Raw genomic sequence first — 72,089 nt, 5'->3', positions numbered from 1 at the left:
CCAACCTCATATTTTTGGTAGGAAAATCCTCCAAAGTTCTGTTCCATTTACTTTTTTAAAGTGTTCTCTGTCCAGCCTCGTTAAGTCCTAATTTTGTGCACATGGCAATGACAGGTCACTAAAAAATTATCCTACGTGGTAATATTTTACAAAATTAAAATAAAAAATTTGAGTAATTTGTGACAAAACTCTCCCAACTATCAGTTTACTTGCAAAAAACCATCCAACCTTAAAGTTTTTTTGATGGTTTTTTGCAAGTAAAGTGATAGTTTGGGGGGGAGTTTGCCGCAAATTACTCTTAAAGTTTTTATTTTATTTTGTAAAATATGGCCACATAGGATAATTTTTTAGTGGCCTGTCATTGCCATGTGGGTAAAATTAGGACTTAACGAGGCTGGACAGACGGCACCTTAAAAATATAAACAAAACAGTACTTTGGAGGGTTTTCCTACCAAAATATGAGGTTGGATGGTTTTTTGTAAGTAAATTGATAGTTGATGGGTTTTGCCGCAAATTACTCAAATATTTTACATAGGGAGTTTAATATTACAAACTAAACTACTTATTCGCAGGGCAAGCAAAATGGACAATAAGAGAAGCTTCTAGACTTCTCAAACGTAAAATGTCTTTGTCGACTATTTCCCACTTCTTCACTGAAAGTTGAAAGAAAGTGGTACTCTTATTTAGAATGAATACAACATGGAAACATAACTCTAATTTACCTCTAATTTTATATTTATTTGAAACATACCTCTTTTTATATGTATTGTACCCAAAATACCTTGACATAAGATAGTCACATGGAAAGTATCTTGAAGTGACATGGGCAAAATTAATACCATGTTTAAAAAAAGAGGTAAAATGATAGACTTTGATAAAGAAGATAAAATAAAAGAGGACAATATAAAAAGGATATAGAGTGTAATTTCCTCTATAAAAAGTTAGTTCAAGTCGCCCGAAAAGAAAAAAACAATCTTGAGCTTAACATTAAGGCCCATTACTGTAAAAGCCCATAAGAAGGTCCAACTCATATAAGCCACAAGATATTTTAGACGTTATGCACCGGTAGGACAAAGCCCAAACTACCAGCCCATCAAGTCCACCAACTTAACATTCATCCATGTCAAGTATTAGCTCACATTAAACTGCTACGGTGGTGACATCACATCCATATATAAATATGTTTGACAAATACCTTAAAACAATAAACTAACCAAGTGATATTTGTTTTTAAATTCTTTAATCATAAAAATAAAAATAATTTTTTTTATATTTTTAGTTTTGAAAAACAAATTGTATTCTACAATTATTTTTATTTTTGTAATTTTAAAAATAAAAAACAAAAGTGTATTCTGTAAATTTTATTTCTATTTTTATTTATTGATTATATTTGAGTCGGATCCGAGACTAGAGTCCGGGTCTAGGTCCAGCATTGGGGCGGGTGTCCAGATATGGTTCACGGTTTGATTCCGAGGTAGGATTCGAGTCTGGGATCTGGATTTCAAGGTTTAGGTTGGGGTCAGAGTTTAAAATATTAATTAAGAAAAAAAATTGTTTAAAAAAATTTTGAAAGTGATTTTTTTAAAAAAAAAATTTGCTTCTTAATTAAAAAATTGAGAATTTAAAACAATTTTATAAAACATGATTTTAGAAAATATTTTCACTTTTCTAATTTTAAAAATAAAAATTTGATTAAAAATTATTACCAAACACACAAACTATTAGGGTTGTTCATCAAACTGCTCAAATCGCCTGCATCGCACCGCACTGCAAAAAAAATACAGTTTGAAATTTTTTACGGTGCGGTCGCGGTTTAAATTTTACCTAAACCGTGCAGTGCGGTGTAATTTCCGGTTTTGAATTGTTAATATACAGTTCAAATCGCACTGCACCGCATAATATAAAAATACCATTTTTTATATTTATTTAGGTCCATTATGTGAAGGCTCAGCCCAAAGCCCACTAATTATTGTATTGTTAAAACTTGAAACTTTTTTTCATATTTATTTTCAAGCCTTATGGTATTTTTGACAAGTGTTGCTCAAGATTTATTGTATTTGTGATAGTTTAATTATTTTGTGATAGTCTAAACCACAAAAATCGTACCGTACTACACCATTTTTTACAGTGCGATTTGTTACAGTTTTTTAGTTTCGCGGTGCAGATGCGATTTGGGAAATTAGAAAAACCGCATGTGCGGGTTGATTTAAAAAAAATAGTCAAAAACTCTACCACCAGCATCGCGAACATCCCTACCAACTAATAAATTTAAAAATTCAAGATTAAAAGAAAAGGAAAACCTATATTGACATATAGTTATCTAAATTTTCATTAAATTTCTACTTAGTAGTTCTTCAAAAAAAATTTGGATTTTTTAATTTTTACTGACTCACAAAAATAGAAATTAACAAAATACCAACAAACAAAACCAAACAATAACATAGCAATAATTAAAATTATGTTTTATAAAAGTGTCTTCACTTTTTGATTTTTTAATTGATAATTAAAATTTGAACAATTTTGAATAAAAAAAAGGTCATTTTCAAAAAATTTTAAACAATTTTTTTCTTTCTTAATCTATATTTTGGGCTTCGACCTCAATCTAGACCTTGGAACTCAGACTCAAACCTGGATCCCAAACCATGACCTTGGACCCAAACCAAGACCTAGACCTAGACCCCGACCCAGATCTCGACTTCGGACCCGACTTAAATAAAATCAACTAATGAAAATAAAAATGAAATTTATAGAATACACTTTTGTTTATTATTTTTAAAATTAAAAAACAAGTGGTTATAAAACACATTTTTTATTTTAAAAAAAAAAATACTTTTATTTTTGTGATAAAAAGATTTAAAAATAAAAGTATTACCAAACGCCACATATATAAACTAATAAATTTAAAAATTTAAGATTAGAAGAAAAAGAAAACCTATATTCACGAATTGCACTCTAAATTTTTATCAAATTTTTAGGGACTTAGTAGTCCAATAAGTTTTCGAATTTTTCAAATTTTTATTGACCCACAAAAATAGAACTTAACAAAATACAAACGAATGAACAAAATTGAACAATAACATAAAAATATTAACATATATATGTTTGAACTATAATTTTAATATATATATATATATATAACACTTTTCAATGGGTATTACTCATTGATACTAAACAAATTTAACTATAAATATTAATTTTAAAAATATTAAATCATTAAATTTGATTCGATGATGAATAATAAAAGAAAATTTTAAATTTATATGTTTAATTAAGCTACTTAATTAAAGAAAATATCAGAAAATATATCTTTTTGTACTATATTAAAAATGTGTTTATACGAAAAATATTTAAGTCTAACATAACATTTTTTTATCATTTTTTTGCTGAAATTATTTTTTGTATCATTATTTGTCAGCAGATGGAACACTCTCAATCCATATAATGTAAAAATAAGAGATTTTTCTAATAAAATAGAAAAATTAAGTATAAAAACTCAATTTTTTCTACTATTACCCATTCATGAGTACTACCTGTTCAAAGTGCACCAAAATATATAAATATTTATTACATTTTATCTTTAATTAAAAAATACATTTGTTAAAAATTTAATTCTATTTATAAATTATATATGTACACTCAAAAATGTGAGTATGCTTTATTTAATTTTATTAAAGTTTCTTATTTGTAAGAGGAAAAAAAAAAGGATGTGCCATAGGCACGTCTAAGTAACCAAATATATATATATATATATATATACACTAGCAAAAACTACGTGCGAGACACGTATACTAAATTTTATGCTAATTTTTTTCTATGTTATTTGAAAGTGATACAATAAAATATTAAAGAAAAAACATTATTAGTTATTAGGTGAGATTATTTGAATAAAGAACAATAAATAATTACGTAAAAATCAAAAATAATTATTTGAATAAAGAATTCAATATACACAGTTATATATATGAATCTCATTAATCAAAAAGAATTATTAAATATATGAACAATAATTTGTCACGCTATATGTTTCCCAATAAAGAAATCCACCTCCTCATAGTCAAAAATAAACAATACATGTAATACAGATCTTTGTAATGAAGTACCTACAAGAAACAAAACTTCAGTTAGCATAATCGGAAAAGGTTTAAGTGAACTAAATAATGACTAAGAAGATCTAAATTACAAAATAAAAATAACATGTCTATATGAGTATGATTCTATTGCTATATGAGCATAATTGATCTAAGAGAAAATAGATAAACCTATAAACATATAAATATACCTAATATTAATTTTGACAAAGAAACAATTCAATTATAAACAATTCTAAATATCAGCTTGACAATTTCAACACACTAATTACTCATTAAATAACCATAATGTATACATAATGATAATTTTATTTTGTTTTATATCAAATGATAGAGATTATTGAGGTTTTCAGCCATGGAAAACGCACTATGATCAAAAAGTAATGCTCATTAATTATATATTTCAAAGAAACCCTAATTTCGATGAATGTCCCTAATAATATATAAACAATAAAGTTGTAAATTAAAAAAAAAAAGTAGCAAAATTTCATTGAATATAAGAAATAGAACAAATTGAAGATTTATACAATACTGGAATTTGAACTCTTAGAGGCCATTAGCGAAAGGCCGAAACTCGTTAGAACTCCTAGTTGAACACTACCTTAAAAAAATTTAATGATGTGGAGGTTTTTTTATGTGTTTCTATTTCGATATGTTCTTTTAAAATACCATAAATTGTAAAACAAGCCTAACAGTTGCTTAATGTTTCCTTAGCTTTAACGTGGCACCCACTTCTTAGATTGGCTTTTTTATCTTGTATATTTATGTATCTTTGAGATTTAACGAAAAATGCTCTATTGCCTTGAGATTTAAACCATGTTTGATTTTCTTATTACTTACAGGGCCGGCATGCTTTGGTCTATGATATAAATACAGCAAATGAGACTTGGGGGTGGGTTGACCTTAAGGAGGTAACAATTGTGTTTTAAAATCTTGGTTCCCGAACAATGTTTCAAGATACAAGTATGATGATTTGGCTTCAAACTTGGGTTTTTTATATTATAGACGATTTGTTCCAAAACATAATAGAACTAACCAATTTAGGTTAATGATCTGGCTTCTGATACGTTCATATTAAAGATGATTGGGGGTGTGCGGTTCTGTAAATGCTATGAAATAATTTTGTAGTTAGTCTGTGAATATTGCAATGAAAGTGTTGGTTTGACTTGGCAATTTTGTGGTTACAACTTACAAGAATTATTGACAAGGTTGTTGAATAGTAAACCAATATAAAACTTGTTTTACTCTGTTGAATAATATGAAAGACAATTCATTTTTTCACCATGTTTAAAAATAAATACAAATTTGATGAGCATATTACTTTTTTTTTTAATTGAAAGTCTCAGAGTATCAAATCTCGGGTTGTTTTCTTTTTAAATAGGTTGTGATTCTCGAATATTTAGTATCAAATATCAGTTCAAATATTAATGGGATTTGTTTTATTATTATTTTATTATATATAAATAATATTTTATTATTTTATTAAATAAAAATAAAAAGTCACCCATGAATTTCCCATAAACTAAGAATTTCAGTTATATAGGCACACTTTATATAGAATAGATATATATATATATATATAGGGCAAGACTATAGTAGGACTTAGCACAAGTTCCCTACCGGTAGGGAAGTTTTTTTTTACCATTAATTTTTGATCATGTGGTTATTAAGATGTAAGACTTATATTTTTATGATAGAATTGTACGTATACAATTAAAACTTTATATATATATATTATAATAATATTTAATTATATATTTATTTAAAAAATAAAATAATATTATTAATTAAAAATTTTATTAATTTTTAATTTGAATTATTATTATTTTTTAGAAGAGTTAATTTAAATTATTTTTATATAGGTACCTTCTATGATTTTTTTTTAGCTATGTAAAGATCTCAATTTTTTTTATCTCCTACATAAATAGTTATTATTTTTGCTGTCTCCAAAATTTTTTTGATGCTAGTTAAAATATGACAATATATATAAAAAGAAATTAATTGTCTAAATTTTTATACATCTCTAACCCATATGAATAAGTTTTGAAATTTTATTTTTAACAAAAATATTGTGTAAATGAAGCATAAATTTCACAACTCTATCCCGTTAATAATTTTTCTATTTGCCTTGTGGTATATTTCGCCATGGCAGCCATTTTCCAAGAGAGTGGGTGTAAAACTAAATTGTGAGTGGTTTCAAAAAAAAAAAAAAAACAACAAAAAAAAACTTCGATTATGGTGTAGGTTTCCATATGATACATACTCATTTGCTTATTTTTTAATATACAAAGCTTAACTAATAAGAGGATAATGTTGTGAAACTTTTGCTTCATTTAACACAATGTTTTTGTTAAAATGAAACTTTAGAAATTATAACACTTCACAGTGCTCATCAAATTTAATTAGAAATAACTTTGGTAGAAAAAAAATAAATAATAATAATAAAAAAACTTTAACATACTCTGTATATTTGCATATACTCAATAATAAAAAATACTCAACAAATTTTCAAAAAAAAAAAAATTCAACAGTAACATATTATTTTAAAAATAAAAAATAAAAGGAGTAGAGTATTAATTAAATTGATAAAGTAATAAATCTCATACAACCTAGCTCTAACATAACATCAATGCAACCTATTTTTTTAAATTTTTATTGGTTCAATTTACTTCCCTATAGCATAAGGTAAAAACACTTGAGCCTACCATAGATTTACCCTCTATATATAATATATATAAAAAAATTGACAATTAAAATTAAACAAACTTAAGCCGAGAAACTGATTATAAAGTATTATTCTTTCACAAGTACATAGGAGGAATACAATATTACCTTTCTATCCGTTAGAGTATTTTATCCTTACTACACTTAGTTCTTTATAAATGAAACTTTTGTTCTCCATTGCAACTAAAGTGAGATCTCATTCATTTAAAATCCTTGAACTAAGCTAAAAGAAAATCACCATTTTATTTCCATTTAAGGAGACCATAAATTTTTATATTTATGATAAACACGTCCACTCAATTAAACTATCAGTAGGGTAAGCTAGTAACGAATAGACCAAAGAACTTAATAATCTAATTATTTATAATACTTATCACTCATAATTAAGGTTGAATTGATCTACGGTCAAGGTAAGTGATCTGACTAAATTAGCTAGCTAACGGTACATCTTGCTATCTAACTTTAGCTCATAATCGGTCTAGTTTGATATAATCAATACACCTAATCTTATCTACTTTATCAAAGTCCTAGAAAGAACTTAACACTTAACATAGAACTTATCATAGATTAACTTAGTCAGCATAAATCTAGTACATTGATAAATCTTAGGACACTAATAGATTTGATCATGTAATCATAATTATTTTTTACTGTGATTTAAGTCACAATAATTATGATTAGCTACATGTCCGAGATTTATTAGAATTTATCATTAAAGAAATAATCATGAATACGACACATGGGCAATGTGATTTTACCATGTCAGAATAATTTTTATTTTTTATTGATAATAATAAAGGTTTACAAATTTAATTAGGACATAAAATCTTAACAAACTCCCATTTGCACTAATTAAAACATAATGCTTATAGTTCTCATAAACTCATAATTTAATATGTTTTTCAAACAACAGTCTTGTTCAAAGTCTTTGATTGCTACCTTCTCGACCTTCACGTCTCCCCTTGATTAAAAAATCGTGTGGAACTTCCTTTTTATATATTTTCTTCTCTTGTGGCTTCTTGGTTCTTTAGAATTAGCCTAGTGTTGTCGCAAAACAATACTAGAGGTTTGTCCATGTTGGGTATGACTCTAAGATCGGTGTAAAACTTCTTGAGCCAGACTAATTCTTTTGAAGCTGCGATGTATTCAGCTTTCATAGTGGAGTCTGATATTGAAAACTTATTTACGCTTCTCCAAGTTACTTCTCCATCTCTAAGAGTACATATCATTCTAGAAGCTGACAATCTGTCATCGATATCAGCCTAAAAATTTGAATTGGTGTAGCCTAAAGGATTGAGTTCTCCACCCTTATAGATTAGCATATAGTCTCTCATTTGTCTAAGATATTTCAGAATATGTTTGACAGCTATCCAATGTTCCTTGCCTTGGTTTAACTGAAATCTTCTCACTATTCCAACAATATGATATATGGATGGCCCTATACACAACGTAGTATACATATGACTATCAATTGTTGATGCATAATGGGCTTTTCTCGTTTATTCTATCTCTTCTGGAGCCTTTAGACATTGACTCTTGCATAGATTTATTCCATGTCGGGAGGGTAATTATATTCTCTTGGAATTTTCCATTGAGAATCTCTCAAGTACTTTATCGATGTAATTAGCTTGAGATAGGGCTATTGGTTTGTTCTTTTGATCCTTTATAATTTTGATACCTAGAACATAACTTGCTTCGCCCAAATCCTTCATCTGAAATTGTTTGCTTAGCCATTCTTTTATGTCTGATAATTTCTTAACATTATTTCTAATGAGTAAGATATCATCTACATATAAGACTAGGAACACTACCACCTGATTTTCCTTTAACTGATAAACGCATGGTTCATCCTCATTTTTCTTGAGTCCATAGGTTTTAATCATTTCATTATACCTTAGATTCCAAAATGGGAAGCTTACTTGAGACCATAGATAGATCTATTTAGAGCATGTTTGGTATTGTTTTCTGCTTTTGTTTTCAAAAAATTGTTTTTAGAAATGAGAATAAAAAATAATTTTTGAAGTTTTTAAAACACAAGTCATGTTTGGTTAGTGTTTTTTAAAAATAATATTGACCAAAAGTGAATTGGTTTTTAAAACAGAAAATAACATTTTGATGTTTTCAAAATTCTTGTTTTTTGTAACTTTATTTTCTGAAAACTGTTTTCAAAAAATAAGGCCAAACAAGCCAAATTATTTTTAAAAAACAATTTTCTGTTTTTAAAAACAAACAGTTTTTTAGTTATGATGCCGAACATGCACTTCGTTTTCAAACTTTCTTTTCTTGTCCCTAAACAATATATCCTTATGGTTTCTCCATATAAATGACCTCGTCAAGTTCCCCATTAAGGAAATCAATCTTGACATCCATTTGCCATATCTCATAATTGAGAGAAGCTCCTATGGAGAGGAGTATGTGAATGGATTTAAGCATGTCAATTAGACTAAAGGTATCCTCGTAATCCACACTTTCTCTTTGGGTGTAACCCTTAGCAACTACTCGAGCTTTATAAGTCTCAACCTTTCCATCAGCTCCTCGTTTCATCTTGTATATCCACTTGCATTCGATGACCCTAAAGTCTTCAGGTGCAAGTACAAGATCCCAGACAGAATTAGTGTGCATGGAAACCATTTCTTAATCCATGGCAATGTTCCACAAACGTTTGTCAAAACTAGCCATTGCTTGCTTATAAGTCAATGGACCGTCATCACTTTCATTTACAACCACCAAGTTGGATTCACTATCAAGTCCGTAATGAGATGGATTCCTAGAAACCCTCCCATTACAATAAGGTTGTTTAAGTGACTGACTTGGAAAATCAATGATAAGTTCTTCTTCATTATCGACATGAGTAGGTTCACAAGAAAAAGTGAGAATATCGTTTCAACCTGAGTTGATGACGATGGAATATTGGAAATCAAACTATGCTCTAATTCTTCTAATATCACTTTGCTTCATGGTCTATGGTCAAGAATATAGTCTTTTTTTAAGAAAGTAGCATCGGTCAACCCTTTCTCTTCGGAGGTCAAGATTCACCCCGGTTCTGGATGCTCGTGATGCTGCACGTGTGGGCCTCAACAAATTGATCTTCTTTTGGGGATCATTGGTCATGACTTTCCCTTTGTCATTTGGTGGTCGTGATGGTTCGGCTCTAGGGTGGCCGAACTTTCCCATAGCCGGTTTCAGATTGGTATTGATTTGAACTCCAACAGCTTGGGTATGATTTGTAGGAGGAACTTACAGATTAATACCCCTTATTGCAGTTAGTATTTGCAACTGGAACAATGTTTCTTATACTTTTCGGGTAGCTTCTTCTTGCTTCTCCATTTTTACTTCTTGGTCTAGGACCAATTGTCTTATTCGCACCGCTTTTAGATCTTCCAGGGGTCCTCCTCCATGTTTTCTTGATTCTGCTCTTCTTCCTCTTCTTCTTTGTTGTAGTCACCTTGTTCTTCATTTTCATAGTATCTATTTGGATCATCTTATTCATTAGCATCTCCTTCATGGATTTTTTTTTTGTGTTGGTAGAAATTTTCGTAGTGTTTGCCACCTACGACGGATGCCTCCTATCTCCCACCAACTGTTGCCTCAACATTGGTCGGAGGGAGAGAATTCAAGGTGTCGTCAATAGGGTCTTTAGTGGTATTACGAACTCCTTAGCTAGGTGATTGTGTAGTTGTATGCCTCGTAGCTACCATTGTTGTAGATGACAAAAATGGTAGAAAATTCCTTTAGTTCTTAATCAAAGAACCAAAATATTTACTGAGATTTTTGGAACTAAATATTTTAAGAGATTGAGCTGAACAAAATAGATTAGAAAATAAAATAACACACGATCTTTACGTGATTTAGGTATTAAAGAGTTTTAGTCCACAAGGCGGAGCATAATGGACCTACATGTCCAATAAGAGATAATTAGTTGTCTTGAGTCAATGGGCTATTCAAAGACATTTTAGAGTGAGTCCATAGACCCCAATTATTTTAGTACGTTATGTCCATCTTATATGACCTAATAGTAATACAGGCAATACCAATTATATATACCATTATCTTTATATGTTAATAATGACACTGCATGAGCAACATTTAATTATTTTAGTCAATATCAAATAGACGAAATTGCACAAAATATGATTTTTTTTTTTTGTGGCTTACAAAATATAACAATTTTTTATTTATTAAATTTTGTATATTATTTTTTTTAATTTTACATTTTTATGAGATTTTTTCCCAATATATTTAGTTTTTATAGCATATGTAATATTTTTATTCTTCTAGCAATCAATTTCTCAATATTCATAAGTGCATGATAGTTACCATTTTTTTTAATACAAGTATATTTTATTTGTGTTGTTTATCAACTGAGTTTTTATTTAGTTATTTCAAGTAATTAGTTTTGATTAAGTTATTTTATTTAACTTGTTTTTTTTCTTAGTTTTTAATTGATTATTTTACATAATGTGTTAAATTTTTAATTAGCTAACAAGCATAATTAGCTTTTATGATTTAATTTTAATTTGATTGATTTACATAACTGGTTTTTCTATGTCACATTTTCTTAGCTAGCTAATACACATAGTTAGTTTCTCAGTGTCAGATTATAATGTCCAACACTGCTGACGACTCCAATGTCTAACTCTTGTGATGACAACCACTCCAATGACCTGTTTGAAAACTTTTACGCTGACGATAACAACTATGATCACTTTTTCAGTAACGATGAAAACACTTGTCAGTTTTCCAACTACGATGACAAATATGATGACTTTTCCAGTAATTTTTCAGTAACTTTTCCGACGACGATGTCAACTCCAGTGAATTTTTTCAGGGATAATTTCTCTTGTAAATCTTTTTAAGTTTTTTTATGGTATTTTGTTGGGATTCTCATTTTTCTAGTCATTTTCTGTCTAATATTACCATATTTTGTAACATAAATTTTATCCCCATAAATATGTAAACTAATATTTTTTTCATACTTTTGTAAATAATCCTATTAAGTATTCTAACAAATTTTTTATTAAAGATATTACAATATTTTGAAAATCACACTAAACAATAACCAAACCATAGAATAGTAACATTCATTCCATTACAATTACACTAACAACAGAAATTATCTTTTGGCCAGTTAGGATTTTTACCTTATGAACTTTAACATGTATCAAATCATATCCTTAAATTTTTTACACTGTTAAAAATTCCCTTCGAACTATTGAGGTTGTTAGATTCATGGACTTCTAATTCTATTTAAATTTACTAACAAGGCTACTAAATTGTACATCCGAACTTTGACATGTACTAAATTGTACCCCTAAATTTTTATCCACGTCAAACTGTTGTTAGTAAAATTGGAAAAAAAAAATCGTTAAATCTATCAATTTCAATAACTCGAAAGAATTTTTAACGATTTAAAAACTCTTAAAAATATAATATAATACATGTTGAAATTTGAAGACAAAAATTTTAATTAGTCCTTATCTTTTTTATTTGAATGAACCAGGAGATGTTATCTTAATTAATTTTACCCTCTCGAGCATATTAATTAATTTTACCCTCTCGAGTTAAATAACAGCTGTATCTGCCTTTTGTGATTGAAAATTTAATGAATATTATCTTCCAATTATCGTGGAAATATTATAAATATAATATATATTTCCTCGTAATATGTTAAACAGTTATGCATATTGTCTTCTTGTATGACTTATCAAGCATCAAATTAAAATTTGTCTGTTCCAACAGACATCAATAACACAAGATTTCATTTTATAGAGAAACTAGTAAACGTGTTGCTCTTTTGTACTTGATATTTGGGTCATTAGTATTATCTAGTAAACTATTAAAAGGCATTAGTATTATCTAGTACTATTTAAAGTTTCATATCCCTATTAATGTTTGATTTTTATATAATTTAATATAATAATTTTTGTAAAATATTGCTAATCATTCAATTAAGATTTCATGTTAAAAGGTAGTGTTATATGCTGTGTTAAACTAATTTAAATTTGACAAGTCGACTAATTTAATTTATATTAAATATGTTAATATTTTTGTTGACTCAATTAAAAGTTTAATATTTTTTCAATAAATAAAAATTTAATTTACTTATCAAATTTAGATTGATTTAATATAGTATGTGACACTTTTTAACAAAGAACTTTAATTCATCACCTAAGTACTGATTCGTGATCTTGAACTTTATAATAATACTCCATTGTATTATATTTGCTCAAACTTTAAGGGTTGATTACGGCAAAATCTCTAATAGTTTCACTTTATTTGCACTTAACCCTCAAAACTTAAATTTAGGCGGCAAAATCCCAAATACTCGTGTTCTGTTAGCAATTTAATATTTCTGTCCATTTTAGGTGTTAAGTGTCATATTGTAGTGTACACGTGTGTATCTACGTGAAGACAATGTACACATGACACAATTTTATTAGTCCACGTAAAAAATTAAAAAAATTGTGAATAAATAAAAAATATTTTTTTTCTTGCCTTTTTTCTTTTCATTTACAGCTCTCTCTCTCTCTCTCTCCCTGAAATCTCTCACTCTCCCCAAGAAACTACCATCATGTAACCAAAACAACCAGTACCTCACCAAAACCACCACCACAGAAATCCAATCAAAGCTCACCTGAAACAGTTGAAAAAAATACAAATCACTAAACACCAAAATGTAGTTTCTTAAACCAAAATAGGATGGTGAAAATTTGTAAATCGCCTCTCTCTCCACCTAGATCTATAAAAATGAAATAACATTTTACTGCAATATATATGATAAGAGAAATGAGGAGAGGACTTACGAGAGCACCGAGAGGGAGAGACCGTCGAGGTGGCCTGAGGGTTGTCGAAGAACCGTTGAGGTGGCCTATGGTGGTTGCCCAATGTTTTTGAAAACTCTAGATCGGGACTGAAAGAGATAGAGGAGGTCACGAGAGCTTGGGATGGTTGGAGAACCACTGAGGTGGCCTGTGGTGGCTGCCCAAGGGCTTTGAAAAACCTAAATCGGGACTAAGAGGGAGATAGAGAGAGAGAGAGAGAGAGAGAGAGAGAGAGAGAGAGAGAGAGAGAGAGAGAGAGAGAGGAGATCACGAGAGCCTTGGGGTGGTCGGAGAACTACTGGGGTGGCCTATGGTGGCTATCCAAGGGTTTTGAAAACCCTAGATCGGGACTAAGAGAGACAGAGAGAGGAGATCAAGAGAGAGAGAGAGAGAGAGAGAGAGAGAGAGAGAGGGAGAGAGAGAGAGAGGAGATGAACAAACGAGAAAGAAAAAAGAAAAGAAAGAAAAAGATATAGAAAGGAAAAAAAGAAAGAAAAAAGAATTTTTTTTTATTTACAATTTTTTTTAATTTCAAATTAATTTTATTTTAATTTTTTTAAACAAGTTTTTATGTGGAACAATAAAATTGCGCCATGTGTACAATGTGTCCACGTAGATGCACATGTGGACAGAACATGGCGCTTAACACCTAAAATGGACGGAAATATTAAATTGCTAACAGAACATGAGTATTGAAGGTTTCGCCACCAAAAATTGAGTTTTGGGGGTTAAGTGCAAGCAAAGTGAAATTATTGAGAGTTTTACCTCAATTAACCCAAATTTCAATTATTGTTTTGTCAATCAGATTTATCCAATTATTTTGGTAACACATTGCTTGCTCAGTTTATTTTTTTTTTTGGAAGAACTAAAACGTTCATTGAATTAGGAAAAAAAGTTGTGAATCACAGGGGGAATTCCCTCCCCTTAATACAGACCAGTTGAAATATTAGAGACTTTAACTTTTTTTGCTAATCCATCTGCAACTGAATTACAAGAGCAATTAATAAGGAGAAGTTACAAACACTAGAACTAGCACTCAAGTCTAAAACTTCCAACAAAACAGTTAAACATGACCAATCAGGGGTCTGCTATCCTTCGCCAAAGCAGTCATCAGGATTTGGGAGTCAGAGAGAATATGGATATCGTTCCACTTACTTTGCTTTGCCCACTGAAGAGCAAGCAGAACCGCACGACATTTTGCTTCCAAAATAGAGGAAGCTTTTCAACTGTTGAACTTTAAACGCCCAGAAGTTGTCTGATCGATTCACAACAACTACAGTGATACCCACATTACCCTGAAACCAAGAGGCATCAGCAAATAACACAAAATTTGCCTATCTCCACCTTTGACAAGGCACCATACTGGACTCTGTAGTTGACTGAGTCTCCACACCAGAGAACGAAGAAAACTCAATAAATTTGGCATTCACCCTCGAAATGCCAAGCTAGAGGTTCCCATTCACTCCACCACGACTGAGGCAATTACGTTGCAACCAAACCTCAAAGAAAATGCATCCCATGAAGATAAAAATATTTTTTTCTATTATTTAGGGAGGAACCTGCCAAGAGAACTTCTGCAAATGGAATTATTGAACTGCCTGGGACATTATCAATTAAGAGATTTGGGCACCCCAAGAACCATAATGCCCTCGCAAAGCTGCAATCCTTGAAGAGATGAAGACAAAGTTTCCTCCTCCGATCCACATAGGAGACATTCTTTGTCATATAGGAAAGGAAGCTTATTTTTTTTTGTAGGTAGTGCTTCATTTAAACCTCTCCAAATAAGGATAGCAATCCTCGGATGTAAATCTGAATGCCACAACCACTTTCATATGTCTCTTTTAGGAGAGAAACGTTGTTCTTGATTTACACAATAAGCACTTTCAACCGAGAACTTATCATTCTTGTTAACCTTCCAAATAAGTTGATTCGGATGAGGACTTGGGATTCTAGGAATTTCCAGGATTTGCTTCCCCAAGTCCTCAACCAAAGATTTGCAGGACAAGCTCCATGTTCCACGAGCTACCAATAGAGATGTCAGCAATCGAACGAGCTGTGTATCTATTAGCTTTAAGGCCATCCATAAGTAGCTTAAAGTCATTCAGATTTATCCAAAGGATCCAAGGTTGATTCCATAAATCAATAGAATCTCCCCCCGCACCGTAGCCAAAGAAACCGAACCCTTGGCAATTACATCTCTGACTTCCAAAAGAAAGAATGGTTGCTCTTTGCTTTAACTGACCAGAAATTCTCGAATCGACAGTATTTATTAAGAACATAGTTGACCCACGGTTTATCAACTTCCTTTGCAATGTACCACGCCAATTTTGAGAGAAGGGTTTTATTCATGTCCTTGAAGCGTCTAATGCCAAGGCCCCTGAAAGTTTTGGTGGGCAAATTTGATCCCAAGCTTAAGGGCTAGGAATCTATCCAAGTTAAAAAAAAGCTATAAAATAATAACTCTGCTTCAAATTTTAATCTTAACGAAGCAAAAACAAAATGATGAAATAAGAATTGCACATTCAAATTCTCACGACATCTTTCTCCAAAAAAGTCCAACACGATGCTTTTCAACAATTTATATATGAATTATAATATTATATATGTGTATTTAATTTATATACATAATAATAATAATTAAAAAAAAACGTATCCCATTTCTCCATCACTTGGAAGAATACATTAATCTCAATTATATTACAACTAGTCAAACTTGACTGCTGCTATAATTTTTGTTTGTATTATCTATGATTGCTGTATTGACTAGTCTCTCTTCTTTTTATGTGTTATCTGCAACGATACACTCTCTATCAACTCTGTTTATCTTCTTCTGTTCTGATATTGAGAGTTGGTGGAAGAAGAAGATCAAGAAGTTATGGCTGTGGGATTAATGGTAGAAAGCCAAGGAGATGGCAAATACAGCGGCAAAATGACTCCATTTGTAATCTTCTCTTGTATGATGGCCGCCATGGGAGGTGTTATTTTTGGCTACGACATTGGAATTTCAGGTCTCTCTTAGAGTTTGCTAAACCAATTTTAGATATATTTGTAAAAAAAAAATATGAAATATTATTGTTCTTATAATTAATTTTCTGACGTTAGTTGATTATGTTATGAATGAAATGAAGGTGGGGTTACTTCAATGGAACCATTCTTAAAGAAATTTTTCCCAGAAGTGTATATTAAGATGAAACAAGACTCGGAAATAAGCAACTACTGCAAATTCGACAGTCAACTCTTGACCTCTTTCACATCGTCACTCTACTTAGCTGGTCTTGTAGCTTCCTTCTTTGCCTCCTCAGTCACCAAAACCTTTGGCCGCAAGCCTTCAATCCTAATTGGTGGCGCCGCCTTTCTCACCGGCTCGGCCTTAGGCGGTGCCGCCATTAACATCTACATGCTAATTCTAGGCCGCATGTTGCTTGGAGTTGGTGTTGGTTTCGCTAACCAAGTAATTAAACACACTCCCATACTAAAATTCTCAACTTATGAAAAAAAAAAAAAGTTAGTTATAACTGTTTTCTGTTTTTTTCTGTAATAACAGTCAGTACCTCTGTATCTATCCGAAATGGCACCACCAAAATTCAGAGGAGCAATCAATAATGGCTTCCAATTCAGTATCGGAATTGGCGGTTTATCGGCAAGTCTAATCAATTTTGGGACGGAAAAGATCAAAGGCGGTTGGGGATGGCGGATCTCCCTAGCCATGGCGGCGTTTCCAGCCACAATCCTTACCCTCGGCGCCATTTTCCTCCCAGAAACACCCAACAGCCTAATCCAGCGGAACAACGATCCACACAAAGCAGAGCTCATGCTGCGGCGCGTGAGAGGCACGGACGACGTGGAAGCCGAAATGAACGATCTCGTAAAAGCCAGCAACGTCGCTAGAAACACCAAACACCCATTTCGAAAAATCGTCGAGAGAAAGTACAGACCTCAACTGGTGATGGCGATAGCCTTACCTTTTTTCCAACAGGTGACCGGAATCAACGTCATTGCTTTCTACGCCCCACTTCTCTTCCGTACAATCGGATTTGGGGAAAGCGGTTCGCTGTTGTCTGCGGTTATGACCGGTGCGGTGGGCGCCTTCTCGACTTTTATCTCGATGCTTATAGTGGACAAGTTTGGGCGTAGAGCTCTGTTCATGGCGGGAGGAATTCAAATGTTTGTTTCTCAGATCATGATCGGAGGTGTTATGGCGGCAAAGCTCGGTGACCACGGAGGAGTAGAGGGGGAAGGGTTTGCGTATATGGTGATTGTGTTGATAGGAGTGTACGTGGCTGGATTTGGTTGGTCGTGGGGGCCTTTGGGTTGGTTGGTTCCGAGTGAGATATTTCCATTGGAGATAAGATCAGCTGGGCAGAGTATTACGGTAGTGGTGAACTTTCTGTTCACTTTCATCGTGGCTCAGACATTTCTGGCCATGCTTTGCCATTTTAGAGCTGGAATCTTCTTCTTCTTTGGGGGTTGGGTGGTGGTGATGACTGCTTTTGTTTACTTGTTTTTGCCTGAGACAAAGAATGTACCAATTGAGAAGATGGATGAGGTTTGGAAGAGCCACTGGTTTTGGAAGGGTTTTGTTGGCCCTGCTGAAGATCGTAAGATATGAAACAATCTTACTTTTTGTTTAAAAAATCATCCAGTGCTAATTGATTTGAACAATGAAATTATACACAAATTTTATAATGTATATGTGTGCTAAAATTTGTAATTATATATTTACATATCAATATTATCATTACTCATTTCATATAGCAATGTGCAACAAAATCAAACATAAAATAAAGATTTCAACACCAATTTGCTCATCTCGGACAGTGTCCTATTTTATTAAATTAGTGTAGAATTTTGGCATCATTCTACTTTAATGATACAAGAATTAGTGTGTACAAAATTTCACGCTATTAATATTTAATAGTATTAGATTGTGAATCAGTACCAAATTGATACATAACCTTTTGTTTCTTTTCATTTAAATTAGGGCATTTTAGATGAATGTGTACATTTTCTTAAATAATTACAAAAAATGTAAAAAAAAAATAATTTTAAAAATGTACACATTTGAAAACATATTTACAAAAATTCATACAAATTTTTAATTAAATTATAATAGATATATTAATGAGTCAACTAACTATATTTAGATTTGTATAACTATTTTTATGACTAATTTATACAGTATTAATGAGTAAGCCTACTAAGGGCCAGTTGCTGATTGTCTTTGTGGGGAAAAGCAGTATTTGTCTTTGTGGAAAAAGCATTGCTTAAAGCTGTGGAAAAATTGAAATTTGAGTGTTTGGTAAATTATAATTTTTAAAGTGCTGTGAGTTGTTAAGATTCTATTACAATAATAATAATATTTTAATCTAGTTCATTATAATTACAAATATATATAAAAAAATATGTTATATAAATTTTTTATTTTTTTATATATTTTTAATTATTTTTTTCTATAGTATAAATTTATATGCATTTGATAAAAATAATTTTTAATATTTTTAAATTATATTTTTATCACTTGCAAAAGATAAAATTGTAGTTTATAAGAAACATAAATTGATATTATTTGTTAATAATAAAAATATCAATATAAAATATTTTTTAAAATAAAATAAAAAATTAGAAATTTAAATATTATTTATTTTTAAATATTTTTTCATTTAAAAAATATTTTTATTTTTTATAATATATAATAAATAATTAAATAAATTTTTAGTAAAAATAATTTATTATAAAGTCTTTTAATCAAAATAGCTTTTTCTAAAAGTTGGGTTGTACCAGCTTTAGCTTTTAGCTGTAGCTTTTCCATAATTTCTTCAATAAGCTGTTTTTTAACTGCTTACCAAACACCTTTTTGTCACAGCTTTTTTGAAAAGCAGCTTTTAGCTTTTCCAAAAGCTGTGCCAAACGGGCCCTAATTACATAAAATTGTAAATTAATAATTACAAAACATAATAATATACTAATAATAAACAATAAAATTTGTATTTATCATACAAATCAGGTCAACAATATAAATGATATATTTTTAAAATTCAAAACATATATAATCATAATTTTTTTTATTAACTATGTCCAATATCATTATTAGCTAATTTTTAAAAATCTTAATTTCCACTTATCTGCAATTTATATTTTATTTTTTCTAATTATATAATATTTAAAATTTATAAAGTTATGTTTGTTTATTTATTTTTTAATGTAAGAATTATTTTTCAATAGATAAATTCGTTCACTAACTCAGTAGAAAATAATCAACATATAGAAACAATAGAAAAAAAATATATTTATCTTAGTATAGTATAAATATTAGATATGTCTATTTTTATGTTTACAATTATAATGAACATATCAATAATATAAAATATTTTGTATGTATATATGTGTTTATTTTATTTTTTATTAGTTAAACATACTAATTTAATAAACAAAATAATAATATTCACATAGGTTTATTATATTACTCTATGTGTGCCATGTTTATTTTTTAGTAATTTTTTATAAAATAAATAATATATATATATAAATTGTTTATCTTTTTCTTTTGTTTTTGTTTATTGTGTTCTGTTTATTTTTTTTAATTAAATAATATTTGGACTTTATAAAGTTATATTTGTTTATTTATTTTTTAATGTAAGAATTGTATTTGATTCGTTTACTTACTCATTAAAAAATAATGAATATATAAAAACAATAAAAAGAGAATATATTTATTTTAGTATAATATAAATTGGATATGTCTATTTTTATATTTACAATTATAATAAACATACTAATAATATAAAATACTTTGTGTATATATGTTTATTTTGTTTTCTATTTATTAAAGCTACTAATTTAATAAACAAAATAATAATATTCACATATGTTTATTATATCACTATGTGTGTCATGTTTATTTTTAGTAATTTTAAGCATTTATTTATATTTATATACATTAATGTTTATAATTTTGATATTGTATTTTATTGAAAAAAAAAAACTTATTAAATTATAATAATTCATACTAAAATAAATAATAAACATTTTTTCTTTAATAAAAAAAATATTTAATTTGTTTATTTTTATAAAATTATTTATTATTTATTTAATTAATTTTACAGAATTCTTTGTTTTGAATTTTAATAAACATGTTTTATTATTAATAATTTTTAAAACATTAATATAATTAGCATAAGGATAAAATATTACAAAATAATATTAGAAACATTAATTACAGTTTTCTATTTATGGTAATTAGTTTAATTATTAATGATTTATATTATTTAATGATTAAAATGTATGGTTTTATGTAATAAATTTTTAAAATGTATAAGTTTTTCAAATGATTTTTTTTTTTTTTGCACATTTTTTGTAATTATTTTATTTTTGTTGTACATTTATGAAAAAAGCCCTTTAAATTATTCTTTTTAATTTATGTTAAAATTATTATAAATTATTTTTGACAATAAGCATAATTATAGTATAAGTTAATTATTGTTGGTTATGTAAATAGTACAAAATGTGAGATTTTTGAAGAAAAACATTTTTATTTAGTATTAAATTATTAGAGTTGTTGCATCAAATAATAAACTTTTCACTAAATTAGTGAAAAATGCACACTAAAATAGTGCAACCCTTGAAAATTGTCTAACCAGCATCTTTTTCTTCTTCAATGAAAAAGCTCTACCATTTTACCTACTTATTATCTCACTCAAAATTCAATTTTAGTTTTTATTTTAAATTTTAATTAGTTTATTTCTTTCTTATAATTAATTACTTTTTCATTTTTTTGAAAAAAAAATTATTCAAAATATTATAAAAGGTAAATATTATTTTACACCTCGTATTTTATAAAAGTTACTAATCAAATACTCTGTTTTGTTAAATGACAAAACAAATCTTATATTTACTTAAATTGTACAAAATAGTATCCAAACTCAATTTTTATTAAAATAAAACTTCATAACCTGACCTGAAGGTGTTTATGACCAAACTGATTATATTTTTTGCATCTCTTAGTGTTAGAAATTAGTTTTAAGTTGGTTATGGTAAAAAAAAATTAACAAAAATTGAGCTCAATGTTACTATTTTATACTATTTTGGAAAATATTGTTGAGATTTATATTCTAAAAGTAAGTAATTAATAGAAAATATATTGATACTATATGAAATACAAATTGTTGGAAATTATTTTACCAGAATCTTAGATCTACTCACAAGTATGTTGATTAACACCATAAATATGAACTTCTAAAACGATTATGAAATAAACACATATAAAGTATGAGAAACCTTACATTGGGTGCAGCAGAATATAATGACTCCTTCCATTCAGATATCTAGCCCTTGATTCCTTTCTGTAGCAGAGCATTATCAATATCTGAACCTGGATCTCTTTCTCTCCTTCTTTAGTGCTGATACTCCTTCTTGTTGAATGTCTTTCTTCACGATCTTCCTCACTATGATTGAGGTATCACTTGCTGTGTGTGGGCACTATCTAATCACTAAGTGGTTCGAAATCTCAAGGAAGAAGAAGAGCAAGGAGTGGCGGCTAGGGTTTAGAGAGAGAAGGCTCAGGTTTTTCTCTGAAGGAAAAAGTAGAAAGTTAAGTGTAAATTTCCTGAAGCCTTCACTATCTATTTATAGCATTCCACTAGGGTTAGGTTTGAATTATTTGGCATTAAAATAATGAAAATATCAGAAGATAAATCCTATAAAAGTGGTCGGCCCTATACCATGTGGATTTGGGCCTCACTTTTTGCAATTTTGCAGTTTTATCATTTCTGCATCTCATTTTCTCAAAAACGCCAATTTTTAAATTCAACCATTTAAATGTCAATTCTAACTGTTTAATAACTATAAATAATTATTAAATAATATTGTCATTTATCATATTTATTAATTGAACCATACAAAGTATCATAATTAACAAACATGCCCTAAAAACTCTTTCTTTACAATTTCGCCCTTACTTAGTGAAAAATTCACAAATAGACATAGTCTAAATTGAGAATTATAATTGATTAATCAAAACCAATTATCTGAGTCTTACAAGCATTATTATCTCAACTAGTGGGGGGACCATGGGTCTATATAACCGAGCTTCCAATAAGCAGATCAAGAATTTATAACCTAAATTTACTGACTTATTAATTCTTCGTTGAATCCACGCATAGAACTTAGAATTGTACTCTCAGTATATAGAATGCTCTATATGTTCCACCATATAGACACATCATTAGTTATCCATTGTTATAATCCTAATTTGATCAATGATCCTCTATATGAATGATCTACACTGTAAAGGGATTAGATTACCGTTAAACCCTACAATGTATTTAATCCTTAAAACACTTAACCCCGTATAAATGATATTTCAGCTTATGTGAAATGAGTACTCCACCATTTATTTTCGTTTGGTCAAGCTCGAAGGAGATCATCCTTTACTTACTATTCGCCAGATAGAAGCTATAGATTCCATGTTTATGTTAGCGCTCCCACTCAATTGCACTACCGTGTTCCCAAAATGTACGTATCACCCTGACCTAAAAGTAGGCTTAACTAACAAATCAAAGAACACGAATAGCCTCTTGAGATTGAGCCTAATCATAACAGGATTAAGATCATTTGATCTAGGATCAACTAGGCGATATTGACTTGAATAGATATTACGGTAAGTTTAATAAATCTAAGTCAAAGTTCAATATCGGTCCCTTCCGATGCATACTCCATGCATCCAACCTGAGCTTTACTTTAACCAATGCTCTGGAAAGAACATAGCGTTTCTCCAAATGCAAGTAAACTCTGTTGTAGATTATCATATCAGTAAAACCCTATGTCTGATAAATCTAGAAAACTTTATTCACATAGTCATGTTTACTTTCCAATATGTTGACAACACAATAAACAGGATCAAGTATGTGAAAAGGGTTTCAGATGAATTCATACATTATGTACATATAATCATGAAATAAATCATGTGAACCATGCAACATTAAATGTTATTTCTGATCTATATTAATAAGTAAATCTGATTATATTGAAATGAGTTTTATTTAGGGCATAAAACCCAACACAAATATATTATAAATAGATATGTTGATTATTAAAAAGAAATTAGAAAATTCCTAATTCGTATAGAGAGTGTATGATCTTGTTGTTGGCTTTTATGCCCTAAATAAAATCCCATTTCAATGTAATCGAGATTATTCAATATCAATAAAGTAACAGAAGTATTTTTCATTCATTTGTGTATGTTTTGGTTCACCTTATCAATTGTTTGTCTATTTGATTTATAAATTTATTCAAACCCTTTTCACATACTTGATCATGTTTATTGTGTTGTCAACACAGTGGAAAGTAAACATGACTATGTGAATACAGGATTCCTAGATTTATCAGAACACTGGGTTTTACTGATATGACAATCTACAACAGAGTTTACTTGCATTTGGAGAAATGCTATGTCCTTTCCAAAACATTGGTTAAAGTAAAGCTCGGGTTGGATGCATGGAGTATGCATTGGAATGGACCGATATTGAACTTTGAAATAGATTTATGAAACTTACCGTAATATCTATTCAATTCAATATCACTAAGTTGATCCTAGATCAAATGATCTAAATCCTGATATGGTTAGGTTCAATCTCAAGAGTATTATTCGTGTTCTTTGATTTGTTAGTTAAGCCTACTTTTGGGTCAGGGTGATACGTACATTTTGGGAACACAGTAGTGCAATTGAGTGGGAGCGCTAACATAAACATGGAATCTATAGCTTCTATCTGGCGAATAGTAAGCAAAGGATGATTTCCTTCGAGCTTAACCAAACGAAGATAAATGGTGGAGTACTCATTTCACTTAGCTGAAATATCATTTATACAGGGTTAAGTGTTTTAAGGATAAAATACATTGTAGGGTGTTACGATAATTAAATCCCTTTACAATGTAAATCATCCATATAGAGGATCATTGATCAAATTAGGATTATAACAATGGATAACTAATGACGTGTCTATATGGTGGAACATATAGAGCGTTCTATATAACTGAGAGTGCAATTCTAAGTTCTATGCGTGGATTCAACGAAGAATTAATAAGTCAGTGAATTTAAGTAGTAAATTCTTAATCTGCTTATTGGAAGCTTGGATATATAGACCCATGGTCCCCTCACTAGTTGAGACAATATTACTTGTAAGACTCATTTAATTGATTTTCATTAATCAATTATAATTCTCAAGTTAGACTGTGTCTATTTGAGAATTTATCACTTATTAAGGGCAAAACAGTAAATAGAGAATTTGAACGGTATATTTATTAATTGAGAAATTTTAATTAGTTTTATTATTAATAAATAAATGACAATATATTATTTGATAATTAATTTTAATTATTAAATAATAAGATTTGACATTTATGTGGTTGAATAAAGGAATTGGCAATTTTTGACAAAATAGGAAACTAGCAATGTAGGAAAAGGAAAGTTAGAAAAGTGGAAAGCCTTGTTTCCACAATGCCTAGGCCGGCTACTTTGCTTCCCTTTTCCCATTGATTTTTCAATTTTTTAATGCCAAGTAATTCAACCATAGCCCTATGTGGTCTTCTATAAATAGAAGGTAAAGGCTTCAGTTTTTTGTAACACTTTTGACAGAATTTTCTCTCACACAAAAACTCTGCTCAAGCCGCCACTCTCTCTCTCTCTCTCTCTCTACGTTCTCTGTTTTCGAAATTCTCTAAGTGATAGAGTAGTGCCCACACACATCAAGTAATACCTCAATCATACTGAGGAAGGCTGTGTAGAATTCAGATTCAACAAAGAAGGACATTCGGGCTCAGATCTTGATTATACTCTGCGACAGAAAAGAATCAAGGGTTAGAGATCTGAGTGGGAGGAGACATATATTTCGCTGCACCCAATGTAAGATTTCTCTTACTTTTATGTGTTTAATTTTCTATCGTTTTAGAAGTTCATATTTAGGTTGTTAAATCAACATACTTGTGAGTAGATCTAAGATCCTGGTAAAATATTCCAACAACTGGCACCAGAGCCATGGTAAATTGATTTGCTTGCAAGAAATTTGGACTTAAAACGATTTGTTTGTGTTTTGGATGGTATCATGTTGCTTTGTGTGTCATATTGATGTTTGATTGTTGTTTGTGAATTCTGGGAAAAATAGTTACTTTTCTGATTCTGTAATTATTTTTATTGGATAGGTTGGAAAATTCTAAGCAATTTACTTTTTTACAGAACTCGATTTCGATTTAATTTGAATTAGTTATGAATTTTTGAAAATTGGAAAAATCGGGATGATGAGCACCTTCCCACGCGCGCGGAATGGCTGCATGCAGCCTCCCTGCGCCGTGAAAGCTCGGCCAGCATCCCAGGGGCGCGCGCGGATGGGTATGCTATGCATACCATCCGTACTGTTCATCATTTTTTTCATTTTTTTTTTCGATTTTTCATGCTATTTCATGGAATTAACTTCCGATTTTTTGTGTAGTTTTGTATATTGATTTTTGTTTTTCAAATTTCAAATCTAATTATCAGTAATAAATTAATTTGATTTTTCAAACTTAATTTTAGATATTAGTGTAATTTGATTTTGAAAATAGGAAAATATCAAGTTTTGCTTACCTCTTTTCTTATTTCCTTTAAAATTTGATTATTTTATTTTTTTTAAGGTCAGATATTAATTTTTTTTGGTAACTTAACCTTATTTAGAATAAGATCAAAATAATCATGATATTTTAAAAGAGGAAATAAGATATTTTTGTTAACTTTTAAATTTTGTTATTCTTACTTAAATTAAATTGTAAAATAAGAAAAGGGTATGTATTTACCATTTTCTATTTTATTGAATATTTAATTTATTAAATAACATGAAATTTAAAAAGGAAAGTTAGCAGTTTATTTTGAAATGATATTTAGGTTACTTAAAACCTAATTTTTCAAAATTTTAGGTTTAATTTTTATTATTTTTTTTTTTTTAAAAAAAACGATTTCTTTTTAAATATATATTTAAAAACTAAATAAATCCTACATCCAACTATCCAAATCTAACTTGTTGCAGGAGTATGTGTTTTAGATTATTTGTAAGTTTTCTAAAACCTATTATTGCTTGATCTAAATTGCCATGGTTAACTTATTGACAAATCCAATGATTTGATTTTAACCCATGGTTCAATTGTCAATAGATCAAGTAAATAATTTGTAACAGGTAATTTTTACATTCTTCTTTCATCTGTGTATGACCTAGTAACATGATAGGATCCATCCAAATCTGTGTGCTTGTGTGAGCCTATATGTTTAATTTCTGTTATAGATACATATAGGTTGTTGTTGCTAAATAAAGTGTCATAACTTGATAGATTTTATTTAGGCTCATTTAGTAGTGGGCTTATTCAATTAATAACAGTTATTCATTTTAAGGTTAAATTCCTCTCTTTTGGGCCTTGTGTGAGAGTTGGGAGCCATAGAAGTGGGTACGACATACTGAACCCAGCTCCCCCTCACATGAACAACCCCAATTGTGAAGACCCATTTGCCTGATTTGGATAACTGTGCTAGGTTAATTATATTAGTTTGACCTAATAAAATTGATTAGCAACATAATTAATTTCATTCTTCCTTGAAATTAATTTAAGAAAAACATAGTTTGAAGAATGATATTCTAGAAAAACTATATGTATATTTCTTGTGTTTAATTAAATATAGAATTGTGACCATGTAAATTCTTTCTGAATCTTAATTTCATAATTTCATTAAATATTCCTATTTAAGTTGAGATTTAGTTATATCTAACAAATCAACTTAGATTTGAATATCTTTTGAATTTCCTATTATAAATTAAGTTGAGTAATTTTAGGAATTGGTTATTAAGATTCTTTGGATATTTTTTAAGTTGATATTTTATAAATATGGAAAACTTAAAATGGAATATCTTCTAAATTAAGTGGTTACCACTTAATTGTTAATATTTAATTAAGTCATTGATTGAAGAATATTTAAGTTGGATATTTTAGATTTCTCTAAACAACTTAAATAAGATATTTTTCAAATTTATTCCATTTTTAAAATTTAATTAAAGTTTTTTTAAAAACTTTAATTTGTAATGTTTCATAATCGAGATATGGAATATAAATGATTAAACAAAATACATATTTTAAATAATGAGCTTTAATCAAGAGAAATTCGATCTCCATTGTTGGTTTTACATAGCTATTGTTTTAGTGAGTAATCCTCCCTAATGGAGGAACGTTCATTAGCAAGTTAGCGCCGTTTAATCTCGAAAGATAAGTAGTCTTGTAAGTTTTTTATATTGTTTTTGACCACCTTAATGGTGGTGACTGTATAAGACTTACAAGAGTATGAAACAATGGTGGAAGCTCATAAGATAGAATTGCCTTGACTCTCGCCTAAACATGACTGTGTGAATAAAAGATTCCTAGATTTATCAGAACACTGGGTTTTACTGATATGACAATCTACAACAGAGTTTACTTGCATTTGGAGAAATGCTATGTTCTTTCCTGAATATTGGTTAAAGTAAAGCTCGGGTTGGATGCATGGAGTATGCATTGGAATGGACCGATATTGAACTTTGAAATAGATTTATGAAACTTACCGTAATGTCTATTCAATTCAATATCACTAAGTTGATCCTAGATCAAATGATCTAAATCCTGATATGGTTAGGTTCAATCTCAAGAGTATTATTCGTGTTCTTTGATTTGTTAGTTAAGCCTACTTTTGGGTCAGGGTGATACGTACATTTTGGGAACACAGTAGTGCAATTGAGTGGGAGCGCTAACATAAACATGGAATCTATAGCTTCTATCTGGCGAATAGTAAGCAAAGGATGATTTCCTTCGAGCTTAACCAAACGAAGATAAATGGTGGAGTACTCATTTCACTTAGCTGAAATATCATTTATACAGGGTTAAGTGTTTTAAGGATAAAATACATTGTAGGGTGTTACGGTAATTAAATCCCTTTACAGTGTAAATCATCCATATAGAGGATCATTGATCAAATTAGGATTATAACAATGGATAACTAATGACGTGTCTATATGGTGGAACATATAGAGTGTTCTATATAACTGAGAGTGCAATTCTAAGTTCTATGCGTGGATTCAACGAATAATTAATAAGTCAGTGAATTTAAGTAGTAAATTCTTGATCTGCTTATTGGAAGCTCAGATATATAGACCCATGGTCCCCTCACTAGTTGAGACAATATTACTTGTAAGACTCATTTAATTGATTTTAATTAATCAATTATAATTCTCAAGTTAGACTGTGTCTATTTGAGAATTTATCACTTATTAAGGGCAAAACAGTAAATAGAGAATTTGAACGGTATATTTATTAATTGGAAAACTTTAATTAGTTTTATTATTAATAAATAAATGACAATATATTATTTGATAATTAATTTTAATTATTAAATAGTTAGATTTGACATTTATGTGGTTGAATAAAGGAATTGGCAGTTTTTGACAAAATAGGAAACTAGCAATGTAGGAAAAGGAAAGTTGGAAAAGTGGAAAGTCTTGTTTCCACAATGCCTAGGCCGGCCACTTTGCTTCCCTTTTCCCATTGATTTTTCAATTTTTTAATGCCAAGTAATTCAACCATAGCCCTATGTGGTCTTCTATAAATAGAAGGTAAAGACTTCAGTTTTTTGTAACACTTTTGACAGAATTTTCTCTCACACAAAAACTCTGCTCAAGCCGCCACACTCTCTCTCTCTCTCTCTCTCTCTCTCTCTCTCTCTCTCTCTCTACGTTCTCTGTTTTCGAAATTCTCTAAGTGATAGAGTAGTGCCCACACACATCAAGTAATACCTCAATCATAGTGAGGAAGGCTGTGTAGAATTCAGATTCAACAAAGAAAGACATTCGGGCTCAGATCTTGATTATACTCTGCGACCGAAAGGAATCAAGGGTTAGAGATCTGAGTGGGAGGAGACATATATTCCGCTGCACCCAATGTAAGATTTCTCTTACTTTTATGTGTTTAATTTTCCATCGTTTTAGAAGTTCATATTTAGGTTGTTAAATCAACATACTTGTGATTAGATCTAAGATCTTGGTAAAATAATTCCAACTCTTGTAAGGGTACAAGAGAATTAAGATCATACTATACAAATAAAACTAGTCCGTAGTGTATTAAAGTATGAAATCTTTAATAAGGAATTACTAAGTATAATTTACTAAGCATTAAATGGTAATGACATGTCACTACCACAAAAAATAACATTCTTGTTGGTCAAAACATTGATTATTTCAACAAGTGACGCTATTGAAATTGAGTGTCGGTTCTATACTAATAATATTAAACACTTTTAGCGCCAGTTTATAACAAACGTTAAGTATTAGTGTAGCATTAGTTATAAACTGATGCTAATAGACTGTTTAAAAAAACAAACAAACTAGGCCGAAGCCCACTAACTCTATTTTTGTAATTCTCTTCTCTTCTCTCTCTCTCTCTCTCTCTCTCTCTCTCTCTCTCTCTCTCTCTCTTAATTCAATTTTTATCTCTCTACTATCTCTCTTTCTCTCGAATTGGAATCAATCACCACCACCACCACACGGTGTCGACGACTAGATCTTTGGTTTAGAGAACGACGGCTGGACAGGCTCAGGAGTGCGGATGAACGAAAAGGGAGGATAAAAGTAAGTTTTAGGTATTTATTCTCTCTCTCTTTCTTATGAAGCTTGGATTGATCCTTTTATGGGTGGGGGTTAAATCATTAATAAAATTTCATTTTCTTTTTATAGTATTGAATTTTTAGTTTTAACTTCTTCAAATTGTTATGAATCTCTTATTAGTAGTAGCTTGCAATAGATTGGCAAATTAAAGTCATTTCCCTTCTCCATATTCTTATTCTATTATATATTCTTCTTGCCTACGGTTTATTATTACAATTTTGTCTATGATTTTTTGGTTGCAGATTGGTGGTGGGCCGGTGGTGTAGAAATATTGTAGTTTTTTTTTTTTTTTTTTTTAAATATTAATGAAAATCTAATATGTATGTGTTATCCTAAAATTTGCATAAGGTGACGTGGTCCTCTCTAGGTGACAAGTGAATCATTTTTGAGTCTGGATGGCATATACCTCCCTTAGTATGTCGCCCGATTAAATTACTCATAAGATACTGCTTATTTGAAGAATACGGTAAAGTTGTCGCGCATAGTAAACAATACCATTCAACTAGCGACAATTTCACGGCCACTTTGCATATGTAGCCCAAGGTAAATGTGATAGAGTGCCTTAAAGATACTTTATTCCTTTATTTGTCAATTAAATTCCTATTTTCATGGAATTTTCACACGTAAATAATGTAATTGAGGAAAGTAACTAGTTTTCCTTGTTTATTCTTTATTTTTTTGGGGGAAACCTAATGAATGTAATTCTTCCTTATAAATAGTAGAGCTATTTCACTATTTAGGGATCTGAAATATTATTTTTGAGAGAGCACTTACGCTGCTAAAATCTCTGTAAGCTTTCGAGAGAGATCAAGAACTTATTGCTTCTCTTCTCACGAGCAATATAAGTAAAAAGGGAGTAAGCTATTACCACCATCACGGGGCCAAACCTCTATAACAAATATGTGTTCTTATTTTGATCATTTGATATTTAAATTCTATTGCTTCTAATCTCTTTAAAGACTCTGGGTCGTTGACTAAAAGAGAGATCAACATTTTAGTGCTTTCATTGAGAGCAAAGAACACAATCGTTGTTTTGATTCCCTTCAAAACACACGAAGATGGTTGTGACAATAAGGAGGGGTAATCCCAATAAAATAATTGATCTAATGGCTACATATCCTAATGTGTGAACTCCAGCAAATCAGAAAGATATAGTGAGGACAGATCCCGATCCAACCATTTTTCAGCCTTCAAGGGGTCCCCAGACGGCAGCTTAGGACTGACGACCCTTTTGACTAGATTCACACCAAGCACGCAAAAAACTTGAATATTTAGTACTCATGCCGAGTAGACTAGTCAAAGTACTAAAAATCCATTTGTTGGAGATCCTCGAGTGGTCATTGGTAATGATATCAAGCTATAAAATTTATGAGCAGCTTTACGGCAGATGGAAGAGCATACTAACACTCTTCACTGTGATCAACAAGACACCTGAGCAACCGTGAATTTGGTCTTCGAGCAGCAAAAATACCAATTCCAAGAGTGGATGGATCAATGGATGGAGATTATGAGACCCAGTAAGAGGCAATTGACAATCGCTCTAGGCAAGCGACTGTGCTGATTAGGCGAGCTTATTAGTTAACTGGAGAATAATCAGTGGAAGATACTTCAGTTATATAGGATCCGAACAAAAGTACATACGTCTATATCCCTAACTGACCATAGTATGGGCCAAGAGAATGCTGACCAACAACACTCATCAGACCCAAGGTAATGGACCGTCCAATCTGAGGCCACAGAATTGAACTGTGGAGCACACACTAGACGAGCAGGTTTTACCAGTCTATTATATTGTTTTTTTTTTTGAAGAAAACTTTTATTATATCTTTACTACTATATTTCTTCATTTTTATTCATGTGTATGTTCTATTGCTACACAGTAATTAACGCTTTTTAGAAGGACGGTGTAGTTGGTCTTTTTGCTATCAAGGTTCGAGATATTGTTAACCAATATAGGAAACCAATCAAAATTTCAAGAGTTGACATTAGAGTGGGTAATTTAGTTGTGCTATCAGATGCTCTCACAATTGTTCAAACTTTCTCAATCAACAAAATTCTTCTAGATTGGTATTTTATTACTTTTTTTCATTTAATTTTATTAAAGATTATAAATTATATTGATTAATTTGAAGTTAAAAGATGTCGCACATAAAAAATAATTTTCTATTTGATGATAGAGTTTGATTACTACAAATATTTATCATTGTCAAAGTAGTTTACACAAAAGGTAAACCTCTCAATGTTTCTTTCTTCTAATAGAGAATCTCTGTAAATTTATTTTGAAAATTTAAATTCATGTATGATTTTTTATATCACTTCAATACATTGATTTATATATTTCTAATTTAGTATATAGTCATGACCAATTTTATGTAGTTGTGTCTAAAGTCATCATAGAAGAAGGATAAAAATGACGATGATGAGCTGGAATACCCAATATGCACAAAAAAAGTATTTTATAATATTCTCTTTATCATCCACAAAACAAAAATTAATATTTTTACAATATTTTAATTAAAACTCCTCATTTTAATTATATATTTTACTAAATCAATAGAAAAAGATAAATTTAAATATTTGATTATGGAATAAATTAGTCTTATGGATTATGACCTATCATTTCATCATTACAAATTAAGATACAAATTTAACATCCACATAATTTGTTCAACATTTTATCTAAATATTTCATATTGAAAATTTTTTACTTCTACCATTTTTATAAGTCCTTCATCAAAAATAGATAATGTTGTGCAATCCTTTTTATATTTGTCATCCTACATACATTTTTGTAAAGAAGAAGATATGCATTTCAACAACTATACAAAACAAAATATAAAATCTTTCATAAATAACACATAAATGATTTGTAAATTGTTTATTTTTACTCAAGAAAAAAAATGCAAATAGTTTTTTACATAAAATAAAAATTACGTTATTAATTAATTACAAATCCAGTTTATTAAACTTAAAAGTGTTATTATTTTCATTTACTTATTATAATTCCGTAGTTCTTAAATAAGAAATAGTCTAATTTTAGAATTATAATTGATTAATTAAAATTAATTAACTGAGTATGCAAGCAGTATTATCTCAACTAGTGAGAGGACCATGGGTCTATATAACCGAGCTTTCAATAAGTAGATCTAAAATTTACCAAGTAAATTCCCTAACTTATTAATTCCGCCTTGCGCCACTATCGATTTGGAATTGAATAGCACTCTCAATTATATAGAACGCTTTATATGTACCACGATGTAGATACGTTATGATTATCCATTGTTACAATCCTAATAGTCAAAGATCCTCTATAGATGATCTACACTGAATAGGAACAAATTTACCGTTATACCCTCCAATGTATTTTATCTTTAAAACACTTAGCTACCTATAAATGATATTTCAGTAAACTAATATAGTTACTGAAATGAGATCTCAATCATTTATCGCTATCAAGCCAAGCTCAAAGGAAATCATCGTTTCACTTCTAAATACCTATAGAAGCTATAGATTCCATATCTATAATCAACACTCCCACTCTATTGAACTACCATGTCCTTAATCTGTATATCACGAGAAGATCCAATTGGTCGACTTTAACGAACAAATTGAAGAACATAAATAATACAATTAAGGGCCAGCTTGGCACAGCTGTGCTGTGGGAAAAAGCAGCTGTAGCTGTGCTGTGAGAAAAAGAAGTTGTAGCAAAATTGTAGAAAAAAGCTGAGCTGAGTGTTTGGTAAATTATAAATTTTAAAGTACTGTGAGTTGTTAAGATCTATTATAATGATAATGATAATGTTATAATTTAGTTTATTATAATCACAAATATGTAAAAACTCATTTTATATAATATTTTATTTTTTTTTTAAATATTTTAATTTTTTTTTTCAAATATAAATTTGTATGAATTTGATAAAAAAATAATTTATAGTATTTGTTTATTATGTTTTATCAAATGTGAAAAAAAAATAGAAACTCAAGTATATAAGAAAAATTCTAGGTTGATGTTGCTTGTTAATATTAAAATAAAATATAATTTATTTTTTTTAATAAAATAAGAGATTTAATAATTATTTATTTTATTATAATTAGTTTATTTAATTTTTTTTTATTTTTTTAATATGTAACAAATAAGTAAATATGATTTTAGTACAAAAAAAAATTATTATAATCTTTTAATAAAAACAATTTTTTCTAAAAGTTGGGTTGGAGCAGCTTTAGCTTTTAGTTGTAGCTTCTCCAAAAATTCTTCAAAAAGCTGTTTTTGACTGTTTGCCAAACACATTTTTTTCACAACTTTTTCAAAAAGCAGCTTTTAGCTTTTTCAAAAGTTGTGCCAAACGGGCCCTAAGTTGAACCTAATCATATCAGGATTAAGATCCATAGACCTAAGATCAACCATTAATATTGACTTAGAAAGATATAACGATAAGTTTATGATATCTTATCCAAGATCAATATCGGTCCCTTTCAATGTATACTCCATACATTTGATGCTGGTAAACTTTACCAATGTCCTGGAAATGACATAACACTTATCCAAGGTGTAAGTATACCTTATCGCTGATTATTATATTAGTCTAAATCCAGTGAACTGACAAATCATGGAAATTAAACTTTTGAATATATAATCATGATTATATTCTATTGTGCTGACGACACTATAATCATGAACAAATATATATTTATATATGTTCTGGACTTAATAGAATTTATACATTAAACATAATCATGAAATAAATCATGTGAACCATGCAGCATAAAAGTGATTTTTGATCTTTATTAATTAGTAAATCTGATTATATTAAAATAGGTTTTGTTTAGGGCACAAAACCTAATAATAGTTTGTTGGGTTTTGTACCCTAAATAAAACCCATTCTAATATAATCAAATTTACTAATTAATAAAAGATCAAAAAATCATTTTATGTTACATGGTTCACATGATTTATTTCATGATTATATATTTAATGTATTAATTTTATTAAATCCAGAACATATAGTTATTCATGATTATAGTGTTGTCTACATAGTGGAATATAATCATGATTATATGTTTTAAAAGTTTAAGTCTCATGATTTGTCAGTACACTGGACTTAAACTGACATGATAATCAACGATTAAGTATACTTACACATTGGATAAGTGTTATGTCCTTTTTAGGGCATTTTCAAAGTATGCTAGTATCAGAGATATGGAGTATACATCAAATTGGACCGATATTAAACTTGGATAAGATATCATAAACTTACCATTATATCTTTCTAAGTCAATATCACTGGTTGATCTTAAGTCTATAGATCTTAATCGTGAGATGGTTAGGTTCGATCTCAATTGTATTATTTATGTTCTTAGAGTTGTTCGTTAAAGCTCGGACGGTTGAACACTTACATCTTGGGAACATGATAGTATAATTGAGTGGGAGCACTAATCATAGATATGGAATCTATAGCTTCTATAAGTATTTAGAAGTGAAACGATGATTTCCTTCGAGCTTGGCTTAATAGAGATAAATGATTGAGATTTCATTTCAGTAATTATATTAGTTTACTGAAATATCATTTATAGGTAGCTAAGTGTTTTAAGGATTAAAAAATATTGAAGGGTAGAACGGTAAATTTTTCCCTATTCGATGTAGATCATCTATAGATAATCTTTGACTATTTGGATTAGAACGATGTATAATTCATATCGTATCTATATTTTGGTACATATAGAGCGTTCTATATAATTAAGAGTGTAATTCTGAATCTATAGTGGCGCAAGGAGGAATTAATAAGTTAGAAAATTTACTTAGTGAATTCTAGTTCTACTTATTAGAAGCTTTATTATATAGGCACATGGTCCCCACACTAGTTGAGATAATACTGCTTGCAACCTCATTTAATTGGTTTTAATTAATCAATTATAATTCTAAAATTAGACTATATTTTATTTATGAATTTTTACTAAGCAAGGGCTTAATTGTAAAGAAAAAAAGATTTGGAGTTTATTTGTTAATTAGGAGACTTTGTATGGTCTAATTAATAAATAAAATAAATGATAATTTTATTTGATAATTAATTATAATTATTAAATAAATAGTTTTGACATTTATAGGATTGAAATTAGAAAATATGGCATTATTGAAAGAAAGATAAGAGATTGAAATAAAGTGGCAAACTAGTGAGGCCCACAAGTGTGGCCGACAACTTAGTGGTTTTTTCCTCATTATTTTATTCTTTTAAATCCATATAATTAAATCCTAAACCCTAGTTGAAATACTATAAAAGGAACATGATGCTCTCATTCTCATCCAATGCACTTCAACCAAATTAAACCTAGTTTTTCATTCTCTGACAACTAGTAGATGAGAGACTCCTTTCTATAGGGATTTTTAATCCTTATCATTGTTCTTCATATTTGAGCCTTTAGTGATAGAGTACCATACCCACACATAGCAAGTCAAGTACTCAATTATAGTGCGGAAGACGTTGGTTAACCAAACCAAAGGAGAGAAGGAGATGCAGGCTCAGATCTTGTTATTACTCTGCAACAGAAAGGAACAAGGGTTAGAGATCTGAGCGGAATGAGTCATATTATTTCGCTGCCATCAATATAAGGTTTTCTAAACTTTTATGTGTTTATTCTATTATTTAGAGAATTCATATTTAGGGTGTTAATTCAACATACATGTTAGTAAATCTAGATCCTGGTAAAATAAGTTCCAACAGAATCCCCATTGAAGTACTTGACTATAAATCGGTTCAAACATGCTTTCTCTTGAATTTTAGACTCAGTAGGTCCAGCAAAAAGTTCAGCCCAATCACCAGAGCAAACTCAGCTCAGCTGAATCTGCATCTCTTCTTTGCAATATAAAAGTGCACTTTGTCTTCCTTATCCAACTTGATCTTGTGCATGAGCAACTAATGGATAAGTGCACTCAAAAATTGTAATTGAACAATTGATGGATAAGTGCACCCAAAAATTGTAATTGTGCTCTCTCAAAGAATTACTTGAAAGAGGATTCCTTCACCCTTTCCAACAATTTGAATTTCTCAAATTTTAATTTTATCTTCGAGTAATACCAACTACCGTCAGGCCAAGTGACACGATCGGTGTAGTGGTCTAACACTGAAAGTATAATGCGTGGAGGTTTTGATGATTGCAAAAACAAGACACGAAAGTAGAAGTTAGACATTCTGTTTAAAGAGATCAGACATATATCGAACATGTCGGGCCCCATCGGACACAGGCAAAATATCAAAAATTCACAAAAAAAATAAATAAGATACCATTGGACACAAATATCAGACCTACATCGGGCCTATCAACCACAGTTAAAAATGATCAATTAAATAAAAATACAAATACCAATCGAACAGACTATTGGACCCTACATCGGGCCTATTGGACCTAACACAAAAACATAAAATTGGACCCCTAATCAGACCACTATTGGATCCTACATCGGTCATATTGGGCCTAACACAAAAACATGAAAATGGGACCCCAATCGTAGCACTATCAAACCCTACACTAGGCCTAACACAAAACATAAAAAATGGATCGATAGAGCCAAACGGGCCACTATCGAACCCTACATCAAGTCTATATTGGACCTACGTCTTCAACCTTAATCCTTTTTCAACAACAGAGAAGACATCGGGTCTGCATCAAGATTGTATCGGGCCTGACTTAAAAAACTAATTTCTTGCCGAAAACACAAATCCCACCAAATTCAACCTTAAATCTAACCTAAATTCACAGATCACAGAGATTTAACCATATATATAAATCAATAAACCTATCAATAATTTCATTCATTTTAATCCTAAATCATGCAAAAATTCAATTAACATAAATGAAAAGGGGAGGGAGCGAAATCTTACCTTTGACATTGTGAGCTCTGGTGGCCGCCGGTGCGAGATGCCGTGATTGTTCGAGTGTTGGTCGTGGGTTGGAGAGACAGATGTGGTGGTCGTGGCCGCGGTAGTGGATTGTTGTGGGTCGGAGAAGCCGTGGTCGTGGCTGCAGTGGCAAGGCGACCTTCTTGGGTCTGAGCGAGAGAGAGAAAGAAGGAAGGGAGAGGCGGGTGTGTTCAAATGGGAGGAGCAGTTTTTAATATAATGACACATTAACTTATCCTATAAATTTTGATACACTTAGTTTTAGTTTTAGTGTATCAATTTTGGTCCAATAAATGCATAATAAATCACATTTTACATTCAAATAAGCGAATAATTAATATGCAAAAAGAGTCATCACAGATATAGTTGACTAATAGTGAGAGAATCACTGAAATATACCACACTACTTAACATGACATACTACAATTCCCATAAATGAAACTTAAAAAAGATCTTGTACGTTAATAAACGACATTATCTGGGTTTTTCATGGCATAGAAATTAGATGCGCGACCAAATTTGCTTATAGCAGCAAGACACTTACATAGTGGTGTAATTAAGTAATATGTTACATAATCTAATATTTAATTTTACCAATTAATACCAAAATATTGTTGAACATTGCTCAAATCTTAAACATGTCACAATCTACGAGTCATGCCATGCCAAACGCGTGTGGGTAGTGATCAGCTCACCAAGCTTTTAATATTAAATTATTAACTACTTGTGATTACATGCTTTCGTACGTGCACCTGGTTTTATTAGTTACCAGTACCACTTACCATTTTTTTTTTCTTCTATATAATATGTTCTATAGAATAAAATTGCTTTTATTATTAATTACTTGAGATTACATTCGAGTTTCGTGCACCTGGTTTTATAAAATCAGCATTTTTTTTAATAATATATTGATGATATTTTTTTATTTATTTATTTAAAGAAGCCGATATTCCCATTTCAAAAAAAAAAAAAGAAAATATTCCAATTTATACGTGGATTGTTGGAGCTTAGTGATATGGCATCACATTCACATAAATATACGTACGTATTCTAAGCAATTTTCATATGAATATTTGGATTAAAAATAAAATAAAAAAGAAAACGGATAATGATTGTTGACTTTGTATTTTTCTCTGTTAAATCGTTTTCCATTAATAAACCCATTGAATATTATTAAAGTCATTTTCATTGGAGTAAATATCATATTAACCAATTACCATCACAATTCAATCAATCTGATTTAATTATTATAGACTAATCAAACAAATGGTCATTGCCAAAATACAAATAGTCAATGAGTTTACTGATTCATAACATTAACAAAGATTTTAATTTCAACAAATCTAAAATTATTGATTTTTATAATTTTACTATATTAGTTTTTCTTAGATATTCGAAACTGAACAATACGAAAACAACAGGCACAAACAGTATTGACGAGCCACGTCATCTATATTCGCGTGGAGCTCTTAATAATCCAGATAATCACCGAAAAAAGAGAACTGTTCTTCTCCCAAAAACAGCCCAATCCACGCCGATTAGCAACTTATTATGACGTGGCAATAAACTATTGGTGGACCTACTCAAGTAATTGTACGACCTACCGCACCGAACCCGTGCTGTTCTCTAAGAATGAATATCTCTCAAGGCCTAACGACTTTTCGAGACTCTCTCTCTCTCTCTCTACAAACATAATAATAAAAGTTGTCCTTGCTTTTTGAGTATTTCGGTCTCGCTCCAGCTTCTTTTCATCAGAGGTAATTATCTTTCCCCAAATTCTACAATTTTTTCGTCGAAGCTAGGGTTTTGACGTTACGGTTTGTAACTTAGTATTGATTTTGCTTGGCTTTTATCTATGTAAATGAATAAAAAGCAGTAGAAGAAGAAAAATGGTGAATTTAGATAGCTGTTTCGCTACAATCTATGGATGATTATATTTGATTGGTTTATTGCTGCTGCCGTTTGAAATTTAATCTCTTCACTTCAATCTGTTGTGTTTATTTTCTCGGTTTCTAAGCAGCAGACTAAAAAGTTGGTGAATAGTTGAAAAGTACCGGTGAGAAGAAGATTTTGTTTGTATGTATAAAAATATAGATAGATTCCTTTTTCTTTCCTTAGATTATTATTAGTTTTGAGCTTGGAGTTTATTATGTTATATGTAAATTAATCGAACAACGATTAACTGTGTGGTATATAATATAGAGCTTGACTGAATTTAGTATTATGCTATTTCTGGATTGAGTAGAAAGTGGAAAAGAACTAGTTTTGATTATTGATCATATTGTAATTTGTAAGTTTGATTAAAGGGCTATTCTGGACAGGCTTGATTGGTACTTTTCTTTAGATTTGACCCTGGTCTCTGTAACTGGTCCAATGCCGTCTCCTATCTTGCCTCAGTGGCATGATAAGGCTAGTGGTTTCTTTTCTTCTTCAGGTACCTAATTTTGTGATGTTTATGGTTATTCTTAGGTACCCCTTTTGTTGTTTTATATTTATTTTTGGTTTTAATGCAGGGGTAAAGCTTAAAGAAGCCGGGCAATCAGCTGGAACATTTGTGGGCGAGGTTGCAAAGGATGCAAAAGGTAATGTTGCAGATGTGGCAGAGCGAGTTGGCTCGTTGGTGAAGAGTCGATGGGCATTTTTTCAGCAGCCATCAACAAAACATGCTGTGCAGGAACGTCTTATATCTGCAGCTGCTACTACTGGTACATTGTTTAGGAAAAGCATCACAGAGACCAAAGAAAAAGTTGTTGTTGGGAAGATAAAAGTTGAGGAGGTAGTTTTTTTGCCAATATTTTGGTGAATTAAGATGTCATCCATGAATTTCGTCTACCCCTCTAACTATTAGTGTTTATTTGCAGAAGTTAATACTTAGCTTAGGCTAGGTGGTCATTTGAACTTAATTTATTGTAAGCTCTGAACTTTAAGGCCATTTTACTTTGTTACATAGGCTCCAAGTTCTGGATTTGTTTACATGAGTTACACAATCAGTGGCAATGCTTTAAATTTTTATTAGTTACATAGGTTTCCGTTGTGAATTTCTTGCATATAAGCAGTCCATTCAGTGGTATGAAAACAATGTAAATGTTTTAAGAGAACATAATTGACTGCTACAAATTCATACAAACTAGGGTGGTTAAAAACTAAAATTTGGTTTGTCTGCCTGTCAATATAATCACTTATACATTGTAGTTGGATAATTTGTAATAGGTGGCAAAGAAGACAGCACAAAAAAGTAAAACTATTCTGACTGATATTGAAAGATGGCAGAAGGTATAAACTTAGACACTGTTGTTATCCTTTATTTTATTTGTCAATTGAATTATTTTGCGTGTACTAATGATTTTGCCGTATGTTTCTATTTGCAGGGAGTAGCTAGCACTGATGGTAAGTACCATAACTAGATGGTTACTTCAATAACATGTTTATTTCTTATCTGTCTAATTAATGTTGACTATTTTGATTAATGAGAGGCATAGTGCATAAGGTTAAATCTAGGTAGATGATGGATTTCGGGAAAATTGGCAGCATGTTTTGGCTGTTGTAAGCTAACCTTTTTGGCTGTTCCTGATATAAATTAAATACAGAACAGTGTTGTATCTATTCTTGACACTATTGCAAAGAATCAGGTCATAACCTGCAGTAAGTATTTTGTATTACTATTTTGGACTATGGAAGTTACATCATTCTTCCTTTGTATTTTTTTCAGTATTTGGAGTCCCAGTTGAGATTCTTGTACAAAGGGAACAATCCATGAGACCCATTCCCAACATGTTGGTCAAATGTGCAGACTATCTCATATTATCAGGTAAATTGATTAAAGAGTTGAAAATAACTGTAGTTGTTTAATCAATAACATTCACGTACTTATAGACATATACATGGAGAATGTATCAATTCAAGTGTGTACTACTCAACTCGAGCGACATTTGCTTTTTCACTTGTTTGGTTTTTAGGTCTGAATACGCCAAACCTGTTTAAAATCGAGGGAGATAAAAAAGTCATTCAACAATTGGTTTCACTTTACAACCAAGGTAATCTTAATACTTATTTTGTTTTCTTTTCTAAAATACAAAAGCTCATCTTCCTCTGCCGTTATTCAATTGAACTAATATGATAATAGTGTGCTTTTTCAAAAAAACAAAAATGCTAATACTGGTGTTTTATTGTATCAGACTCAGGTGCATCATTACCAGACAGTGCAAATCCTGGTGATGTAGCAGCTCTGATCAAGTATTACCTAGCTAGTCTTCCTGAACCGCTAACCACATTTGAGCTCTATAATGAAATAAAAGGTGCTTGCTCTAGCATACATGAAATAAGAAACATATTGAAGAGACTTCCAAGCGTGAACTACATGACCCTGGAATTTATTACAGCACTATTCCTCCGTGTTAGCCAAAAGTCTCTTCTTAACAAGGTAGGAAGCTTTTCTCTCTCAATTATAGGCTGGACACTTCAATATTCATTTAAATTGATGCCTAATAAAGAAGAAAAAACACTTCCCAGGAAGTATCGGTTACATTTTAGATCTTAATGATGCATATAGCATCAGCTGACTAACCTTTTAGAAGGGGCTGCTTTCAAGAGCAAAATCTTTCTTATTCTGCTTAATGCCAAGAAATTTACCTTCAAGCTGCAAATATAATATTCTGGCCTCTGAATACTTATTCAATAAGCATGCTCAGTAAATTTTATTGTGATGCAGATGGATGCGCGAAACCTTGCAGTGGAAATGGCACCCATTATAATTTGGCAGAAAGGAAGAGAACCTGACATGTATAGGCAATATTGGATTCAACCACAGAAAGGTCCTTCCAACCATAATTTGGAGCCCCAGCCCGTTTATAGTGCATGGGATCTGCTATCAGGTAAGAGGGTTTCAATAAAAAAATAAAAAAAAATCTTGTATAGATTTGTAAATTTGCAATTCTTCTTGTACGGTAAATTTGCAATTCTTTTATAAATAGGAACATAGTTATGGAAAAATAATTTTCTGGTCTTTTACGACTTCAGTTATGAAATCACTGAAAAATTTCTCAATTGTGTTTTTCTGATGTTTACTTTAGAATGTCAAAAAGTTAGATGAGATTGCTTTCTTATTTTAAGGCAGGAAATAAATTATTTCTCTTAGTTTGATCAAGAAATTTGAGTTGCATAAATGACTACTCTTGCTATAAGATAGTTTTAAAAGGCATAATGATGTTTATTTTTTTTAGTGAGTAAATTTTGATTCACATTCTTTTTACATACATAATATTTTCTTTTGTTATCTATAATGCCTTGCAGACGAAGGTGAAGCTGCAGATGCATCTTCGCTCATTCCGTTGGATGATGGTGTGCCGGTTGACTTTGGTGCAATTGAAGTTGTTCAATGCCTCATAGAACATCACAATGCGATTTTTACAGATGCAAATGAAACGATTTGGAAATGATTTCTATGAGCGTGAGAGTGAAGTGGTCTAGTTGAATTGCCTGATCTTAAAATTTTCAAAATTTGGCGAAGGTGATCCCTGCTCTAGGGTGTTTGATTTCGTTGTGAAGCCAGGGAATGTTAGTGAAAATCAGCAACTTTTAGTACATAACATTAGTTTGTCTTGCATTTTGAAAGAGTAGTGCTACTGTTTACTGGTAGAGAAAAAGTCCTTGCTATCATGAAAAAAAATTCCAGTCTTCTAATCACTAACACAATTTCACTTCTAAATAAAAATGAAATTCTAAGAAAAAAAACCTACCTGTTGCAGTAAAAGTAGCCATCAGCGTTGAGCAGAACAAAGCTTTTCTTTTTTAATAAATTCAAATACAAATTGATGAATGAGTTAATGTTGCCATATCTGAAAATACACAACAATAGTAAGTCTTCATGACCAACACAATTCACAACTTCTATGGGTCCGAAACAGAATCAAAATAGTCAAGCATGTCTTGAGTCAAATCATCAAAAAAATTGCTGCTTTTACTTTCTCTAATTAATACACTTGGATCATTAATGAAACAAGAGCCAATAATGCCACCATCATCAACCATAGAAAGTTCCGAGTCCAATTTTATAACGTTTGGCTTCATCATTTCAGGCAATGGTGCCACCACCATTCTCAACTCTTCAGGCTCCACGTGTGAGCAGTTTGATTGATATGATGGGCTACTTTCCGGACTAGAATCCTGAAAATGTGAAAATTGCTGAACATATATTAGAACTAATATCATAGAAGTGAGTAGATGTAGTAGTAAATAATTAAGTACCTTTGGAAGTTGATGAAGTTTCAATTTGGTTTTGTGAGACTTCTTCAATGGAACTGATGATGGTCTGCGATGATGATTAAGCCTCTGCAGCTTCTTCTTCCTACTACTCCAGAAATTCTTTACATCATTGTCTGTTCTTCCAGGCAAATATGTAGCGATTTTGGCCCACTTATTCCCCACCTGTGCTTGCAATTCTATGATTAACCTCTCTTCCTCTGCTGAAAACTTACACCCTCTGCACATTTTTAATATTATTAGTTCCCAAAAATCCAGAAAAAAGAAAGAAAAGAAAAAGAAGAGAGTTGAAATGAGTAGTTACGTCTTCAAGTCGGGTCTAAGTTTATTGACCCATCTAAGACGGCATGATTTGCCTGTTCTAGGCAGTAATCCTTTGGATCGAATGGAGCTCCAATCTCTTGGGCCATTTTTCTTCACATGATTTATCAGTACTTCATCTTCTTCAGCACGCCACGGCCCTTTTCTTATGTATTCTCCATCACTTCCTCTCTTCATTTTTCTTTTTAATAATAAATTATAAATATAAAACCCAAAATGAGTATATTATTATTCTAGTGAGGGAGATTGTATAGTTAGTTACTGTCGTATACGGTTCACTGACTCGTAAATTTGATGCATGTTAATAACATGGCTTTATATGCAGGCACTAACCCTCTCCAGTAATCTGATTTGGCATCATTTTATTGGTGAATTGTAGTAGTACGTGAAACTTGAAAACCGCTCGTTTGTTATTCCCACTTCAACAACTAACGATTGTGACGGTTAGTGGTCTTCCCACACGATCTTCTGAACTTGGAACTATATCCACTTCAAACTTAAAATTACGGCATCTGTAATATATCCACGTGTCTTCGGTGTCGTTTCCTCAAGTTAAAAACGACGTAAGTTTAATTAAACGACAGAGTTTAATTATTCAGGATTTCAAATTGGCGTCGTAAAACAAGATGAAAGCCTTTGGAATACAGGGCCGACCCTGAAAATATATGGCACAAGACGAAATAAATTTAAAAGAAAGAGTATTATAGGATTTGAACCATGACGTTGAACATTATGGATTCCTCCTCAACCAACTAAGTTATGAATATTTATTATTTATAATACACTTAATTTTACTTAAATAAAAGCCTAATAATTTTTTTTATTTTTTTATTTTGGGCCCCCGAAAAGTGTGAAATTCTACAGCGGCATTTTATGCTGTGGCCCTGTTGGAATATATATATGTTTCATACCCTTTGAAATGTTTTCCTAAAATATATTGTCTTTTTAATCCAATTTGATGATTTTTAATTTGCTTTTTTCCGAAGCATAAATCAATGCCTTTTCTATGTTTGTGATGTATTTTTCACATGTTTCTATGTTTTTTTTTTTTTTTTGAGGAAATAAACACATGTTTCTATGTTAATTTAATACTTCAGAATACGTTTGTACAATACTAGTAGGTTTCAGTTTTCTTTTTCATTTTCTTTCTTTCTTTCTTTCTTTATTTTTTTTTTTTTTGAAAAAGTTGTTTTTCTTTTTTAGAATTTCAACAATTGTTGCTTTTTTAACTCAAAAAAAAAAAAAAAAAACAAAACAAAACCAAACAAAACAAAACAAAAAAACTCAACTAATGCCTAAACAGAGAAAAACGACATTGTTTTTGTTTGCTCTGTTCTAGCCCGAGAACGACAATATTAGTTGAAAACGACAGCATAGTTGACCATTGCCCATTCGCAGCCATTTGCTGCCGGAAGTAGGAATCTCACACTCTCTCTCCCTCTCCGACTAGTGAGAAGTGCTCCCAATTTCCATCTGCTAAGCTTCTCCGCTGGGCCTTCCATGGCTTCCAAATCACTGTTCTCTGCACAAATCCTTGTCCATACATCACTACTCTTCCTGGTAATAACACCTACTTCTTCTGTTTGCCCCTTTCGGAGGAAAAATGTTACAAATTTTGATTACTTATTTAGAAATAATTAAAGAATCATTAGGAATTGTTGGTCTGTTCTGATTTGAAGTCTTTCTATTTCATCATAAACCCACTAATGATCCATTATGATTCCATCAGGCATTAGGACATGAAATTGTGAATTCAGAGGTGTACCCTATGGTGGTGAGCACATGGCCGTTCGTGGAGGCTGTTAGAACTGCTTGGAGGGCTGTTGATAGTGGGTTTTCAGCTGTGGATGCTGTCGTTGAAGGTTGTTCCGCTTGTGAGGAACTCAGGTGCGATGGTACTGGTAAGTCATAAGTGCTTCCCATTTTTCTTTTTTAAACTATAAAATTTTCTATTTTGTTTAAATGTAATCTCTAGCTGTGTAAAATTGTGATTAATTTATTAAAAATTCTGAAGAATGGCTCTTCATAGACAAAAGGAATATCATGAAAATTTATACAATTGGATCTTATCCAACTTTCAAGTGGTAAGACAATGATAACCCACAATACAGCATGTTTCATTATATTCCTCCTTGGTTTTAACTTGAACCGTATTTTGTAAGATATGAACAGTTGGGCCTGGTGGGAGTCCAGATGAGAATGGAGAAACTACAATTGATGCTTTGGTCATGGATGGAGTAACTACCTTTTACTTGTTCATTCCTTTCCATTTTTGGCTCTCTGATATTTGTTTTTTCTTTGAAAATGATATGTATTTTATGTTCCTTTTAAGAACATGTGTAGGTGACAATGGAGGTTGGAGCTGTTGCAGCTATGAGATATGTGAAGGATGGAATAAAAGCTGCTAGGTTAGTTATGCAACATACTGGACACACTTTGCTTGTTGGAGAGAAAGCATCCGCCTTTGCAATTTCAATGGGACTTCCAGGACCAACAAACCTTAGCTCAACAGAATCTACTGAGAAGTGGATCAAATGGAAGCAAAATCATTGCCAACCTAATTTTTGGAAAAATGTTCAACCTGTAAACAGTTGTGGCCCTTATCATGGTAAGAAGGACTATAGTCACAGGACATGTTTTGAAGCCTCTCTTCTGCCGGAAAAATTCAAGTCAAGTTTGCCTCGAGTTGGTGTAAACAATCATGATACCATATCGATGGCAGTTATTGATAAAGTGAATCCATAATCATTAGCATTTTTTTATTACTTTTTCAAGATAATGGTTTTTGTAACCTTACCTATTTTTTCATCCAGTTGGGGCATATTGCTGTTGGTACATCAACTAATGGCGCTACATTTAAAATTCCGGGGAGGTAAGTTATATTGAGCTAGTTGTTCATACTTGATACTATTTTCAGTCTTTGTTGGTTTACAATTTTGATCGCTTACACACAAAACATCTGTATATTATATAAAGATATAATATTTATATGAAATCTAGGTTGCTTAAGTGAAATGTAACTGAGAGTTTGAGATAAATACATATAAATCTACAAAATTTTATTAGCTTCCTTTTGATCTAGGCAGAGCCAGCTGCTATATGCGGTGTCTGTTTATATTTTCATTAAGGCTTAAAAGAATATTTAACTGTAAACAAGTTAAACAATATCACCCAAAATTCACTCATGTTCATATCTGAATAAAAACAGTTTATTTATGTTCGCAATTAAATTCTCTAAATAGATTATTATTTACTTCGATCTTACTTACACCTACCAAAATGAAAACAAGGGCTCTTCCCGAACCATCTTCCATAATTTTTAGTTCTCTCATTGTTGCTTTTTTTTTTTTTTGTTAAAAATAATGTGAATATATGTCACTGAAAGATCTTGGTAATTTCGGAAGTCTTCAATAGTTTGGTCACAGTAGTTCTCAAGTTCCGACTTATTGATCATTTAGAAGTTTTATCTAGTTATAAGTATTGTGTTGAGTTTGTTTGATATGTATTTTGGAACTTATGTCAATAGAATATACCATCAGGATCTCTGAAAACTTGATAAGATGAAAACAAAAATTAAACAAAAAGGAGCTCTTGAGATTTTTCTCAAAAGTGTTAGGAGTTCACAAAAAAGATGTGAATAACATTAATAAAAGAAGTATCTGTAAAACAATTTCTAAATGACTTTGAGAGGATGATGAAATATTTTCTGTCCACTTGAGTGGGCTCCCGATCAGCTCACTATAGTTATATACCAGTAAGTGAATTGAGTTTGAGGTAACAAGTTCTTAACTCATTTCTTAGAAAAGATCACCAAAGACATGTTTTTGTGTAATGCAAATGCAGGGTGGGTGATGGACCGATTCCAGGATCTTCATCCTATGCTGATGATGAAGTTGGCGCCTGCGGAGCAACAGGGGATGGGGATATTATGATGCGCTTTCTTCCATGGTAGAAAAAAATGCAAAGCAGAAAGAGAAAAGAGTTTCTTATTGTTAAGTTTTGAAGTTTTTTTATATAATCTCAAAATGGTATTCATCTGATTTCAGCTATCAAGTAGTGGAGAGTATGAGATTAGGGATGGAGCCTAAGCTTGCAGCTAAAGATGCAATACGTCGAATTGCGAGAAAGTTTCCAGATTTCGTTGGAGCTGTTTTTGCCATGAACAAGAATGGTGTACATGCAGCAGCTTGCTCTGGATGGACATTCCAATACTCAGTAAGGAGCCCAGAGATGGATGATGTGAAGGTTTTCACCGTGTATCCGGACTCCACCATTAATAGTAAATAATTTTCTTAAACTCAATTAGTGTTCATTAGTTCCTTTTAATGTATGGAGGCTTGTTAATAGTGGTGGAACTATAAACGTTGTATATTAAGGAGGGACACTTTCAAGAACTTGAGAGCTTTTATACCCATGCCATTCATTGTCTTGATCTTGAATTTCATCGATTTTCCTATTCCAAAAAATAAGAAAAATCCAATGAGGCTGCACATGTGGACTTTTTAGATGGTATGAAACAATCACAAGAAACTGTATTATCAAATTGAGAAATGTAATCAGGAGTTAATGAAATGGAATGGAATGAAACTGAATTAATTTTTATTTTATTTATTTATTTGGCTGCATTTATTTGTTTGGTTTCATTTGATTGTTTGTAATCAGCACTTCGGCATTGTTTGTCTCCCGCTGAGGAGGGTTGCATGCTCTTATTTGGGTGTATTGGTTGAGGATTGTAAAATGTGACAAACTCTATCTCATGTATCTTTGTTTTTTTTTTTTTTTGTGAAACATGTTCTTTTTTTTTTTTTATGTTAAAAATGTCTTAAAATTTAATTTGATTTAACAAAATTCTACCCTTCATTTAAATATAGGAATCTCATTCCGTTTTGAATTAAAATGAAAATTATTTCATTGCAAGGATAAATAGAAGAAAAAATATTTTAATGCAGGAAAAAAGATATTAATTATTAATTTATATATATATTTTTCGAGAATATATTCATTTACTACTTGTTATGGCGGGCTGCTACTAATTTTTTACCGACGAAAACAGGACTCCGCTCTAGATATGTGCCGGTTGATGCTGTTTGCCCTGTGTGCAAAGACACTGACGCCAAGGCATGTTGGCAACGGTTGGCTGCTGGTGTTAATCTGACAGCAGTTGGTTCTTTTGCCAACTGGTTTGCTTCAGTCCTACAGCAGGTAGATGAGGAAAAACGAAGGCTAGCTGCAATGACGTGTAGGGCGATATGGAGGCATCGTAATGAATTAGTTTGGTCTGAGAAAATTCCCACGGTTGAGAGCGTTGTTCATTTAGCTAAAGCCCTCCTCACAAATTGGACTCGGGCTCAAGATACAACTATGATTCCCACTGCTGCTTTCCTTATAGATGTAGATGGAGATGAAACATGGATCAAACCAGCTGTTAATACCTTGAAGATTAATGTTGATGATGCCATTTTTTCAGAGAATGGAACTTATAGCTTCGCGGGGGTAATTAGAGACGAAAGTGGTGTGTTGGTAGAGGCGTTTAGCTGCTATCGTTCAGGAGTGCTGCAACTCGAAATGGTGGAAGCCTTGGGTGTTAAGGAGGCGCTGAGTTGGATTAAAGCAAAGGATTGGAAGGAGGTTGTCATTGAAAATGATAGTTTTACAGTGGTGCAAGCGTTACGTAGTTCTCTTCCTATGGTTTCATACTTTGAAAGTGTTATTTCTGATTGTAAGATGATGTTAAATGATTTGAGAGATGTTTCTGTCAATTTTATTAGACGTTCTGCAAATAGTGTTGCTCACTTCTTAGCTCGAGCATCCTATTTAGTTGGCGATTGTGTTATCAGGAGTAATGATGTTACTCCAGATTTTAATCATGTAATCACTATGGATTACAATTAATAAAGATGATGATTTTATTTCAAAAAAAAAAAAAACTCAATTGGTATCTCATATTTTTAAATTGTATACATTTAGCACTTTAAAGTCAAATTTAATTAATTTAACCAAACAAATTTAATCAAATAATTAAATTTGAATTTAAAATTCATAAAATTTTAAAATACAAAATACAAAATAAATATTATTAAACATACAAGTACTTAACTTTTATTTAGAAAAATTAAATAGAAGGTATCAAAAGTCTAGACACCCATTTTTTTTTTATACATTTTAAATTTCATTTACTTTTCTATTATCATTCTCATTCCTTCAAATATTTTACTATTCTGTTCCAAAAGAAATCTCCTTCATTTCTTGGGTAAAAAGTCACCATTTTCAGCTCATTCCACATTCCATCTTTCTTTTAATTGGTTCATACGTGAATTTTGTTCAGTATTACAGTAGAGAGATTCTGATTTAGATTTGATGTCATTGTCGTTATTTAACTGACACAATTGTCTTGTTACACCCAAATGTCCTATTTATTTATTTATTGAATGGGTCATGAGATTATTCAAAATCAGATTTTGACCCGACGAAACCCCTTTTACAGAATTCTTTAATTCAGATTTCACTTTTCAGAGAGTGATGCTAAATAAGAAATTTGGGTTTGAATTGAGAGATGGAACATGACGGTGACGGAGATGGCGGTAGTAGTAGTAGTAGACCAATTAACATATCCCAGCAGCCACATGAACATGATGCGTTTGTTGGTGAAACGTCGTCTCTGAGCTCGACCGTCTTGTTGGATCATGTTGGGGAAGTCAGTCTCACCTTTAACTCAGATGGGTTATCTTGGAAACTCCTTGGATCTTCAGATTATGTAAGTTTAACTTTTCTTTCTTAGTTTTGTTCGCGGCATTTTCTTCAATTAACTATGATTTTCACTAGATAACTCTACAATGAATACACCCACACATATATATATATATATATATAAATACATATATTTGTATATGTTCGCAGCTATATATACACATGTTTGTATTGTAAAGTTATTGTAACATCTATTATTATTGTATTAACTTTGGCTTGCTTCGGAATCACCTTATTTGGGATTCAAGGAAATCTATTATTTGATAGAATTATTATTTATTAATCTGATTAAATTATCGTTAACTTGGAGTTTGCCTTCGAGTTCCGATAGTTGATTAGCCGGACTGATGTAATTGAGCTGCTTTTCTGTTCAAAGTTCCCATTTTTCTGTTGTGTCATAGATTTTGTATAGCATAATTTGATATTTTCTCCTTTTTAACTTTTTATGTTAACTATAATGTTTTGATGGAACAGAATGAGACAACTTGTTTGGGCATAACATTGGGTTCAAAGTTTGCAACTGAGATCAAGTTCAGTGATGTATATGCTGCTGAGTTTATCAATTATGGTATTGTTCATGGAGCAAGTATTTTGGTTCAGAACTCTGAGGTTTGTTCTATTGTTCGACTTAAGGTAGTCTTCTTCTATCTATAGTCATTATGTTTTCCAAGGCACTATTTTCACATTGATGCAGATGTACCGCTTTACAGTGCATGGTTTTGAAAGGTCAAAGACTCAGCCTTCTGTATGGGCCTTGGCTGTTTATACGTTTGGTCACAAGGATATGCAAATATGTCAAATGTGGGCGAATCAAATTAATGATGCTATAAAACTGGAAGTAGAGAGGCCAAAGAATCTTATGGTATGTTTAGTAAATCGACATGGCCTAGAATTTTATGTTGTGCTTTCTCCAGGATATTCATCTTTTTCAGCTCTGTATGACAGGTTTTCATTCATCCAAGGAGTGGAAAGGGCAATGGCTACAGAATCTGGGAAATGGTGGCTCCTATATTCTCACGTGCTAAAGTGAAAACAAAGGTAAAACCTAGCCTTTTTTTTTTTCTCTTTTTCCCAAGAAGGTTTGCAATCATGATCAATATTTCTTCTAATATTGTATGTGGGAATCTGATAGACTCCAAGTAGAGATCCTCAAATCACTAGCAAAAAAATTAGGCTAAAACTGAGACAAATTGATGGTTTAAGGAAGTAGAAAATAGGCAAATCTGAAAGACCACATGAGAACAATGAGGTGTTCAAGAGACCTCAACTCTCCCTAGAGCAAAGCTCTTACAAAATGTCACTCAACATGCCCCTCTCGCATTATTCCTACTTTCTTATATATACTATCTTTTCCAGCTTATCCACTACCCCAATTACCCATATACCATCTATTACTATTTTACTATCAATCTCCGGGTCTTTCATAATCCACGATAGTTTATGACATTTAACCATTCAATTCAATTGGAGAAGACGTTGCTTTTTTTGCAGGGATTTTGACAATCCCTATTGTGTAAGCTATGACCAGTTACTGAATCAACTGTTTCTTGTTTCAGTATTCAGATACTTAAAATCCTTCAAATTTACAATCTTGAAATTTCAGAAGATCACAGGAAAAGTGATTTTGAGTTTCCTTATGTTTAATGCAGTCGCAGAATTTAGGCTTTTAAGATGGTTCTTATTGAATGTTAAAGTCCCCCAAGTTTTTCTGCTAGCTGATGGGATAACAGAATCATATGCCTCTTTAAATGGTTATCAATTTTCCCTAATAGAATGCTTTCAAAAAAAAAAAATTCCCTAATAGAGTAATCAGGATAAAAAGGCCCAGTGGATTGTCATACTAAACTAACTATAGTTTATTTGGTTCTACATCTTTTCCTTTAAAAGATTTTACCTTTCTCCTTTTCCATAGGTGATTGTGACACAAAGGGCAGGGCAGGCATTTGATGTGATGCAATCTACTTCAAACAATGAACTGAATCTGTATGATGGAGTTGTTACTGTTGTAAGTAATAATCTTCCATGTGACTGCTTGTATCTCCATCTCAATGTGTGATTTTTACTAGTACCCTTGATCCAAAAATACAGTAAACAAATTTCTGGTAGTACAGATATTTTAAAACTTTCTGGTTTTCCAGATTTTTATCCTCAAATTCCTATTGATTATCGGTTCCTTAACCTTATAATTAGTTTTCCAATTGTTTTGATTTCAGGGTGGTGATGGTTTCTTCAATGAAATTCTTAATGGGTTCCTTAAATCTAGACATAAAGCCCCATTCCCCCCAGCTCCTTCAGATTTTCCTCATTCTAATGGAGTTCTTGATAGTTCTGGTGTTAATGATCTGAACGAGGTAGTTGCTGAACCTTCTCAGAATGAAGACCAGTCTCCTCTTCTCCCAAGTTCAAAACATAATGGTCTGGGGCTGTGAAACTGTCATTTGCATTAAAACTATGTTTCCGTATTAATCAAGCATTGGATTCGACTTTTATCTAACACATTAATAGTTATATATGATATTACAGGAAGTCAAGATGCATCCTGCAGCACAGGTTAGATAAAATCTGAATTACAAACTGCACTTGTTTCTTACAGTGAAAGTATTCAAATATATAATGCATATTCTAACCTTGTTTTCTTTTTTCTTTTCCTACACATATACATTTTGAAATCTTTTTCTTAAGTAATGCTTAAATCCAATATCTTTATTTCTTTTTTCCTTGCACCTTCTTAAACCTGGCAGACCAAGACCCTGATTTGCTCCTCCCAAATGAACGATTTAGATTTGGAATAATTCCTGCAGGTTCAACTGATGCCATTGTGATGTGGTATTTTCTTTTTTTTTTTTTTTTTCGTATGCATTGCATATCAAAGCATGGATTTGTGATTTATGATTTGTCCTCTGTCCGTTCAACATAACTATCAATTATAATTAACATTTAAGGTTTTAGGATTTGTTGATATTGTGTATTCCTCCTACATTGTCTTTCTTCACATCTCTTAGCTTTCCTTAGCAAAAGCATGTGCATTAGTCAAAATATGGGATATTCCATTTAAAAGATAGATATCATAATAGTGTGATATTTTGTCAAAGTCTAGACTTTTTTCTCAGGTATTACTTTGTTTTTTGTTGATTCTGTTTGGGCTATAGACCTTGTCATAAAACATGAAATGAGTTCTTACATTTCTCTATTTATTAACTTTAATATGTTAGAGCATAATTTAAAATTGATAGAAATTTGTCAAGAGGAAATAAAATCTAGATTACCCAAGCGCTAACATACCAATGAAGCTTGCAGAAACAAAAAGTATGATAACTGGTAAATTGACAAATGACACTTGATTGAGTGAATTGCTATTATATTTTTGCAATGATTTGGAACTAAATTAAACTTCAAATGACTATATTGCTTGATTTTTCTTTTTCAGTACCACTGGAGCTCGAGATCCTATTACATCTGCCTTACAAATTGTGCTGGGTAAAAGGGTGTGCCTGGATATTGCTCAAGTTGTAAGGTGGAAATTAACATCCGTGTCAGAGGTTGAACCTTATGTACGCTATGCAGCTTCTTTTGCTGGGTACTTCCTCATTAATATCTGCATAATGATTCAAGGGGTTCTTATTTACATATAGTCAAATCATAGGGCTGATAAAATCTGCTGGACCTCTCTTCCTAGAGAATCTAGAAGTAACTAAAATCAAAACTTCTGAGCTAAAGCAGTGGTCTCTTTTTAACATACTGTGATCACATGCTCTATTAGCAGATTCATGTGGCATTGGCATAGTGACTTGTCTCTGCACTTCTTTTTTCATTAAGGGTTAAGGTGCCACTTTTGTTCTCTCTTCCGCATTAAAATTATGATCCCATATTCATCCATGTCTAATCCTGTAATTTCTTTTGTGGTGTTAGTTTGTACTTTCTTAATTTGGCAGATATCTTCTGTTACAGAGTGTGTTATGAACTTATGATCAATGGTCTGTACTTTTTTCATGATGCATTAAAAGCTATCACATTACAAATGCTGGTTTATCCATGGTTAATAATTTGATCCTCTGTCAAGCACACACCATTGTGGTCATGGAAAGAGTTTATGGCTTGATTAATGAAAACCTGAGGATATTCCCCCCCGCCCCCCCTAAATTCTTGTTCACATTGTGTTAGGTATGGGTTTTATGGAGATGTCATTACAGAGAGTGAAAAGCTTCGCTGGATGGGCCCTAAACGTTATGATTATGCTGGAACGAAGGTGTTTCTAAGGCATAGGTATGTGCTGGTTTATTTTGCTTAACTTACCAGAATTTAGCTAAAATGTTTATGACATGGTACTGTGACTATATGAACTTCCTTGTCAATTCTCCGGAAGATATACAACTCAATCGTAAGGATTTCATACATGTATTTGGTCCAGGATTCTTTATTAAAAGATACATGGTGATTTGTGACTATTGTGATTCAAAAATATCATTTAAGATTTATAACATTTTCTTACTAATCTATTCCATATGGTTCAGGTCATATCAGGCTGAAATAGCATATCTGGAAGTCAAAAGTGAAGAATCTGGTAGCCCAAGTGTATCCGAAAGAGTGATCTGCCGTGTAAACTGCAAAGTCTGTAAATCAAAATCAAATCGTGGGAACAGGGCTGGCTGCCACTCAACGCCCTACTCACATCCAGGCGAAACACGATGGCTGAAATCCAAGGGGCGTTATATTAGTGTCGGTGCTGCCATAATTTCAAATCGAAATGAAAGAGCACCAGATGGTCTGGTGGCTGATGCACACCTTTCAGATGGTTTCTTACATCTCATATTGATTAAAGACTGTCCTCATGCTTATTATCTCTGGTAAGATAAAGACTCCATTTTCAACTACTATAATGTAGAACACTGACTACTGCCTATGTCAGTAAATGACTGATTAATTACCACATTCCTTACTGAAATATCCTTTTACTCATGGATTTTGATACCATGTTTGACTTACGCATATGCAGGCATCTGACCCAGCTCGCAAGAAAAGGTGGAAAACCGCTCAATTTTAAGTTTGTCGAGCATCACAAGGTATGTCTTCTCTCCCGGCTTTGATTTTCTTGTGTTCTCAGGTCATTTCTTTTTGGTTAAATATTTCATCATGTTGGCTACAGACTCCTGCATTTACATTTACTTCTTTCGGCAATGAGAGTGTGTGGAATTTGGATGGCGAGCGCCTTCAAGCGCACCAATTATCAGCTCAAGTATTTCAGGGTCTTGTGAGCTTGTTTGCATCTGGTCCTGAAGTCTAACAGAGCTTGTAACCCTGTGAAACGTTACAGAGGAGTGAAATGTTAATTTTGTTACCAAATTGGTAGTTTAGAATTCCATGATCTTATTTGTATTCTTTCCTTGCCCCAAGGTTGGGGTTGGTACCACTGGTAGGTAGTGGTATGCAATGTCAAACTTCTATTATCTACAGAAGATAAAAAGTCTTTTACTATGCTGATATCTTGAGGTCCTGGGGGATTATTCAATAGTTATATTAAAAATGTAACTTTTCTATGACTTACGATAACAGGTTATTAATGGGTAAAAAAAATTATTTTTAGACTCAAATTAATTATAAATTTAAAATAAATTAATTTTTTAATTAAAATATTAGGAATTACCCTATATTGGGATATATTATACTTTAACTTCTTTTTTTTTTTTTTTCTTTACGGTTTGGATTGCTCTGGTGGTTTTTATGTAGGTTGCTATATGAATTTAAGTTGTGATATAAGTTGCTTCGTTGGTTTCTATGTAAAATTTTATAAAAATACAAAAAAAAAAAAAAAAAAAAAAAAAACTATTTTAATGTGTAAAGATGAAAAAACTCCTAAAATATTTAATAAGATATTTTCCGCATCTAATGTTTATAAATATTTTTTAAGAAAATAAATAAAATCAAGTTAGATTACAGGTAATTTATGAATTATTTTTATTTAATTTTTAAATTAATCATAACTGTTTAATAATAATCGAACAACTAAAATAGATATAACCACCGTAATTACATATTTAATGTAACTATTATAATATCTTCCTTCCCTATATATTTATATATTATTACAATTAAGACAATGTTGTCATTAATATTCTTCATTAAAGCCTTCATTTTTTTTTTGCTAAAACTTAATTCTTCACCAGATTTTCCAATTAGGTCATTGATTTTTGGAGGGAGCACAGGAAAAAGTTTTAACTATCTTGGAGTCTTTTGGATTTCTAAGTTCACACTAATCCTTCTAAATAATCCATCAAAATAATAATAACTAGCCTTGATATATATAAATACTAGTTAAATAATACTAATCTATGTAATATTTTAAGTATTTATTTGATATAGTGTACACAATATTAGATTATATTTTATTAAATTGTTTTATATATTATGGGTGCGTTTGGTAATATTTTTTTAATCAGTTTTTTGTTTTTAAAATTATATTATAAAAATATTTTTCAAAATCATGTTTTATAAAAGTGGTTTTATTATTCAATTTTTTAATTAAGAATCTAAATTTAAAAAAAAAAAAAAATCACTTTCATTTTTTTAAACAATTTTTTTCTTAATCAATATTTTAAACTTCGGTCCCGACCTTAGTCCTGGACTCGGACCACAGTCCCGGCCATAGACTCGGACCTGGACCTGACTTAAATAAAATTAAAAAATAAAAATAAAATTGAAAGTTATAGAACACACTTTTATTTTCTATTTTTAAAATTGAAAAACAAAAGTAGTTATAGAACACATTTTTATTTTTTAAAAATAAATTTTTAAAAACTCAAATTTTACTTTTGTTTTTTATTTTTAAAATTAAAAAATAAAAGTGTTACCAAATGCTCCTTATATTTTTTATATAATATTATGTTACATTTTAACTTAAATTGAAATTTGTATACTTTATATGTACATTCAATATCAAATATTTATTTCACTATATAAAAATACAATAAATTATACATAAGTTCAATATAATATTATATCATACAATACCACTTTAATAAATTGAATTTAAATTTTTAAATACATACAGATATATTATATCGCTATTAGTTTTATATAGGTCCCATATAATTAAATATAATAATTTTGTTGAAATATCGCTAATTATTTTTAAAGCGCCACCACGTAACAATACTAATACCTTCATAATACTCTTTTTATATAACAAACTATAAAATAACTTATTAAAAATAAATATAAAATATTATTTTTTCTTTTGAAATTTTCATTTTACATTCTTAAAAATACACCTCATATCAAAAATTAGACGTCACACTAATTTATATAAAAAAAAATTCTTTTCTTTTTATATTCTATTCTCCCCATTTACCGTTGTTTAATTTAGAAAAACAAAATCAACTCTCTCTCTCTCTTTCAAAATTTCTCAACTCTTTGTCTCTCACACCGGAGCACGCCACGAATCACACCCGAAGTATGCCGTACTTTCACCACAATAATTTGTAAGTATTTTTTAAACATTTACTTAAACATTTAGAATATTATGTATTTCATTTACATTAGATTTGTGTAGTTGTTGTCTGCATTGATGTTATTTTGTTGTTTTTTCTTTGAAATTGCAAGATTTAGTTTTTGCGTCAAAATTGGATTTTCACGAATTATCAATGATTTTTCGATTATATGTCGATGGATTTTTGACGATTAACATCCAAAGGTTGGGGATGACTCTTTTTGACAATTTATCGATATTTTTGCGGTAGTTTTTTTTTGATGAAATGTACTTATTTCTTTTATCTTTATGATCGATGGTATTTCGATGCATTATTGATATTTTTGTTTTTTTTTTTGACACTATATCGATAATTTGTCGATGCATCATCGACACTATATCTATAGTATGTCGATGATAAATAAAAACAAAGAAATCATGATAACAATCAGTGACACCTAAACATAATATTAAAAGCTTTTAAGAGTTAGGGTGATCCATGCAATACATACACAACGACCCAGGTGTCACTAGTTCGCCTCTAACCATGGTGATTTTGCAGTGACGACACCCTTTAGGGAAGAGAAAAAAGAACACCATCCCTTTGATTGCGTTCCAACCACCTCTCATTCGCCACCCTTTCATGTTCAAATTGTTCCTCATGTTTCCTTTGCTCTCTTTGCTGAATGTGATGGTATTCCCGCCTACGTATTTCTCTCAAATGGATGGTTTGACATTCAACAACGAAAAGAACGCAAAGGGGATGTTATGTCCTTCGTTATAAATAATATTTTGCACTGAACCACCCACCGACCTAGCTCGATAATGACACATTATTCTACGAACTTACTCGTCGTGGCTTGGTTTGTAACTTCTATTAAAAGTACGATGATAGTTTGGAGATCTGGCTCCTACGTCAGACTCAAATTCATCCTCAATGGAGGAAATAGGAAGTGGAGAACTAGAATCGTCAGACATATTTAACTAAAAGAAGAAGAATCTTGAAGCATTAAAGAAGAAAGATATATAACTTAGGAAATAGAATTTTACTTTTTATAAACTAAAAAAGTTGTTGAGAGAGTATCATAGTACATACCTAACATTAATGAGCATTAAATACCCAACCAAACAATGCAAAATGTTTTTCTCAAAAATATGTCGATGGTTTTTCGATGTTGTATCGATATTTTAGGGATAGTTTATCAATGCGTTGTCGATAGTTTGGAGATAGTTTCTCAATAATTTTCATGAATGCGATTTCTCAATATTTTGCTTTTTAAATATTCTTATCGATGGTATGTCGATATTTTTTCATCACTTTGTCATTAATATTACAAAATTTTGTCATTTGCTTTCCATGACTAGGACTTTTCTATTATTTTGAATTTTTTAGTATTTGTATCGATGGTATATTGATATCTTATCGATATTTTATCAATGGTTTGTGAAATCCACCTATTAAATGTTGTTATGCTTATTTATCAATGGTTTGTTGATATTTTCTTGATGTATCGTCAATGAAATGTAGATTTTACTGATTTTGAGTGTTTTTTTTTTATTTATTTTTTTGGTTATTTCTTAACTGACAATTTTTTAATGAAATTACAGGATTGAATGTGTATTTCTGGTTATATTGTATGATGTTATTGTTGGAATTTATTTTACCAGGATCTTAGATCTACTCACAAGTATGTTTATTAACATTATAAATATGAACTTTCTAAAACGATGAAATAAACACGTATAAAGTTTAAGAAACCTTACATTGGGTGCAGCAAAATTAAATGACTCATTCCGTTCAGATCTCTAACCCTTGTATCCTTTCTGTCGTAGAGTATTATCAAGATCTGAACGTGGATCTCTTTCTCTGAATCCTTGATGCTGAAACTCCTTTGCTGATGATCTTTCTTCACGATCTTCCTCACTATGATTGAGGTATTGCTTGCTGTGTGTGGGCACTACTCTAATCACTAAGGTAATTTCAAAATATGAAGGAAGAAGAGAGAGAGAGAGTGCCGGCCAAGGAAGAGAGAGAAAGGCTCAGGTTTTCTGATTCAGAAGTGTAATTTTCCTGAAGCCTTCACTATCTATTTATAACATTCCACTAGGGTTAGGTTTGAATTATTTGGCATTAAAATAATAAAAATATCAGTTTAAAATGCCTACAAAAGTGGCCGGCCATGGCTTGACGGATTTGGGCCTTGCTTTTTGTAATTTTGCAATTTAACACTTTTGTATCTAATTTTCTCAAAAATGCCAATTTTCTAATTCAACCATTTAAATGCCAATTCTAACTATTTAATAACTATAAATAATTATTAAATAATATTGTCATTTATTATATTTATTAATTGAACCATACAAACAAATATGCCCCTATTAACTCTTTCTTTACAATTTCGCCCTTAGTGAAAATTTCACAAATAGACATAGTCTAATTTGTGAATTATAATTGATTAATCAAAACCAATTACATGAGTCTTACAAACAATATTATCTCAACTAGTGTGGGGACTATGGGTCTATATAACCGAGCTTCCAATAAGTAGATCAATAATTTAGCACTAAAATTCACTAACTTATTAATTCTTCGTTGAATCCACGCATAGAACTTAGAATTGCACTCTCAGTATATAGAATGCTCTATATGTTCCACCATATAGACGCATCATTAGTTATCCATTGTTATAATCCTAATTTGATCAATGATCCTCTATATGAATGATCTACACTGTAAAGGGATTAGATTACCGTAACACCCTACTATGTATTTTATCCTTAAAACACTTGACCCCGTATAAATGATATTTCAGCTTATGTGAAATGAGTACTCCACCATTTATGTTCGTTTGGTCAAGCTCGAAGGAGATCATCCTTTGCTTACTATTCGCCAGATAGAAGCTATAGATTCCATGTTTATGCTAGCGCTCCCACTCGATTGCACTACCGTGTTCCCAAAATGTACGTATCACCCTGACCTAAAAGTAGGCTTAACTAACAAATCAAAGAACACGAATAGCCTTTCAAGATTGAGCCTAATCATAACAGGATTAAGAACATTTGATCTAGGATCAACTTGGCGATATTGACTTGAATAGATTTTACGGTAAGTTCAATTAAATCTAAGTCAAAGTTCAATATTGGTCCCTTCCGATGCATACTCCATGCATCCAACCTGAGCTTTACTTTAACCAATGTTCTGGAAAGAACATAGCATTTCTCCAAATGCAAGTAAACTCTTGTTGTAGATTATCATATCAGTAAAACCCTGTGTCTGATAAATCTAGGAAACTTTATTCACATAGTCATGTTTACTTTCCAATGTGATGACAGCACAATAAACATGATCAGGTATGTGAAAAGGGTTTAAGATGAATTTATAAATCAAATAGACAAGCAATTGATAAAGTGAACCAAAACATACACAAATGAATGAAAAAATACTTCTGTTTCTTTATTGATGTTGAATAAAATAGATTACATTGAAATGGAGTTTTATTTAGGGCATAAAACCTAACAAACTCCCACTTGCACTAATATAAAACTAATTAGTACATATCAATTAATACTAAATTCTGACGGTGCTTTTCAAAGGCTGTCACGGCCAGGACTTTGGTAAATGGATCAGCTAGGTTGTCCTCTGTGTCAACTTTCTCAACTAGTACATCCCCTCTTGCCACGTATTCTCTGATAATGTGATACTTCCTTTCAATGTGTTTGCTTCTCTTGTGGCTTCGAGCTTCTTTACTGTTTGCTATTGCTCCATTGTTATCACAAAGTAAGACCAGAGGCTTTTCCATTCCAGGAACGACACGTATACTGGTGAAGAACTTTCTTAGTCAGACAAGTTCTTTAGCAGCTTCGGCTGTAGCTATGTATTCAACTTCCATAGTTGAGTCCGATATCGCGGTTTGTTTAGCACTTTTCCAAACCACTTCTCCACCCCCAAGAGTAAACACCATCCCAGATGTAGATTTCCTGTCTTCAAGACTTGCCTGGAAATCTGAATCAGTGTAGCCTATGGGATTTAAAGCACCACCCTTGTAGACTAACACAAGATTCCTTGTACTCTTCAAGTATTTCAGAATATACTTAACTGCATTCCAATGTTCATCTCCTGGATTAGACTGATACCTGCTCACAATTCCAACTGCATAGCAGATGTCAGGTCTAGTGCATAGCATTGCATACATTAGACTTCCAACTGCAGAGGCATAGGGAATTTTCGCCATGTCCTCTATCTCTTGAGGATCAGTCAGAGACTGTTCCTTAGATAGACGAATACCATATCTAGAAGGCATGTTTGCCCCATTGGTGTTGTTCATGGAGAATCTCTCTAAGACTTTATCTATGTAGGTTGTTTGAGAGAGAGCAAGTGATATGTTCTTCCGGTTTCTAATAATCTGAATACCAAGAACATAGGCTGCTTCACCCAAATCTTTCATATCGAATTGAGTGTTGAGTCATTCCTTGATGTGAGTCATTTTCTTGACATTGTTTCCAATAATCAAAATGTCATCCACATATAGGACCAGGAATACTACTACTTGGTCTTCCTTGAGTTGGTAAACACAAGGTTCATCTTCATTCTGAAGAAAGCCGTAGGTCTTGATGATTTCATCAAACCTTTTGTTCCATGAGCGAGAAGCTTGCTTAAGTCCATAGATAGACCTATTTAATTTGCAAACTTTCTTTTCCTGCCCAGGAAGAACATAACCTTCTAGTTGCTCCATATAGATGGTTTCTTCAAGTACCCCATTAAGGAAGGCAGTCTTGACATCCATTTGCCAGATTTCATAATCGAAAGTAGCAGCTATGGAGAGAAGAATTCGGATGGATTTGAGCATGGCTACAGGACTAAAAGTTTCCTCATAGTCCACGCCTTCTCTTTGGGTATAACCCTTGGCTACAAGTCTAGCTTTAAAAGTTTCGACTTCGCCTCCAGCTCCTCTTTTCTTCTTGTAAACCCACTTGCATCCTATCGGGTGATAGTCGTCAGGTGCGTCTACATATTCCCAGACTTTGTTCTTTTTCATGGAATCCATTTCTAAATCCATGCTGACCGACCATCGTTTTCGTTGCGGACTAGCCATTGCCTGTTTATAGGTTAATGGATCGTCATCAATACCGTCACCTATGACCATATTGATTTCACCATCTAAGCCATAACGAGCAGGTTTTGTTGAAACCCTCTCACTACGACGAGGTGCGGTGATCTTCTGAACGGAAACTTTAGTAGTAGATTTGTCTGTTTGTTCAACTGAGGGAGTGGGATTGTCTTCTTCACGAGTGGAAGAGGATGGAACATTGGAAGGAGTTATATCTAATAGCAATTCCTCTAGAACAACTTTACTTTTCGGTTTGTAGTCTTTAATATAGTTCTCTTCAACGAAAGTAGCATTTGTAGAAACAAACACTTTGTTATCCTTGTGACTATAAAATAGTCCACCCCTAGTCTCTTTAGAATTTCCGACAAACATGCATACTTCGGTACGTGATTCAAGTTTTCCTTCTTTCTTTCTTAAGACATGAGCAGGGCACCCCCAAATTCTGTAGTGGCGTAAACTAGGTGTACGACCATTCCAAAGTTCGACGGGTGTCTTAGGGACTGCTTTAAATGGAACAACATTTAGAATGTCATTTGCCATCTGTATAGCATATCCCCAGAAGGACGTAGACAGAGTTGAATAACTCAGCATAGACCTAACCATTTCCAAAAGAGTGCGATTTCTTCTTTCTGCAACTCCATTTTGTTGTGGAGTGCTTGGAGCAGTGTATTGGGATTCAATTCTAAGTTCAATTAAATGATCTTTGAATTGCATATCCATATATTCTCCACCCCTATCAGTTCGCAAGATCTTTAATAATTTACCTAATTGGTTTTGGGCCAAAGCATGATATTCTTGAAACTTTTCAAACGTTTCAGTTTTCTTTTGCATTAGGTAAAGAAAACTATATCTAGAGAAATCGTCAATGAAAGTGACAAAATACTCATAACCACCTCAGGCTTCGACATTCAAAGGTCCGCAGACATCGGAATGCACTAACCCTAGAGGGATTTTGGCACGCTCTCCCTTTGCAGAGAAAGAACGTTTAGTCATTTTTCCTTCTAGGCAGGACTCGCATACTGGCAGTTCACCTAAGACGACATTTTTCAATGGACCGTCTTTGGTGAGCCTATTGAGTCTATCAAAGCCTATATGACCTAAACGTAAATGCCATAGATAAGTTTGATCATCATTATCAATCTCTTTTCTTTTGAGGTTCCTAGGTCTAGATACACTGAAAAGTTCACTATTTAGTGAGATTTGAGTACTCGGTCTTAAAACATAAAGCCCTTGTTCCATTATAGCAACACATATTTGAAATCCATTACGAGAAAATGTACAATTTGTACTCAAAAAATTCAATATATAAGATTGTGTTTGCAAACATGAGACACTAATCAAGTTTCTACTAAAGTTTGGAATAAATAAAACATTTTCTAAAATTAAAAATCTTTGTTGAAACTTAATGCGGGCTTTTCCTCTAGCTTTGACCGATACTAATTCGCCATTGCCAACTTTAAGCTTTAACTCTCCTAGAATCAGATTTTCCCAAGATTCAAGCAACTGCAGTGAAGAACATACATGGTTAGTAGACCCAGAATCAACAATCCAGATGGATTTGTCGTTCTCTAAAACACATGATTCAAAGACAAAAGCATTACCTTCGTTTGAATTGTTTAGAAGCCTGGGACATCGTTCTTCATGATGTCCCTTTTCATTAAAATTCGAACATAGAAGATTATGTCTGATAATTGTACTTGAAGAAGCAGCTTTGCTAGATCCTTCATACCTAGTCCTTTTCCTTCGATTATGGATTGCAAACCCAGGGGGACCCATTGCAATCAAATTTCGTTCATGGGCTCGTAATTCTGCTTCGAGCTTGTCCATGTCGAAGGAGTTAGAATTGTTGATCATGTAAGAGATAACAAATTCATTATACTCCGGAGGAAGACCATTTTGGATGAGTTGGACCCATTGTTCTCTTGATAAATCTATTCCTAGTAGATTTGCCTTTTGGAACTTCAGATTCATCATCAACAGGTGCGAGTTGATGCAACTACCAGGATGCATTTTCACACTATAGAGTTCTTTTGCTAAGATATTAACTAGGAGAGGATCGGGGTGAGGGTTATTCATAATGACACTACAATATATCAATAAAACAGAAGTAAGGTTTTGGCTCATAAATTCATACACAGTTCAGAAAATAACAAGTAATGACATATGTTATAGAAATACTAAATCTAACATAGTTTATTTTCCAAGGTATTTCAACAAACTGATACAGTGTCCCATTTAGGCGAGAGTCAAAGCATCATCCATTGAATAGAGTTGTCAGCTCATCTAAAATGATGACCATTCTAGCAACCTTTTATTCGATCAAGATTGGAATTCAGCGTTGTCCCGTTTAGGCGAGAGTCAAGGCAATTCTATCTTATGAGCTTCCACCATTGTTTCATAATTTGCAAGTCAAGTATGGTCGCCACCATTAGGGTGATCCATACCATACAAAACAGTTACAAACTACTTATCATTCGAGATTAAACGGTACGAAATTGCTAATGAACGTTCCTCCATTAGGGAGGATTACTCACTAAAACAAACGCGGTGTAAAACCCACAATGGAGATCGAATGTCTCTTGATTAAAAGCTCATTATTTGAAAATATTATATGTATTTTGTATAATCATTTTAATTCAATATTATAATAATGAAAAATTACAAACTAAAGTTGGTTTAAATAAAAAATCAACTTTAATTAATTTTCAATTATTATTTAATTTGAAAAATAAATTCAAATAAATATCGAACAAGTTCCATAATATAATAATGAAAAATTACAAATCAAAGTTGGATTAAATAAAAAAAAAAACAACTTTAATTAATTTTCAATTATTAATTAAATTCGAATAATAAATAGAACAAATTTGAAAATATCTTGTTTAAGTTGTTTTAGAAGAATCTAAAAAATCAACTTAAATATCTTTCAAATCAGATTTAATTAAATTAAAATTAAGTTGTAACCACTTAATTTGAAGATATTCCATTTTAAGTTAATATTCAAAAAGATATTAACCTAAAACATATCTAAAATATTCCATTTTAAGTTAATATTCGAAAAGATATTAACTTAAAAAATATCTAAAGAATCTTAATAACCAATGCCTAAAATTCCTCAACTTAATTTTGAAATTTTAAATCCAAAAGATATTCAGATTTAAGTTGGTTAGTTGTTGATAACTAAATATCAACTTAAATAGGAATATTTAACGAAAAATTTAAATTAAGCTTCAGAAAGAATCTAGATGGTTATAATTCTATATTTAATTAAATACAATAAAATACATATAGTTTAGCTTAGAATATAAAATTCTTTAAACTATGGTTTTCTTAAATTAATTTCAAAATAAATGAAATTAATTATGTTGCTAATCAATTTTATTAGGTTAAACTAGTGTAATTAACCTAGTATATATAGTTATTCAAATCAAACAAATGGGCCTTCACAATTGGGGTGGTTCATGTGAGGGGGTGCTGGGTTCAGTATGTCGTACCCACTTCTATGGCTCCCAACTCTCACACAAGGCCCAAAAGAGAGGAATTTAACCTTAAAATGAACAACTGTTATTAATTGAATAGACCCAAAAACTAAATAAGCCTAAATAAAATCTATCAAGAACTATGATAATTTATTTAGCAACATCAACCTATATGCATCTATAATGAAATTAAACACATAGGCTTACACAGGCACACTTTGGATGGGTCCTATCATGTTGCTAGGTCATACACAGATGAAAGAAGATTGTAAATATACCTGTTACAAATTATTTACTTGACCAAGGGAGCCATCAGATCATTCTGGCAAAAGGTAACCATGGCTATTTGCAATCAAGTAATAATAGGTTTTGAAAACTTACACACAAGCTAAAACACATACTCCTGCAACAAGGTTAGCTGGATAGTTGGGTGTAGGATTTATTTAATTTTAAATTAAATAATTAATTTCGAAATTAAATAATTAATTAAAAAAAATATTTTCAAAAATTTAAAAAATTTTAAAAAAAATTCGAAATTAAATTAAAATTTTGAATTTTAAATTAAACCTACTATTTTGAAAAATTAGGTTTCAACCAACCTAAATATCATTTCAAAATTTGCTAACTACTTTTAAAATTAAATGTTATTTTATAAATAAAAATTACATAAAAAATTAAAAAAGATAAATGAATATCTTTTTCAGATTTTAAATGTAATTTAAATAAATAAAATAACAAAATTTAAAAGTTAGCAAAATATCTTACTTCATTTAAAAATTACATGATTATAGTTATCTTATTTCAAATTTAAATAAGGTCAAATTATTTTAAAAAAAATTAATTTAAAATATTTAAAATCTGACCTTAAATTTAAAAATAAGATAAGATATAATCAAATTTTAAAAATAAGATAGATTATTAAGCAAAAAAGATAGATACTAACTATTTTTAAATTCAAATTACACTAATATCTTGAATTAAATTTAAAAAATATTAAATTAATTCATAATGATAGTTAGAATTGAATTAGGAATAGTAATAGTATAAATACAGAACTACACAAAAAATCGGAAGTTAATTCCATGAAAAAGCATGAAAAAACGAAGAAAAACGAAAAAATTGCAAGCTGTACGGACGGGATGCTGTGCATACCCGTCCGCGCGCGCAGGAGGGTGTCATGGGCGAGGTTTCTCAGCGGTTTGGGAAATCAGCACGATTCCGCGCGCGCACGAGGGTTTCAGTTCAACCCCGATTTTTTTCGAAACTTCAAAAAATCAAAACTAATTCAAATTAAATCAAAATTGAGTTCTGTAAAAAAGTAACTTGCTTAATTTTTTCCATACTATCCAATAAAAATAATTCCAGAAATAGATATTCAATTATTTTCAACGAAAATTCACAAACATCAATCAATCATCAAATAACACTCAATACAACATGATACCATCCAAAAACAAACAAACAATCGTTTTAAAGTCCAAATTTCTTGCAAGTAAATCAATTACCATGGCTCTGAGGCCAGTTGTTGGAATTTATTTTACCAGGATCTTAGATCTACTCACAAGTATGTTTATTAACATCCTAAATATGAACTTTCTAAAACGATGAAATAAACACGTATAAAGTTTAAGAAACCTTACATTGGGTGCAGCGGAATTAAATGACTCCTTCCGTTCAGATCTCTAACCCTTGTATCCTTTCTGTCGTAGAGTATTATCAAGATCTGAACCTGGATCTCTTTCTCTGAATCCTTGATGCTGAAACTCCTTTGTTGATGATCTTTCTTCACGATCTTCCTCAATATGATTGAGGTATTGCTTGCTGTGTGTGGGCACTACTCTAATCACTAAGGTAATTTCAAAATATGAAGGAAGAAGAAAGAGAGAGAGTGGCGGCCAAGGAAGAGAGAGAAAGGCTCAGGTTTTCTGATTCAGAAGTGTAATTTTCCTGAAGCCTTCACTATCTATTTATAGCATTCCACTAGGGTTCGGTTTGAATTATTTAGCATTAAAATGATGAAAATATCAGTTTAAAATGCCTACAAAAGTGGCCCGCCATGGCTTGATGGATTTGGGCCTTGCTTTTTGTAATTTTGCAATTTTAACACTTTTGTATCTAATTTTCTCAAAAATGCCAATTTTCTAATTCAATGTTAGGTTATAATTAACCTATATTTCGAGTCTTTAAAGTTAGCATTATTTCGTCTATTGGTGTCTTTTGGAGCAGTTTTACGCTTGATTTTCATTATTTCAGGTTCCCGGGGTGTTAAAGTTCGAATTCAGTCAAATGGCGAAAAACTGGGACAAACCTGGAAAAATTGGAAAATTTGGTTCCTGAAGCATCAGTAGTCGCGACCTCTGATGAGCCTGGTCGCGACCCTTTTTCCTGGTCGCGACCCAGGTCGCGACTTCGTAAGATTGGCAGAAACTCGGTTTTTCGAGTTTTGCCTGTAGTCGCGACCAGCTTGTGTGCTAGTCGCGACTATGTACGGAAATCGCAGATTTGACCTAATTTTGATTTTTCACTCAATTGGAGGCTCACCACTTATCCCTATATAAGGAATACGACATTGAAGGTCAAAGGCAAGCAAAAACAGACCTAATAGTGGAGGCAAAGTGGAGAGGAAGCTATCTTGAAGACCCGGAGCGATACCAACTTCTAGTTTCTTTCTTTTACCCTTTTTATTCATCTTTATGTTTGTTTTTAATTCTGAATTAATCATGGATGTTTTTAGAGTTATTATGAGCTAAATTTCCCAATAAGGGAGGATGATGAATGTTGTTTAAGTTTATGCCTAGTTAATAAATAATTGCCATTCCTTCATCTTATGTGTGAATACTATCTTTATTTGTGTTTAATTACATGTGTAAGCTTGATCACCTTTTACATGCTCTATGATCCTAATTCGAAATCTGAAAAGTGAGAATTAGGAATGCTAAAATTTGGATAGTCTAGGTTTTGATGTAAAACGAGAGTATTTACATAGCCTAGTGACTAATAGATTATTGCTTAATGCTGATTTTGTGTTGATCTAATTAAGAAGTTAATTAGAGAACATATTATTTAGAACCTAAAAGATCTGAAAAGAGTTAGGTTAATTTATAATCTGTCTTTCACATTGAGATAAGGATAGCAATTAGGCATTAACATAGGTAGCTTATCAACAGGATTCACCTCCCTAATCTCTCATCTTGATTAATCTTCGTTTATTTTCTCTTTAATTTCTGCGTTATTTACTTTTAAAATTGCAACTTATTATTCTACCAAATAGAATCATAATTATAATTTAGTAGTACTCAATCCAATTCCCTGTGGTTCGACCTCACTTGCGTGAGATACTACTTGATACGTACACTTGCGTAATAAACAGAATTTTCGTAACAAGTTTTTGGCGCCGTTGCCGGGGAATTGTTTAAAGATTGATATTACACAAAATTATACTAACTTCTACTTTGGTATATTTTCTCTTGCTGATTTTTCTAACCTTTTTCTTGCAATATTTTCTTGATTTATTTCAGGAATCATAAGTGTATGCGCCGTCAAGGACAAGCAGTGATATTGCCAGTTGATCCCGAAATCGAGAAAACTTGTAGAAGAAACCGAAAGAACAAGAGGCAAGAGGGAGTTTCAAAGAATCGCCGAAACTTCGTACATCATGGCCGCCAATGCCGCAAACGATGGAGGAAATAACGGTAACAACGGTGGCGCAGTAGAAGATCAAGCTAATGGCCGCAGCTTGAGAGATTACATTCTCCCTACTCGACGGGAGTGCGGTCATGTATCGTAGCCACGGCAGATGGAAGCAAACAACTTTGAGATCAAACCCGCCATACCGCAGATGGTGCAATCTTCGCCCGGTTTGGTGGCCTCCCTTCTGAAGATCCTAATCTGCATCTCTCTAATTTCATGGAACTTTGTGAAACCTTTAAAGTTAATGGAGTTAGTGATGATGCTATTCGACTGAGACTGTTCCCATTCTCTCTTAGAGAGCGAGCCAAGAGTTGGCTAAACTCCTTGCCACCCAACTCTATTGCCACCTGGAATGATCTGGCAACGAAATTCTTGTCAAAGTTCTTTCCTCCAGCCAAGTCTGCAAAGCTGAGAGGAGAAATTAATAATTTTCTCCAACAAGATAATGAATCTCTCCATGAGGCTTGGGAGAGGTTTAAAGATTTGATCAGAAAGTGCCCTCACCATGGTATAGAGAAGTGGATGCTGGTCCACAACTTCTACAATGGGTTGGTAGGAAATACAAGAACTCTAATAGATGCTGCAGCTGGGGGAGCCTTTATGAGGAAGAGTGCTAATGAGGCATATGATCTATTAGAGGAGATGGCTCTAAACAATCAACAGTGGCCAACAGAGAGGAGTCAATCAAAGAAAGTAGCTGGTGTGTTAGAGGTCGATGCCATCACCAAGTTGACAAGACAAAGTTGAGGCATTGACAAAGATAATTGCAGGGCAAGCTAAACAAGCCCAAGTTGTGTGTGAATTA

At 31.5% G+C, this 72,089-nt stretch overlaps 5 protein-coding genes and 1 non-coding gene across 12 annotated transcripts; 4 read left to right on the top strand and 2 right to left on the bottom strand.

The window, feature by feature from the left end:
* The first annotated feature begins 14,480 nt into the window (after positions 1-14,480).
* Positions 14,481-18,387, top strand: LOC115707412 (hexose carrier protein HEX6). The gene is made up of 3 exons (XM_030635370.2): positions 14,481-16,641; positions 16,762-17,084; positions 17,178-18,387. Exons 1-3 carry the CDS (start codon positions 16,509-16,511, stop codon positions 18,240-18,242), a joined length of 1,521 nt encoding a protein of 506 aa, XP_030491230.2. The 5' UTR covers positions 14,481-16,508; the 3' UTR covers positions 18,243-18,387.
* Positions 18,388-39,818: 21,431 nt separating this feature from the next.
* Positions 39,819-43,949, top strand: LOC115705521 (uncharacterized Rho GTPase-activating protein At5g61530). 2 transcript variants are annotated; one of them, XM_030632863.2, is made up of 10 exons: positions 39,819-39,976; positions 40,541-40,653; positions 40,733-40,995; positions 41,430-41,492; positions 41,588-41,606; positions 41,929-42,027; positions 42,176-42,253; positions 42,395-42,639; positions 42,928-43,090; positions 43,509-43,949. In XM_030632863.2, exons 2-10 carry the CDS (start codon positions 40,593-40,595, stop codon positions 43,652-43,654), a joined length of 1,137 nt encoding a protein of 378 aa, XP_030488723.1. In that variant the 5' UTR covers positions 39,819-39,976; positions 40,541-40,592; the 3' UTR covers positions 43,655-43,949. The 2 variants fall into 2 exon arrangements, with proteins under 2 accessions (XP_030488723.1, XP_060958422.1); XM_061102439.1 differs by having other exon boundaries at positions 39,973-40,275.
* On the bottom strand, positions 43,764-44,933 carry LOC115703655 (transcription factor DUO1-like). The gene is made up of 2 exons (XM_061102445.1): positions 44,463-44,933; positions 43,764-44,381 (listed from the first exon to the last, which is right to left on the bottom strand). Exons 1-2 carry the CDS (start codon positions 44,703-44,705, stop codon positions 44,106-44,108), a joined length of 519 nt encoding a protein of 172 aa, XP_060958428.1. The 5' UTR covers positions 44,706-44,933; the 3' UTR covers positions 43,764-44,105.
* Positions 44,934-45,914: 981 nt separating this feature from the next.
* Positions 45,915-49,409, top strand: LOC115708063 (probable isoaspartyl peptidase/L-asparaginase 3). 5 transcript variants are annotated; one of them, XM_030636235.2, is made up of 7 exons: positions 45,915-46,358; positions 46,528-46,699; positions 46,971-47,035; positions 47,142-47,531; positions 47,612-47,670; positions 48,642-48,746; positions 48,845-49,409. In XM_030636235.2, the coding sequence occupies exons 1-7, from the start codon at positions 46,299-46,301 to the stop codon at positions 49,083-49,085; spliced, it is 1,092 nt and encodes a 363-aa protein (XP_030492095.2). In that variant the 5' UTR covers positions 45,915-46,298; the 3' UTR covers positions 49,086-49,409. The 5 variants fall into 5 exon arrangements, with proteins under 5 accessions (XP_030492095.2, XP_060958405.1, XP_030492096.2 ...); XM_061102422.1 differs by lacking the exon at positions 46,971-47,035 and having other exon boundaries at positions 46,048-46,358; XM_030636236.2 differs by lacking the exon at positions 45,915-46,358 and having other exon boundaries at positions 46,623-46,699; positions 47,131-47,531.
* A 1,591-nt stretch (positions 49,410-51,000) lies between these two features.
* On the top strand, positions 51,001-57,133 carry LOC115706113 (ceramide kinase). Of its 2 annotated transcripts, none has more exons than XM_030633639.2 (13): positions 51,001-51,552; positions 52,020-52,178; positions 52,240-52,407; positions 52,491-52,583; positions 53,458-53,550; positions 53,759-53,960; positions 54,069-54,095; positions 54,287-54,371; positions 54,973-55,122; positions 55,707-55,808; positions 56,057-56,389; positions 56,539-56,605; positions 56,689-57,133. In XM_030633639.2, exons 1-13 carry the CDS (start codon positions 51,352-51,354, stop codon positions 56,824-56,826), a joined length of 1,818 nt encoding a protein of 605 aa, XP_030489499.2. In that variant the 5' UTR covers positions 51,001-51,351; the 3' UTR covers positions 56,827-57,133. The 2 variants fall into 2 exon arrangements, with proteins under 2 accessions (XP_030489499.2, XP_030489500.2); XM_030633640.2 differs by having other exon boundaries at positions 51,002-51,552; positions 52,020-52,154.
* Positions 57,134-71,689: 14,556 nt separating this feature from the next.
* On the bottom strand, positions 71,690-71,796 carry LOC133033829 (small nucleolar RNA R71). The gene has a single exon (XR_009685890.1). It is a non-coding gene; the product is annotated as a small nucleolar RNA R71 (small nucleolar RNA).
* Between the last annotated feature and the right edge of the window lie 293 nt (positions 71,797-72,089).

The sequence above is a fragment of the Cannabis sativa genome, chromosome 1 (assembly GCF_029168945.1).
Source record: "Cannabis sativa cultivar Pink pepper isolate KNU-18-1 chromosome 1, ASM2916894v1, whole genome shotgun sequence".
In the NCBI taxonomy this organism is placed as follows: Eukaryota; Viridiplantae; Streptophyta; class Magnoliopsida; order Rosales; family Cannabaceae; genus Cannabis; species Cannabis sativa.
Note: the sequence above shows the minus strand (reverse complement) of the source record. Positions and strands in the feature narration are given on the sequence as shown.

What these genes read in the sequence shown, in the direction of transcription:
- LOC115707412 (XM_030635370.2), top strand. Translation starts at nt 16,509, where the DNA reads ATGGCTGTGGGATTAATGGTAGAAAGCCAAGGAGATGGCAAATACAGC. An exon ending in CTACGACATTGGAATTTCAG is followed by an intron (nt 16,642 to 16,761) that starts GTCTCTCTTAGA and finishes AATGAAATGAAG; the next exon opens with GTGGGGTTACTTCAATGGAA. An exon ending in GTGTTGGTTTCGCTAACCAA is followed by an intron (nt 17,085 to 17,177) that starts GTAATTAAACAC and finishes CTGTAATAACAG; the next exon opens with TCAGTACCTCTGTATCTATC.
- LOC115705521 (XM_030632863.2), top strand. Translation starts at nt 40,593, where the DNA reads ATGCCGTCTCCTATCTTGCCTCAGTGGCATGATAAGGCTAGTGGTTTC. An exon ending in GGAAGATAAAAGTTGAGGAG is followed by an intron (nt 40,996 to 41,429) that starts GTAGTTTTTTTG and finishes AATTTGTAATAG; the next exon opens with GTGGCAAAGAAGACAGCACA. An exon ending in TGCATGGGATCTGCTATCAG is followed by an intron (nt 43,091 to 43,508) that starts GTAAGAGGGTTT and finishes AATGCCTTGCAG; the next exon opens with ACGAAGGTGAAGCTGCAGAT.
- LOC115703655 (XM_061102445.1), bottom strand. Translation starts at nt 44,705, where the DNA reads ATGTGCAGAGGGTGTAAGTTTTCAGCAGAGGAAGAGAGGTTAATCATA. An exon ending in AACTTCATCAACTTCCAAAG is followed by an intron (nt 44,382 to 44,462) that starts GTACTTAATTAT and finishes TCACATTTTCAG; the next exon opens with GATTCTAGTCCGGAAAGTAG.
- LOC115708063 (XM_030636235.2), top strand. Translation starts at nt 46,299, where the DNA reads ATGGCTTCCAAATCACTGTTCTCTGCACAAATCCTTGTCCATACATCA. An exon ending in ACTCAGGTGCGATGGTACTG is followed by an intron (nt 46,700 to 46,970) that starts GTAAGTCATAAG and finishes AGATATGAACAG; the next exon opens with TTGGGCCTGGTGGGAGTCCA. An exon ending in ATGATGCGCTTTCTTCCATG is followed by an intron (nt 48,747 to 48,844) that starts GTAGAAAAAAAT and finishes ATCTGATTTCAG; the next exon opens with CTATCAAGTAGTGGAGAGTA.
- LOC115706113 (XM_030633639.2), top strand. Translation starts at nt 51,352, where the DNA reads ATGGAACATGACGGTGACGGAGATGGCGGTAGTAGTAGTAGTAGACCA. An exon ending in GTTCTATTGTTCGACTTAAG is followed by an intron (nt 52,179 to 52,239) that starts GTAGTCTTCTTC and finishes ACATTGATGCAG; the next exon opens with ATGTACCGCTTTACAGTGCA. An exon ending in AGATGCATCCTGCAGCACAG is followed by an intron (nt 54,096 to 54,286) that starts GTTAGATAAAAT and finishes TAAACCTGGCAG; the next exon opens with ACCAAGACCCTGATTTGCTC.